A 65654-nucleotide genomic window follows, 5' to 3' on the forward strand; every position below is an offset into this window, starting at 1 on the left:
CAAGTGTGGCTCTGAGTCTTATACAGTTTTAAAACATTTATTTTTATTTTTACCTATGCATATGCATCTGCCTGAGAGTCTGTATGCTACATGTGGGAAGTTGCCAATAGAGAACAGAACAGGATATTAGATTCCCTGGATCTGGAGTTATTCATGGTTGTGATCTGCCAGAAATGAGTGCCAGGATCCAAACTTGGTTCTCTGGAAGGGAAACAAATGGTTTAAACTGCAGAGCCAAATTCCTGCCCAATGTCATTTATTTTTAAATAAATGCCTCCTGTGGGAACATTAAAGGTGCATTTTGACTCCTTGATGTCATGGAGATTTACTTGTGTGAATCCACATTTCTTGACATAAAGATTATCAGAAACCCAGAGCCGGATGTAAACAAGCTTCATACTGAAAAAGTGTCAGACATTAATGAAAGAAAGTGAGGTAAAAACTGATCCTGAGGTAGACATGGCTGTACTTGAGCTGGAAAAGTTCAAACTGTTAAAGTAGCTGCACTCTGAAAACCTGCCTTCAGATTCAGCATAACCCCTATCAAAATACAAATGTTTATCTGCAGAAACAGTGAAAAGAATTCCAAGATTCTTACATAATCAGGAAAGACACCAGGAAGGTGAAAAAATCCTGAGAGACAAAACTGCAGGCCCCATCCTTTCTGGCTTTTGGCCACATGGCTACATGAATGGTGCATGCTCAGATGTCTCAGAGGAGATTTTCAAGTGGTTCTACTGAACAGAAGGGAGGAAAAAGGTCAAAAAACCTTTTTTTAAAAAAGTCAGCCCCACATCTACAAAACTCTAGCATCATTTTTTTCTATACTTAGCAAAATGGGCAATGAGTCCAAGCACCAAGTTCACTCACTGCTATTCCAGCGTTCTATCTTAAGCCTCTGCTTAAATTTGATCCAAAGGTTATTTTTATTGAAAAGTAGTATCATCCCAATTACTCAAAATAATCAGATACATTGTATTTTCAGTGTTAAATATATTTTTGTTGTCTCCTTCACTTTCAGTAAACAAGTACAAAAGAATTGCACTGTGTGCTATGGCATGTGGGTATCACCTGGGGAGGGCAAGCCAGGACTTAATGAATCACCTGGTCCCATAAGCCATTTCAGTACAAGAAACCCATGGACCTTTCTCTTAAGAGGCAAGAAACAGCAATCCCTGAAGGCTTGCCTTGTGTGATTAAGTCCTTCTCCCCCTCTCTTAACATGCACATAAAGACACCCAACCTTCCATTTTTCTGCATGTGTGTGACTGAACTCCTTGACCAATGAGTGCACTAATGATTCACATCGAAGGCTTCCAGACCCCGACTCTATGTATATAAAGTGCATCCATTTCATTAAGTTCCTTTTGGATTTCAGTGCCAGTATTGACTCTAAATGGTACATGAAAGATTTATGGACCTTATTAGGATGGATTTTTAAATAACTCAGGCAGAAACTGGAAACTAGAAAAGTACTCTGAACAGTTTGAGCTTTTGACCTCCATGGAAACCATGCCTTCAGCAAGAAGCACTGTGCAGTGATTTCCAGGGACATGTAGACCAGTATACAGAAGACATATGGGTACTGCGTGGATGGCCCGTGGGTACTGCGTGGATGGCCCGTGGTAACCGGTATTATTGCTTCAGAAGCCAAGACTGGAGGAAAGCACCCTGGTTTCAACTAGGTAAGGTTCACTGTCCCATCTCCTCTATTTCCCACCACAGTCACTGAAAAGAATGTTTGAAAAGGATATTTGAGTGGTCAGCATCTCTTACCTAGGCTGATAAGTATGAAAGCCAGTGCAGACTTCTAGCTATTAAGTGTTCAGTGGAGAATAAAAAAATAAAAAAATAGTCTATATATTCTGCATTTGAAGAAATCAGAAAGGATACAGAGTGTTATGTCAATGAAGTTATAGTTCATCACGAATACATAAACAATAACAAAAAAATTAGATTGTGGAAGCACCTGACTTTTATTAAAAATAAGTCATTATGTGACAGTACTATAAACTATAAGAAGGCACTAGTGTGAGCTAGAAGGTAAATCATCAGACAGAATGTGGAATGAAGATGACCAAGGACTTAAGCCAAGTGGGAACACAGAGAATAGAAAAAAAAGGTGAGAAAAAGAAAAGCTGGAAATAAATTAGACAAAAGCAGCAGCAATTTGTTAGATGGAATACAATGTGAGGAAGATGTCTAGAAAGGCTGCCAAGACAAGTTGCAACGTCTGCCACATGAGATTGTGAACAAATGAGCTGACTGGAGAGGGTGACTTGGAGAGATGGCTCAGTGGTTAGGAACACTGATGGTTCGTAAGTCCACTTCCAGGACATCCAATGCTCTCCTCTGATCCCCATGGCATGCATCTGGTGTGCAGACAGGCATGTAAGGAAAACAACGTTACACATAAAAATACGTAGGACATTTAAAATATTGTTGGAGGGATTCAAGAGCTATGGAATGACAGAGTTTGAGGTATTTATGAGATTTCTAAAGGATCTGAGCATGAGGAAAATCTCAAGAGAGCGTTGAAATTGTGGACCTTGGCCTTGAAGGAGAGATTTTTTAAAATAACTTTTTAAAATTAATTTATTCTTGTTACATCTCAATGGTTATCCCATCCCTTGTATCCTCCCATTCTTCCTTCCCTCCCATTTTCCCCTTATTCCCCTCCCCTATGACTGTTCCTGAGGGGGATTTCCTCCCCCTGTATATGCTCATAGGGTATCAAGTCTCTTCTTGGTAACCTGCTGTCCTTCCTCTGAGTGCCACCAGGTCTCCCCCTCCAGGGGACATGGTCAAGAAGCCAAGGTTTGAGAGTACTTTACATAAGTATCACATAAAGAGAAGATGGCAACAGAAATAGAAGAGTGAGACAATGATTCCAGTTTATTCAAAGAGGAACAAACAAAATCCCCAGATTTTCAAAACACAGGAGTTTATAAATTTAGTCAAAGGAAGGGATTACTATATAATCTGTGGAATAAAAAAAGATAAATGCAGGAGGCATTGAAAAAATTCTAAACAAAATACTTTCTCTTTTCCCTAACAGGGACATTTCACACCTGAAATGGAGGCTGAAAACCATACCACCGTGACAGAGTTCATTCTTTTGGGTTTAACAGAAAGTCCATCGCTGTGTGTCATCTTCTTTATGATATTTCTAGGAATATACATTGTTACGTTAGTGGGAAATATCAGCATCATCACTTTAATAAGAAGCAGCCCCCAGCTCCACACTCCCATGTACCTGTTCCTTAGCCATCTGGCTTTTGTGGACATTGGGTTTTCCACAACTATCACACCTATAATGCTTACTGGATTCATTGGAAACAGAATGGTGCTTTCTGTGGCTGCCTGTGAAGCCCAATTCTGCATCGCAGTGACATTTGGGACAGTTGAGTGCTTCCTGCTGGCTGCCATGGCCTATGACCGCTATGTGGCCATCTGCTCGCCCCTGCTGTACTCCACACAGATGTCCCCCAAGATCTGCTTCCTATTACTTGGAACTTCCTATATGGGTGGCTGTGTGAATTCATGGACATTTACTAGTTGTCTGTTGAGTGTGTCCTTCTGTGGATCAAATCAGATAGATCACTTTTTCTGTGACTTCCCTGCTGTGTTGAAACTTTCCTGCTCAGATACCTCCATTATTGGAATTATTCCTTCTTTCTCTGCAGGATCCATCATTGTGATGACAGTGTTTGTTATAGCTGTGTCCTACATCTACATCCTCATCACTATTCTGAGGATGCGCTCCACTGAGGGCCGCCACAAGGCCTTCTCCACCTGCACCTCCCACCTCACTGCGGTCACTCTCTACTATGGGACCATCACCTTCATTTATGTGATGCCCAAGTCCAACTACTCCACTGAACAGAACAAGGTGGTGTCTGTGTTCTACACAGTGGTGATCCCCATGCTTAACCCACTCATCTATAGTCTGAGGAACAGAGATGTAAAAGAGGCTCTGAGGAAATTCACCATCAGAATATTTCCATAGACTGTGAGGATTTATACATGCATGCTACTATTAATACCTAATGAGTGCTACTCAACTGACTGTGTAAGTTAAGTTCCTATTCCTTTGCACAAACTGTCAACTTTATAGTAAGAATACACTTTGAAATCTGTCAAGTTTAACAACACAGCAATAATTACTAATATTATGGAGCTCCTGTATGTGTCAGGATGTTTTTATTTATTCAGCTTATATAGCAAACAATAATTTACTCTTACCATTTAAAGCATATGTTATAAATCATTTATATATGGAACCCTTTAATCTTACAAAACCAAATGAAGTGGTGTCATTTTTTCCCAAAAGACTGTCTGGATATAAAAATAAATAAATAAATAAATAAATAAACTTTGAACAACCACATAATCATGAAATCATGAAGAAACAGAGGTGTGAGATTAACAGTAAAATTGAGAGACTTTGAAACCAATAGTCTTTGACTTTCCATTTAGTTTGTATAACACATGTATTAGACTGGCATTTTAAGTTGTACTCTATTTGCAGATGAGATCAAACCTTAGAGAAATCAGTTTCTCCAGAGCGGTGTAGAGACACTCCCTCCTACTCTATACTCATCCCACACAGGTGTTGGATCAATTTGGCTGGTCTGTTTTCCACACACTTGACCTACGTTACGCCATGATAAATCTAATGTTGTGATTACTGCTATGAGACACAAGATTTGTGCAAGGTAATCAAGTCTTAGTTAGCACTTCACATCAGTCTTTGGGGACAATTGGTTTTGTAAAGAATGTCTAGTTTGTGCACATCATAACCAGGTTAGACCTGGGGAAACTGGCTTGATATTTACATTGGATGAACAGAGTCTTACTATCACATGTATATAAGTTTGGCTAGCAGTCTAGCTATGTTTAAATTCACACTTCAGACCTCTAACATAATGCTATATGTAAGAATGTAGAAGACCGTTTTACAATCGAAGTATTTTGATTAATGTTTCCAAAACAATCATGGTTTGGGTCTATGAAGAAATTAGGATTTAACCATCCCTAACACCCAGAAAAACCAAAGATGACATTACAGGTTGTACTGCAGAGTTTCCTTGCAGAAAGCACCTATTTTGACTGACACAGTTATCACATCATCGGGAGTCTGGAAAAGGTAAGGTGCTTTCACATGGGAACCCCAGAGCACAGACAGGTTGTGTTTATTACCTTTTAAAGCAATATTTAGAATCTGATTCCTCAGAGCAGTAGGACTAGAGACATCAGGGCTTGGAGACACTATTTTGAAAACTAACAGAAAGGAAAACATGTGATTTACTAAGTAAAACTGTAGAGTACAGTATTTGTCAGAAGAGAATACAGAACAAATGAAAACTAACATATAAATACAAAAATATGCTAATGTTATTTCAGCACCATATCTTAATATTTTTTGAATTTAAGTGGATAGTAGAACTTAAGACAGTTAAATGATTTATGGAAAGGACTTGTCCCACAGTGAACCTGAAAATGTAGCTATTCTCTGAGTATCAAGAGGGCATTCTTTCTCGAATTTATGGAGAGCAAAGCTCCAGTCATTATGAAAATCTCTGTGAGCAAGCCACGTGTTGAAGCTAATCTTGCACAGAAGAGGGATGTAGACCCACAACTGATCATCACAGTCTCCACATTTATTAAATGCCAGGGATCATGGTGAGACAATTAACCCTTTGTCTCACCTACAATAATTAGTATACTATGTAGAAGTCATGTTATTATTTTTCCAGATTTGCTTAGTCGTTTACACATACAATACAAATAAGAACAGATCAGAATAGAGGACACTTTCCTTCCTTCCTTCCTTCCTTCCTCTCATCTTTCTTTCTTCAGCTTTTCAATACAGGGTCCATGTAATCCTTGATGTCCTGGAACTTGGTCTGTAGCCCAGGATAGCTTCAAACTCATAAAGATCCACCTGCTTCTGCCTCCTGAGTTGGGGTTTAAAGGTGTGAGCTACCACGGCCTGGCTGGGACACTTTTCTTAATAAGAATGTAGAAATAAGACTCAAAATATTGAAGAAATAATGCCAAGGCCTCTAGGGTCAAAATATGTGTATCCCTAAATATTGTTTTTAATATTTAGGTGGGCATTATCTGATTTAAAGAACCACATCAAGATCCGCAGCAAAGCCTAATTCAGTGCGCCAGCCTATAAGTGAAGAAAAATATCCTGATGGAATTATATTAAAGAATATAATCAATTGTGTGGCCAGAAAATTATTGTGTACAACAAAATAAAGCATCTTCAGATGATTGGCCCTTTGGAACTATTCCAAAATCAGTAGAAATGATGATTGACAATGTGAACCCTCAAGGCATTTCAGGCAGGTGGCATCTAGAGCAAATGATTCAAGTACCTCATGTACTTGGTTCCCACTTACTGTCTCAATGGAATGCTGGGGCTTAGATGCCTCAGCATAGATTCTTTCTTTTTAAAATTTAAATTACATCTCAATTGTTATCCCCTCACTTGTATCCTCATGTTCCTCCCTCCCTCCCTCCCTCTTTCACTCTATTCCCCTCCCCTAGGTCTGTGACAGGAAGGGATCTCCTCTTCCATGATATGGTCACAGCCTATCAGGTCTCATCCTGGTAGCCTGCTTATCCTTTCACTGAGTGCCACCAGGCCTCCCCACCAAGGGGAAGTGATCCAATATGGGGCACCAGAGTTCATGTCAGAGTCAGTCCACACTCTCCACTCAAATTTGGAAATGTCCTGTTCATTGGCTAGGTTGAATAGGGGTTCAATATTTACTGCATGTATTGTCCTTGGTTGGTGCAGTAGGTTGAGCAGATCCTCCTGGGTCTAGATCCACCTGTCATGATGTTCTTCTTGTAGGTTTCTAGGACCCTCTGGATCCTTCTATTTCTCCATTCTCAGATCCACCCATCATGATGTTCTTCTTGTAGGTTTCTAGGACCCTCTAGATCCTTCTATTTCCCCATTCTCCATATTTCCCTTACCTAAACTCACAATAGGAAGTCCCCACATCTATCCTGATCTGGTAAGTGAAGACTTTTAGCAGGCATCCCTTTTGGGCTAGTGTCCAATTATAAGTGAATATATATCATTTGATTCTTTCTGGGTCTGGGTTAACTCACTCAAAAAGATCATTTCTAGTTCCATCCATTTGCCCATAAATTTTAGGATTTACTTGTTTTTAATAGCTGAGTAATATTTCATAGTGTAGATGTACCACAGTTTCTTTATCCATTGTTCAGCTGAGGGACAGTTAGGTTGTTTCCCAGTTCTGGCTATTATGAATAAGGCTGCTATGAACATGGTTGAGCATATGTCCTTGTGTGTGGTGGAGCATCTAGGTATACCCCAAGGAGTGGAATAGCTGGGTCTTGAGATAGCCCTATTCCAAGTTTTCTGCAAAAGTGCCAGATTGATTTCCAAAGTGGTTGTACAAGTTTGCATTCCCACCTGCAATGAAGCGGTATTCCTCTTTCTCTATATCCTTGCCAACATTGCTGTCATTTGAGTTTTTTTATCTTAGCAATTCTTACGGGTGTAGATGGACTCTCAGAGTCATTTTGATTTGCATTTCTCTGATGACTAAGCATATTGAACACTTCTTTAAGTGTTTCTCCACCATCTGATATTCCTCTGTTGAGAATTCTCTATTTAATTTTGCCTTTCCATGTGTGTAGGCTTGTTGTTATTTCTGTTGTTGCCGAAGTACAGCTTTAGTCCATGGTGATCTGATAGGATGCAAGGTATTATTTCAATTTTCTTGTATCTCTTGAGGCTTGTTTTGTGACCTGTTATGTGATCAGTTTTGGAGAAGGTTCCATGGGGTGCTGAGAAGAAGGTATAATCCTTTGTGTTTGGGTGAAAAGTTCTGTAGATATCTGTTAGATCCATTTGATTCATGATGTTGGTTAATGTCATTGTTTCCCAATTATCACTGGTGGGATCTGGTCCAGACACTAGTAAGTGTGCATCCTTCCTCCATGTTCTTAGATCAGTCAACTCAAGTGTGCAGCTTTAGTGCTGTGGCTGAAGGGTGTGCCCATAGCTGCCTGGGCCCCTGTGTGAGCCCCTGATCTCTCCTTGGACTGGCAGGCCATGACCCATGCTCTCTATCACCCCTGGGTCATTGGGCCCACAGATATGTCAGAGTAGGAGACAGAGGGCACAGGGTAGGCAAGCAAGCATGCTTGGTGCTGGGCTTTGGTTTTGTGCCTGTGTGGTCACATACCACTGGGGTTTTTTCAGGACTTGCGGGTTGGTCTCTAGTCAGAACCACCAATTTTCCTGTATTTTTTCCAGGCCAGTAGCTCCAGACTGGAATTACACTGCCCATAGTTCAGTCTCAGAGGCCAAGCTCCTGACTATTACTGGCAGGAACTGGTTCAGACACTCTGAAGGGTGCACCCTTCCGCCTTGTTCTTAGGTCAGTCAACCAGAGTGCGCAGCTTTAGAGCTGTGACTGTCGGCATAGATTCTTAAGTTGCTCTACTATGATGTGGGGAGAAAGAGGTCTAAGATACTTATTTTTTTCTCAATTCCTCTTGTATATATATTGAATTCCAGAATTATTTTATTCCTCTTCAGTAAAATGAAGAACAAATGAAACTAATCATTTCATTACTTTCTATTCTGTCCATCAAATCCGGTGTTCCTTTTCAACTTGATTGAAAGTTTATCAGGAAGTACTATGCTAGTATCCTAACTCTACTACCTGTGACAGAAACTCTGGTGCCTGCGATTTGATCACTTCCTCTTGGCGGAGAAGCCCTGTGGGAACACAGAGGAAGGGGATGCAAGCTATCCAGATGAGACCTGATAGGCTGTGGTGAGAAGGTGGGGAGGAGGACCCCACCTGTCAGAGGTCTAGGAAAGGGGAATAGGGTGGAAGAGGGAATAGGAAGATAAGAGCCAGGGGATTATGCTCAGGATGTATTGTTAATAAAGTATAATAAAAAATTTAAATGTCCTTGTGAAGGAGAGATAAACCTGTTTTTTAGGATCCCAAGTGCAGGATTGGAATGGCCTCATGAGAGAACAAGTGAGGTTAATCCACTAGAAGAGCAACTACCTCATGCAGGAGCTTGATTGTTGCCAGCTGAAAAGATCCTGTGAACAGACTCTGGGAGGAGATATGTAAATGAGCCCAGAAATGGAGGTGGGGCTTTTTGGACTTGTGATAGTTTTGGCTGTTCATTGCTGCACTTCGAGACGCTTCTAGAGAGAACCGCTTGGGGGAAGGCATCGGGGCTCCAGCTCCTGCTGAGGTTCTGGGTTCTGGTTACTCTAGGTTTCAGCAGAAGAAATCTTGTAGATTGTGCCAGGAGAATCGTTCCTCAGAACTGATATCCTTACGGTTTTGTTATGATGTCCATTAGTCCTCATTTCCTATTGTTTTGGTTAGTTGGGTTATAAGTGACAAATGCTTGGTCACTAAGTTGTTAATAAAATATATTGGTTAAGAAAATGAGCCTATATCCCTGTTTCTGCCACAGACAGAAATAGGCAAGTTTGGATGCAGGCAGAGTCAACGGCCAAACTCTGCCAAGACAGAGTAAGCAAGTCTTCAACAGTTCCTGCCTCGTAAATATGGCAGATATATTGGGCCAGAAGGGGAAGATGATGCTCCAACATTATAGAGAATGTTGGGTAATGGTTCAGGCAGTAAACTTTCTCAGTCATTTTTTTTTATTTTGAAAGCTGCTAACCTACACTCCAAGTTCACTCAGGTATTTAAGTTTTATCCCTTCTCAAGTCTAATGGGTTTGAAGACCAGATAGTTTAGTCTTTCAATTAAGTTTAGTAGGTTAGGAGTTAGGATGTTTTTAGATCAAGATAGTATACATATATAAAGTAGAGCAAGAAGAGCCATGAGAATCTGGAATTATATTAATGTTACATTCATAGTGTTTTGGTATTTGTATTTGGCAACCTTAATTCTTCTATCTATAACTGTAGAGAAGAAAATCCTGTGGTGGAGATTGGAATTAAGGCCAATGGGCAGCATTTCAGCACCTCAAACAGGTGACCATGGACTATGTTTTTTTTTTTTTTTTGTTACCCTTCTCTCAGTTTCTGAGATACCTTTATAGTAGAATGTGTGAGATTTAGTTACTGACTGAAAACAGACAAGGTGAAAAAAGAAGATATCCATCATCTTAGATGTGAGATTGGTAAAAGGGATATATATATATATATATCCTTAAAAGTCATAAAATTAAGCTGGGCATGGTGGTGCATGCCTTTAGTTCCAGCACTCAGGAAGCAGAGGCAGGTGGATCGCTGTGAGTTCAAGGCCAGCCTGGTCTACAAAGCGAGTCCAGGGCAGCCAAGGCTACACAGAGAAACCTTGTCTCGAAAAACAAAAACAAACAAACAAAAGAAAGAAATAAAGATTTGACTCGCTACCTCAGCATGCATGTCTGCCACATTCTTAAGTAGCAAAAAAGGAAAAGTGTTTTCCTCTTCTGTGGGATGTAAGGTTTATCAGCCACTAAAACTCAGACTCCTCTAGCTTTTCCTTGCTGTGAACCAACCTTCCTGTCCTAGGACATGAGAGTGCAAAGTAGTGAGGCTGCGCACACTGACGTTCACAAAGCCGGAAGAGCCTTCATCAAACAGGGTTTAAGGGAAATTAAAACAGAATTATGAGAAGTGCAATTTGTAATAGTATAATATCAGACTTCTATATAGATTTTATACCTCAGTGGGGAAAACTTGATTCCAGTGACATTGGTTTTATTTTCATCTGTGATAGTCATGGATGCTTCTATTTTCCTTGGGGTGCTGAAAACGAGATGGAAGGTGGGGTGGAGCTCTCTGGACATAGTTCGAATTCCTTTTAAAAATATTTTTATTTGGTTAATGGGCTGTTGGAATTGTAAGTTTTAATGGCCTTCTTTTTTAAAAACATGGAGGTTTAGTATGCCTGGTCTCAATTGAAAAGTTATCTTAGTTCTCCTTGGGTCAGCTGGCTTACAGACTGTCTCACCGGGCCCTCCCACGTCCACACAGTTTCTTACCATGTTTTCAACTTAACTCAGTTGAACTGATTATGCTTAATACCAAGACTCATGCTACTGTGCTACAGATTTGTTCTCACAGCAATAGCTTCTCAGATCCCTGTGAGTCACTTAACAAAAGACTTATGAGAGAAGCGTGGTTGTTTATTTGGATATCTCCAGATACATGTGACAGGCTGGGTGTTTTGTTTTTATCCTTCCCACTCCACACACAGGTGTACTTCACTGTCAGGCGCACATTTAGGTTAGTCTTGGGTTGTGATGTTGATTAGTTGCTATTTTAGAAAAATAAAAATTGACCAAAAGTGAAAAAAATGCTTGATTTTACATGGGAGTGATCAATGGTGGTATATTGTGGTTTCACAAGTCCCTTGTGGAATAAAATGCTTCATTCTGGCATCAAAATGTTGCACTGTGCTATTGTAATTCTTCATGAAGCATCACAATTCTTTACTCTGCTATGATAATGTTGTTTTCATACCAAAGTCCTCTCTTATACCATTGTAAAAATACACTATGTATTTACTTCCCCACTGTGTCATTGTAACATTATGTCGTGTCACCATAAGGCTGCATGAGACATCCCAATTATCAATGTGATATTAAAATACTCTATTATTATATGATAAATCTCAATTATGATATCACAGTAATGCACTATGACTTTCTCAGATACACAGTGACATCCCCTAGCTCTATAAATGGTTAATAAACATTTAAAAACAATTCAACAACATTAGCCGGGAGAAAGCAGATTACACCTACTTTGAAAGTTCATCTAACCCCAGTACACTGGGATGCTATCTAGAAGACAAATGAAAACACATATTAGTTCAAGTATGAAGAAAGGTGAACTTTTATTTACCATTGATGGGAGTGTAACTGGTTTAGCCATACAGAAATCAGCACAAAAATTTCTCAAAAATCTAAAACTAGAGTCACCAAACTGTACCAACTCCTGGAATATACTTCAAAAACTCTGTAATCTCTGACAGAAATACATATACATCTATGTTCATTCCTGTTTTATTCACTACACATAGGAAATAGAATAGGCTTAAATATCCATCAATAGATAAATGGATAATGAAAATTATATATGGGAAAATATGATCAAAGTACATTGCATTAAGCATAATTTAGGTTAAAAATTAAAAAGTAAACATTTGCAGGAAAATAAGTGAATTTGGAAAAAAATGAGTTAGTTAAAACAGAATAAAACCTATGGAATATATCTTTGACATTGTCTATGGAAATAATATTGCTTTTCCATTTGATGCCAAAAACTCAAATAACAAAATCAAATACAAAAGATTGATACTTTATTCAATAAAAATCTTTTATATATCAAAGAGAACAACACAGAAAAAGGAAAGGCAGTGAACAGATTTGGAGAAAACATTTTGTAACACAATAAATGATTAAACTTAACATCTGACTAGATAAGGAAATAACACAATTAAATAAATAACAGGAAAAAAGTGCTTTTACAGTGGGAAGAGAGCTGGATAGACATTTCTCTACAGCAAACATACAAATGGCAACAAGAATTAACTGTTAATTAATGTCCATAGTCCTCAGAAACAGTGTGGCCAACCAAGAGCTCTTATCAAAGCCTGCCATGATAGTCCTGAGGGCAAGGGGAACATATGAGGCTCTCTGGGACTCATTAACACCAGCCTACAGTGCTCCCCTGCCTGAGAATTTCCTCACTCCCAGGAGCTGCCCCAGACTGCAGCAGTCGGCAAGATCATTCTCTTGTTATTCACTTTCTCATACTTTCTTCTCCTGTTCAAACATCCTTTGCAAATGGGAGTTGGATTTAGGTCAATGGTGCTATTGTGTAGCTCTTTATATGTGTAAAAGTAGAAATTGTTCTCTGACACACCACCACCACCACCAACAATAAAAGGACAAATGACAAGTGTTGATGAGAGTAGGTAGGGAAAACGAAGTCCTTGTACAGTGTTGCTATGGACATAGTTGGCATGACCATTATGTGAAATGTATAGGAGTTTTGAAGAAGCAAAAAGTAGAGCTTTCATGTGACCTAACAATGTTACATAGCAATTCCTCTTATGGGTACACACCTAAATGAAACTAAGTCAGTAATTCATGAGGATCTCTCATTCATAAAATCAGTTTAGTTTAGGATATTCAAGATCTAGAAGCAACTTAAGTGTTAGTCAGTAATGAATGTGCAAAGATTTTAGAACACACACACACACACACACACACACACACACACACACACACACACACACGCTTATTCAGCCTCAATAGAGTTTCTTTCTCCTGTAGAAATATGGATGGAATTTGAGTTCATTGTACTATTGAGAATAATCCAAGTGCAGAAAGATAAACATTTCAGAATCACAGTTAAATGTGGATTTTTTTTAAAGTTTAAACTCACAGAGAGGGCACACTGTTATCAGACAGGAGGTGCAGACAATGGATACACAAATCAAAGAGGACAAAACTATAACTATATAGAGCGAATGTCTCATGAATGTCTACTGAACAGCAAGAGATAGTTAACCATATTTTATTATATGCTACAAATTTGCTTGAGGAGAATATTGTGAATATTTCTAACACAAAAGATGTCATTTAATAGATGTGTTAATTTCTATGAACTGATATTTCTCAAGTGCAGAGAAAAGCACATGCAGCAGAGCTACCTCATGAAAGCAGTCTTGAGGCAATGAAGAATGTTAGTGTATTAAAGGCTTCAAAGGAAAAAAACATTTAATCTTGGAGTTTAGTGTATTATAACAATAACACATCCAACAGAATGACTGACAGATATCTCTAAGAAAATATTTTCCTGCCTATCTGTCTCTTCAGAGCACCCTTAATCTCCTTACTCCTGAGGCTGTAGATGAGGGGGTTCAACATGGGGATCACCACCATGTAGAACACAGACACCACCTTGTTCTGGTCAGTGGAGTAGGTGGACTTGGGCATCACATAGATGAATGTGATGGTTCCATAGAACAGAGTGACCGCAGTGAGGTGGGAGGTGCAGGTGGAGAAGGCTTTGCGGCGTCCCTCGGTGGAGCGCATCTTTAGGATGGTGATGAGGATGTAGATGTAGGAAACAGCTATGACAAACACTGTCACCATAATAATGGACCCAGCTGTGAATGAGGGAACAATTGCAGAGACACTGACATCAGAACAGGACAGCTCTATTAATGGAGCAAAATCACAGAAAAAGTGGTTGACTTCATTGGGTCCACAGAAGACTAATGAATAGAAACACACAGTAAAAGACCATGTGTTAAGAAAACCACCTATGTAAGCAATTAGGAGCAATTGAACACAAACTTGTGTGGACATTTTGGTGGAATAAAGCAATGGGTTGCAGATTGCCACGAAGCGATCATAAGCCATGGCCGCCAGAATAAAGCATTCAGTTGATCCAAAGAAGACAACTGAACCAAGCTGGATGGCACAACCAATGTAGGAGATTGTGTTTCTCTCTACCAGGAAGTTGACAAGCATATTGGGTGTGACAGAAGATGAGTAGCCTATGTCTGCAAAAGCCAAGTGGCTGAGAAAAAAATACATGGGATGATGGAGCTGGGCAGAGACTCTGATGAGAAGGATGGTGCTGAGGTTCCCAGACACAGTCACCAGGTAGATGCACAGGATGATGGTGAAGAGGACAACTCTAAGGGCGGGGTCATCTGTTAAGCCCAGTAAAATGAACTCTGTCACTGCAGTGTGGTTCCCATCCTCCAGGAAAGCCATGGGATAGTGTGGTTGCTGCCAGATCAAGGCTATGATGGAGACATTATAAATATACCATTCTCACTAGTTTGTAGATGGAGGTTAATGTAAGCAAATACGTTGTTAAAATTAGAATTTGTAAATAACTCAATTAATATTAAGGTACAGATCTAAACAGAGAATTCTTGACAGAGAAATCTCTAATGACTGAGAAGCACTTAAAGAAATGTTCAACATCCTTAGTGATGAGGGAAATGCAAATTAAAATGACTAGGAGATTTTATATTATTTCCATCAGAATGAATAAAATAAAAAAACTTGAGGGATAGCTCATACTGGCTAGGATGTATTGCATGGAGATCATCCCTCCATTTTTGGAGGGAGTTCAAATTTGTACAATCACTTTGTCAATCAATTTAGTGGTTTCTCAGAAAATTAGGAATAGTTCTACCTTAAGAACCAGTGCTACCACTTCTGGCCATATACTCCAAAGAAACCCCATGATACAACAACTATGTTTATAGCAGCTTTGTTCATAATAGTCAGAAACTGGAAAAAAACGCTAAGTGTCCCTCAATGAAGAATGGATAAAGAAAACATGGTATAGTTACACAATGGAGTATTACTCAGCCGTTAAAAACAATGAAATCATGAAAATTTCAGGCAAGTGGATGAAACTAGAAAATATTATCCTGAGTGAGGTAACCCAGACACAGAAAGACAAACAAGGTATGTATTCACTTACCAGTGGATATTAGTCAGAGAGTACAGGATATCCATGCTACAATCCACAGACCCAAAGAAGGTAAATAACAAGGAGGGCTCAAGGGGAGATGCTGGAATTTCACGGAGAAGAGAAAATGGATTCAGATCTGGGGGTGGATGGGAGGAAGGGACTGGGCAGGCGAGAGGGTAGAAATTACAACACGAAGGATGAAGTTGGGGAGGAAAGACGGAGAAAGTACTGGGAAAAACAACTGGGTTTCTGGGGATTGAGGAGGCATCTCTGGGATGAGCTAGAAACCTCGAACAACGGAATCTCCAAGGAATCTACGAGTGGAGTCTTAGCTAAGATTCCTAGCCATGGGGGATCTGGAGCCTGATCTGGCTATCTTGTGTAACTGGGCAAGATGGAGGGACTGGGACATCAACCCAGCCACAAAACCTTTGCCCCACAACTTTCCCTGCCTGCTGGATGTGCAGGGGTAAAAGGCTGAGTGTAATTAAGGGAATGGCCAGTAAATGAGTGGCCTAGCTTGAGATCCATGCCATGATAGGGAGCCTACCCCTGACACTATCAATGATGCTCTACTCTACTTACAGACAGGCATAGAGAGGCTTCACCAGCAATGGTTGGAAACTGGTGCAGCGACCTACAGCCACAGGCTAAGTGGAGTTTGGGGAATCCTGTGGAAGAGGAGGAGAGAGGATTGAAGGAGCCAGAGGGGTCAGGGACTCCACAAGAAAACCTGTGATATCAACTGACCTGGGCCCATAGAGACTGACAGATACTGAACTGCCACCCAGACAGCATGCATGGGACAGACCTAGGCACTCTGTACATACGTAACATCTGTGCTGCTGGGTCTTCATGTTGGGCTCCTAAAGCAGGTGCAAGGACTGCCTCTGGCTACACTGCCCTTAGATCCCCTTTCTCTTAACTGGGTTGCCTTGTCTAGCCTCAATAGAAGAAAATATTGCCAGTCTCATGGCAACTTTATGCCAGGGTTCTTTGGTATCCTTGGAGTCCTCTCCTTTCTGAGGAGAAGGAGAGGAGAGGTATGTGAGGGGAGAGGGGACAGGAGAGGGAGGTACTGGGAGGAGAGGGGATGGGAAGCTATGATCTAGATGTAAGGCAAGTAAACAATTTAATCAATATAAAATGGGCAAGTGGAAAAATTGAACTTAGATTTGTTTTATTTTATACTATGAGTTGTTTTCCAGTGTTTATAGGTTTATGTACAATGGATATAATTTATTTTTTTAGGCAGAACTACAGGAAACATGTTTCAAACAATATGTGTTTTCACAATACTCTTTAAATGCAAGAATTAAAAAGGAAAACTTTTGAGGATATTTAAAATTGTACACACACACACACACACACACACACACACACACACACACGGGCTGGAGAGATGGGTCAGTGGTTAAGAGCGCCACCTGCTCTTCCAGAGGTCCTGAGTTCAATACCCAGCAACCACATGGTGGCTCACAACCATCTATAATGTAATCTGATACCCTCTTCTGCAGATAAAGCATTCATATGCAATAAAAAATAAATAAATCGTTAAAAACAAACAAACAAACAAACAAACAAACAAACCCAGAAAACCCAAACTATGTTTGTCTAGAATGGGACACTGGAGCCCGAGTAGAAGCTAGCATTGATATCATGCTTACTAAATGATGGACACAGAATTACCATTTTACATCTAATTCTATACAAACATCCATGAAATTATTAAGTATTTTTATTATTCCCAACTTATTGTTGAGGATACTAAGTTGAAAAATGTCCAGTAATTTACCTAAGATTGTCTATACTTATAAAATCAGAATGTGAACCTCCAGGTTGGATTTAGTTTATCCTTCTTGTAGCTATTCCTCAAGTGAAATTAGTTAGTAGTTACATAGGAGTTGAATGTCTTGTAAATGGAAAGAAAATAGCTTAGAAATTCAGTTTTGATGGACAATGTATAAAAGGATCTCTAGTTATTTACATAGTTTACAGTGTCTTTTCATTAAAAAAGATATTTTAAAAAATCAACAGTGTTATACAATGTTATTATTGAAGGGACAAGGAAGAAATAAAAAGAAAATGGAAACTAAATCTTTGCATAAAGCTACCAATCTAAATAATACCAATGAAATCATTACTTTGTTCATCCACTTGAAATATCAATCTTATCATTATGCAAAATATTACATGAGCATTCAAAAAGTATTGTAATACTGTTTATCTGCAGAAAAAATTTTGTTAGCATAGTAATAGTATCTAACTGCTGCATAGTATAATAAAATAATGTGACTTTCAGCACAGTGTACTAGTGAACATACTTGGATACTAGACAGTTAAAACAGTCAACTTAGGTTCACAGAGCTAGGGGCCAGGTTGACTCACCTCCCGAGATTCTGGCCTTTATATCCTGGTCATTATCCAAAATGTCTAGTGTCTGCAATGCTGGTGGGGTTCAATAATACACAAAGTAGGTTTTCCAAAACATATTTGATATAAAATTGTCAAATAATTTCAAAGGCAGTATTTTTAAACATTATATTTGAGTGATAAGTTTATATGCTGTTAAACCTGTGTAGAATTCTGGTATTTTAGTTGTATAAATGAAGACTATTGACAAGCTGAATATGCCTATCTCGCCACAATAATTTAATTTAATTCCATTTAATTTAAATAAAAATTTAATTTAATTGAGTCAAAGATGCTAAGTGAATACTTGATTGTATCCACTCTATTTCTAAGTGAGAGCTTGTGGTCACATTTTTGAAGAGTACATATATATATATGTTTACAAACAGTAAAGAGAAATCAATAAACTAGATTAATTCTCAAAAGATTAAATCTTACCTCATAAAATCAGAATCAGTCCAGACTGCAGACAGAAACCCAGGTTATTGAGATTATACAGGTCCCAGCTCTCTTTTATTATTGTTTTTGTTAGAAGACGCTGAGGAGTCTAGAGAGTCAAACGTGACTTGGACCACACCAGGGATCATTATCACGTTCTCTAGTGACCACTGAACAGTTTGTTCCACACAAATAAAGTAATCTTCAGGGATCACATCAATTCTCATTCTTATTTTTGTATAAATACAAGTGCAGTTTAATTTGTTAATTAAAAGAAATATAACAAATTATCTGACAGACTAACAATTCTGTGTTTAGATCAATATTTCAGATTAATAGGCACTCAGCTTTATATATAAAAGTGTATCATTCACTTTCTTTTATTTGGTATCTTTAATTTTCTCATTAGTGTATTTGTTTACTTTACATCCAGATTGCAACCCCCTCCCTCATCTCTTCCTGGTCCCACCCTCCTACCCGCCTCCCCTCTCTCCCTCGGTTTCTTTTCTGAGAAGGGAGCCTGTCCCCTCCCACCCCCACAATGTGCCTTTCTGCCATTTCTTGTTGCATCTGTACTAAGCATGTCCTCTTCCACTGAGGCCAGACAAGTTGCCCAGCCTAGGGGAAAGTGATGTAGTTAGAAATACAAATACTATATTGAGTAGATATGGAGAGAATGCATAGTCTTGTCTTGTCCCCAATTTTAGTGGAATTGCTTTAAGCTCTCTCCATTTAATTTGATGTTGGCTGTTGGCATGCTGCATATTGCCTTTACTGTGTTGAGGTATGTGCCTTGTATCCCCAATCTCTCCAAGACTTTTAACATGAAAGGGTGTTGGATTTTGTCAAAGGCTTTTTCAGCATCTAATGAGATGCTGGCTTATTTTTCTTTCAGGTTGTTTATATGGTGGATTATGTTGATGGATTTTCATATTTTGAACTGTCCCTGCATCCTTGGGGTTAATCAAGATCATGATGGATGATGTTTTGATGTGTTCTTGGATTCACTTTGCAAGTATTTTATTGAGTATTTTTGCATCAATGTTCATAAGTGATAATGGTCTCAAATTCTCTTTCTTTGTTGAGTCTTTGCGTAGTTTAGGTAACATGGTGACAGTGGCTTCATAGAATGAGTTTGGCAATGTCCCTTCTGTTTCTATTTTGTGGAATAGTTTGAGGAGTATTGATATTAGCTCTTCTTTAAAATATTGGTAGAATTCTGTGCTAAAGCCATCTGGCCCAGGACTTTTTTGGTTGGGAGACTTTAATGACTTCTTTTATTTCCATAGTGGTTCTAGGACTATTTTAGTTGATTTCCTCATCTATTTTTTATTTATTATAATTTATTCACATTACATCCTGATTGTTATCCCTTCCCTTCCAGTTCTTACCCTCCCTCCCTCTTCTGCCCTATCCCCTCTGCTAGTCCTCTGACAGGGGGGCCTTCTCCCCAACTCTCTGACCTCAGCCTATCAGGCTCATCAAGATAGCCTGGATCCCCATCTTCTGTGTGCCCTCAAGGCTGCCCCGCCAAGGGGCAGTATTCAAAAATCGGGCACCAGAGTTCATGTCAGAGTAAATGCCCACTCTTCTCATCTCCCTCGTGATGGAGAATGATCTATCCATCTGCTACATTATTTCTCTGTTTAGTTTTTGTTTTGACGACCTGTACATTGGTGAGAAAGAGGTGTTGAAGTCTCCTACTATTAAGGTGTGGGGTTTGATATATGTTTTAAGTTTTAGTAATGTTACTTTTTAAAAAATTAATTTATTTCTTGACTTTACACCCCAATTGTAGCTGCCTCCCTCCTCTTCTCTCTGTCCCACCCTCCCTCCCTCTTCCCCCTACCCACTGTTCCCTAGATCTTATCCCTACTAACTCAGCCTAGCACATCAAGTGTCGTACATCCCCTTCCTCAGTGGCCTGGCAAGGCAGACTCACCAGGGTGAAGTATTCAGAAAGCATGCAACATAGCCCTTGTCAGAGACATCCCCTACTTCATTTACTAGGGGACCTACACAAAGACCAAGCTGCCAGTTCTTTAGTTGAGGGACATCTTGGTTGTTTCCAATTTCTGGCTATTATGAAGAAAGAATCTATGAACGTAGTTGAGCAAATGTCCTTGTTGTAAGGTGGAGCATATCTTGGGTATATTCCCAGGAGTGGTACAGCTTGGTCTTAAGGTAGAGAGGTATTTCCAATTTTCTGAGAAAGTGGCAGATTTCTTTCTTTTACGAACCTGGGTGCCTTTGCATTTGGGACACATATGTTCAGAATTGAGGCATCATCTCAGTAGATTTTTTTTTCTTTGATAAGTGTGAGAAGTCCTTAGCCATCTCTTTTGATTAATTTTGGTTGAAAGTCTATTTTATTAGTATTATAATGGCTACTCAAGCTTGCTTCTTTGGTCTGTTTGTTTAGGAACCCTTTTCTCTCCCTTTACTATGACAGAATGCCTATCTTTGGAGCTGACATGTATTTTGTGTTTGCAGCTGAATGAGGAATCCTGTTTTCACATCCATTCTGATAGCTTGAGTCTTTTTATTGGGGAAATGAGTCCATTGATGTTGAGACATTTAATGATCAGTGATTGACGATTCCTATTATTTTGATGTTGGTGGTGTTAGTGTATGTGTGTGTGTGTGTGTGTGTGTGTGTGTGTGTGTGTATGTGTGTGGTTGTGTGCTCTCTCTTTCTTTTGTTTTTATTTGGAAATATTTATTTTCTGTGTTTTCTTGGATGTAGTTAACCTCCTCTGTTTGGTGTTTCTCCCTTTAGTATTTTCTATAAGGTTGGATTTGTGGACAAATATTGTTTAAATTTATTTTTTCTTGAAATATTGTGTTTTCTCTATCTATGGTGAGCTAGAGCTAGGTTGGCTTCTGTGATTTCTAAGAGGCGGTAAGCATCTATTCAGGCTTTCCTAGCTTTTAAAGTCTCTGTTGAGAACTCTAGTATAATTATGTGTGGCTTCTGCACCACCTGGTACTGAGTCAAGGGCGAGGGACTGTAGATTTAACACACAATAAACCAGAGGGTCCTTTGTGCTAAGAGAGCAGTAGCGGCCTTTATTCCACATCCAACGAGCCTTTTTATAGGCAGCAAAGCAGGAACGCCACTCGCAGGTGAAATCCCTCAAGAGGTGATTGCGCACATGAGGGAAAGTCCCAAGGAAGGGTGGGGTGCGTTCTCAGAGTGGTAACCATGACTAGCTAACCAACATAAGCACAGACACAGAAGCTGCTAAAAACAGGACATGCAACAGCAAGACAGGCAGGCAGCCCAGTCGGGCCTGGTTCCCACAATTATGCCTTTGTAGGTTACTTGTCCCTTTTCCCTTGCAGCTTTTAATATTTTGTTGTCATTGTTCTGTAGATTTAGTATTTTGATTATTATGTAGAAGGAGGATTTTCTTTTCTGGCTCAGTCTAATTAGTGTTCTGTATGCTTCTCCTATGTTTATAGGCATCTCTTTCTTTAGGTTGGGGAAATTTCTACTATAATTTTGTTAAAAAATATTTTCTTTTCCTTGGATGTGGGACTATTTACCTTCGTCTATTCCTATTATTCTTAGCTTAAGTCTTTTGATACTATCCCAGATTTCCTAGATGTTTTGTGTCTGGAATTTTTTAGACCTAACATTTTCTTTGACTGATGTATCAGTTTCTTAAATTGTATCTTCTATGCCTGAGAGTCTCTCTTTCATGTTTTGAATTCTGTTGGTTTGCTTGCATCTGTTCCTGTTCTCTTATGTAAGTTTTCCATCTCCAGGATTTCCTCAGTTTATGTTTTCTTTATGGCTTCTACTTCCGTTGTCAGGTCTCGAACACTTTTATTAATTTCGTTCATCCATTTAATTGTGTTTTCCTGTATTTCTTTAAGGGACTTTTTTTTCCTGTTTCCTCTTTAAAGGTCCTTATTTTTGACTCTATTTTCCTGTATTTCTTTAAGGAGTTTATTCATTTATTCTTTAAACGCCTCTATAATTTTCATAATGTTGGGTTTAAGGTCATTTGCTTGTGATTCAGCTGTGTTAAGATATCTTGGGCTTATCGTAGTATGGTAGCCAGGTTCTGGTGGTACCATATTTCCCTGCCTCTTGTTGTTTGTGTGCTTATGGTAGCCTTTAGTCATCTGGTTGTCTCTCGTATTGGCAGGCCTCAGGTAATGCAGGTAGAGTTGTGGGCCAGAAAATAGAGCACCAGGGAACAGGTGCGGTTTACCTCTGGTGGTCCCTGATACCCACAGGACTCTGGTGGTCCCTGATGGCTGTCAGCCTCTGGGAAATGCAGGTAGGGCTCTGGTCCTGGAGGTGGAACACTCAGGGGAAAGGATGTAGCTCACTGCTGCTGGGCTTGCTTAGGGCCACCCAACAGGTAGGGGGCTGGGCTGTAGAGGTCTCATTTAACTGTGCTGAGTAGGTGCAGGCCTCTGGGGATGGAGGCTGTGCTGAGGATCGGGAATGGGATGCTCAGGGGACAGGAAAAAAAATTTTTTTTGTGTGTGTGTGTGTGTGAATTATATCTACTCACATCTCCATATCCACCCTCTGCCCTTGCAGCTATGTCCCCACAAACAAACAAAAACAAAACAAAAACAGCAACAAGAAAGGCACTTAGCTATGGAAGCTGTGGTGTTTCATGGTGTGTCACACAGTATATGCTTTTGTCCAAACAGCTTTACTTTCAAATATTCATTGCAATGAGTCACTGATCTGGTTCAAGGTCTCTGTCTTTGGCTATACTTTCAATGCTCTATGCTCACCAGGGCTCCTTTCAGATACTCTGTTGTTGCCTTGTGGCATGGAGATCCTGAACCTTTGGTTCTGTAGGACGACCCCCTTTATGTACTTTAGCAGCCCGTAAACATGGTGGATGTTGGGGCACGGCAACTCAACGCCCTGGATCTGGTACTGGGTGGTAGCTGAGTTGTTCAGCTTGCCAGTTTTTCTGCACCACCCCTCAGAGTTAGCTTTCCTGCTTTTCCTGGGTGAAGAGCAGGGCCACCGCTCCTGTTTGCTTTAGCTGGCAAGGGGAAGGCCTGGCTCTCTGGTGCTGTGCCCTCAGGCCAGCTATTCTCCACTGTCTAGGCAAGGGGTGTGGCCAGATCTCCTAAATTCTGCAGACAGTGAGGTATGAGGACAGCTCTGTGCAGCCCTCAGACTTTAAGATGGCTCCAGGAGGCAGTCTGGACCAGGGATGTCTTCATGCCATTTGTTGGTAATATGGGCCACAGATATCAACACAGAACCCTGCGGCTTCAGGGCCCTGGACCCAGATATGGCCTTCAGCAGCACAGGCTGGGACCTTACTATGGACTCAGGTGGCTGTGCAGGCAGCTCACATCAGACTATTCCTCATGTTTCCAATTGTTCTCTTTATAGGATGCAAATAATTCTGGTTCTCTTCCTCTCCCAACTCTCTACCACAGATTGTTAATTATAGTGAAGCCCACCAGCCTACCAACCCTCGGTGGCTGGCATGTCTCTGGGTGTCTAGTGTTTCTCTTGGTGCCTTCTGTGCAATCCTCCTTTCTTGATCCTAATTATCTTTTCCCACTTACTGATTTTGGTTTGGCTTGTTCTTGTTTTCTCAAGGTCTTAATATGAAACATCCAGTTATTTAATTGATATATATTTGTTTTTTTAAATTCTGATAAGTAGAAAATAAACATCTCCTAATTCTTTTCATGCAGCCATTATTTACCTATACCCAAATCATATAAATAACCAACAAAAATATAAAAGTATAGGCCAATATCTCCAATGAACACAGACATAAAAATTATGATAAAAAAACCACTTGAAAACCAAATTGTGGAACATATTAAAAAGATTCTCCACCATGATAAAGTCAACATTATCCTTGATGGTTAGGGATATTTCAACATATGTAAATCAATAAATGTAGCCTTTCAATAAAGAGATCAAAGGACACAAACCACATCCCAGTAGATGCAGAATAAGGCTTTGATAAACTCCAACATCCTTTGATGATAAGACTCCCAGGGAGCTCACCTAGGCCTTCTGCACATGTGTAACAGTTGTGCAGCTTGGGGTTCATACCTTCTGTGACTGTTGCCTGCCTTTGTGACTCTTTCTCCATATTGGGCTGCCTCATGTAGCCTCAGTAGGAGAAGATACCTAGTCTTACTACAACGTGATACACCAAGGCTGCTTGATACCTATGGGAGGCCGATGGGAGGCCAGCCTCCCCTTTTCTGAAGAGAAAGGGAGGAGGAGTGGATGGGATAGAGGAGGCTTGACGGAGAGGACTGGAAGGCTAGGAATAAGGGGATGTAAAGTAAATCAATAGTTTAATTTTAAAAGCCCGAGATAATCTAGGATTATAGGAAATACACCTCAACATATTTCAAGCCTACAACCGACATCATGATAAATGGGAAAAAACTCGAATAATTGCCACAAAAATCAGGAACAAGAAAAGTATGTCTATTCTCTCGTGTCCTGCCTAATATAGTGCTTAAAGTCTTAACTAGACTAATAAAATAATTGAAAAGGAAAACAGAAATACGACTCAAAATATTCTGTTTTGATGTCATGTCTAAAAGACCCCAATGACTCCACCAAAAATGATGATAACGAACTAAGCCTCTGAAACTGTAAGCTAGCTCCGATTAAATGTTTTCCTTGATAAGATCTGCCTCGGTCATGGTGTCTCTTCACAGCAATGAAAACCCAAACTTGGACACACACACAGAGGAGAAGAGTGAGAAAGGGAAGGAGGGAGAATGGGAGGGAGGGAAGAAAATTTAAATGTAGGTCTTGTACATGAGAGAAAATATGGAATATTTGTCTGTATGAATATACTTTTGCTATCCTTTATGAATTCCAGTTCCATCTCGTTCCTGTGGATGCCAAGATTTCTTAATGGCTCGATGAAGTTCCATTGTTTATATATATATATTTTTGTTGTGTTCAACTGCTGATGGACATCTAGGCTAGCTCTGTTTTCTCATTATTGAGATTAGTTTAGCATTAACACGGATATTCAAGTGTCTTTCCAGTATATTGACATAAAGGCTTTTACGGTATATCCAAGGGTGGTATGGGTAGGCCATATGATAGTGGTAGTTGTTAGTAAAGTCTTTATTTATTTACATGGTGATAGCACAAAGTAAAATCCCCACCAGCAGGTCGAGTTCATCTTTTTTCACATCCTAACCAGCATTTGCTATCTTTGCTTTCTTTTGTTCCTTTCTTTCTCTTTTTATTAACAGTTTTTATTTTTACATATATGTTTATATTATTACACATATATACAATAAACTACCTACAGAAAGAAGAACCATGACACAATCAGGAATTATATAAATGTTACATTTTTAGTGTTTTGACTATTTGTATTTGACATCCTTGAAGAAAACACCTTTCCTATCTTGGTGTATCTAAAATTCTGAATGTAAATCAATCTCCATCACGTCTTCTTATTATCAGCCTAAAACATCTATCTAGACTTAAAAACATCTTAACTCCTAAACAATTAAGCTTCATTGTAAAAGTAAGCTACCTGGTCTTCAACCCTCTCAGAGACTTGAGAAAGAATAAACTTCATTACCTGAGTATGTGGGAGTGGAAGTTAGTAGCTTTCCAAATGAGATGACAGAGACAGTTTGCTACCTGAATAGTCACCCCAAACTCTCTCTTACATTGGAGCACCTTCTTCAGCCTCCTGGCTCAATATATCTGACAAACATATTTGTGAAGCAGGAACTATTGAGGAATTCTTTACCCTGTCTTGGCAGAGTTTGGCTATCAACTCTGCCTGCATCCAAGCTTCTCCTTTTTTAGACAGAATTCTGTCTGTGGTAGAAATGAAGACATTTTCACTGTGGCTTCTTTGTTACATTTGAAGCCATCTCCATAAGAAGGTTCTTTGATGCTCATCATCCTCTTTGAGGTAGGCTGTGTTTTGCCCAGAGTTAACCGGTCTGATTGTCAGTGAATCTTTAAATTAATAAAAACATTTTAAAATGCCATATTCTATACGTCTTTGAGGTTTTTGAAGACCTTATCTATTTTTCCTTACCTTTCTAGTCAATCATATCTATCTGTTGCGCCTAAGATGTATATTCTTGTGATAAAAATAGGCCAGTAATTGATATGACTATGATTTGATCAACTAACAATTAACTTTAGTAATGGCTATCTGACTTGGGTAAGATTGATTCTGAAAGCAGTTTTGATTTATGTTTCCTTAATGGCTAAGGATGTTAAAAAAATTCATCCGTTTATTTGAAATTCTTTTGATATCAGTTTATTTATCTCAGTAGTTCCTTTGTTGACTTAATAATAATTATTTTTAGTATTTAAAATTTACAGTTCTTTATATATTCTGGGTAGTAATCCACTTTCTATTGCAGTACAGTTGGGTACACTATTGAATTTTTTGCATTACGTGTGTTATCTTTTTGCTCTGATATCAACCCTTCCACTATGCATCTGTTTTAGATTTCATATAATCCTACTGGTTAATGATTGAGATTCTTATGACTTTATCTTGAGGACTTGCTTTTGAAGGCTCTATCAGGGGAGTGTAGCCCCACATGTGTCCTTGACTGAAGGGATGGTCTTCCTCTTTGAATGAATGCACAGCTTTGGGCAAATGAACATGCGTCAGTTATGGAGAAAGGCAGCACCTGCTAGCCAGACAGATCAGTGGAATCATCCTTGGTGACAGATGCTACAGACCAAATTGTCCTTGCAGCTACTACTATATCTTGAAATATTTTCTTTATTTTGGTCTCTCCCATTCAAAGTTTCAGTTGTTATATTAAGTTTTGATCTATTTTGAATAGATTTCTGTGGGAGTGAAAGATATGGATCTGGTTTCACTCCTCAGTATGTGGAAGTCCAATTAAGCCAGCACCACTTGTTAAAGAGCCTATCTTTTCTCTAATGTATGAATTTGATATCTTTATCAAAAGACTGTGGTACATCTACACTATGGAATACTACTCAGCTATTAAAAACAAGGAATTTCCAAAATTTGTGGACAAATGAATTGAACTAGAAATTGTCATAATGAGTGAGTTCACACAGAAGCAAAAAGAGCTAAATGGTATATACTCACTTATATCGAGACACTAGTCCAAAGTGTACGTCCCCATGAAAAATTGTACCTACCAGGAAAGTGGGTAAGAGGGGAGGACATCCTATTGAGACTTTAGGTGTGAGAAGCCTGGGAGAATGAGGAAATAGAAGGATCCAGCGGGTCCTGGAAAACTACAGGTGAGTCTGGGCCCTGGGGTCCTCCGCAAACTATGGCAACAGCCAAGGAAAAAATAGGCAGTAAACCTCGAACCCCTACCCAGACTAGCCGATGGTCAGGACATTCTCCACTGGTGAGTGGAGAAGGAGATCTAACTTTCACACAAACTCTGGTGCCCCATATTTGAACATGTCCCTTGGATGGAGATGCCTGGTGGCACTCAGAGGAAAGATAATAGGTCACCAAGGAGAGACTTGATACCCTATGAGCATATACAGGGGGAGGAGGTCCCCCTCAGTCACAGACATAGGGGAGGGGAGTAGGGGGGAAGTGGGAGGAAGGGAGGAATGGGAGGATACAAGGGATGGGCTAACAACTGAGATGTAATATGAATAAATTAATAAAAAAAGTTAGGCTGTAGCTGTATAGACTATTCCTATAAATAACCCCTCTCCTCTATTCCATGGCGTTACATGTCTGGTTTTGTACCTCTTTCACTCTGGTTTTTTATTTATTTAGTAATCGTGTGTGTGTGTGTGTGTGTGTGTGTGTGTGTGTGTGTGTGTGTGTGTGCGTGTGTGTGTGTGTGAGTGTGCAGGCACACACATGTATGGGTGCACATGCGCACCTCTGAATGCTCATGTATCCTGGTAGTTTGTATTGTGTGTGTATCTGAATGTATTGCATACACATGGATATATGGGTGCCTATGCTTTTACATGTATATGTAGGTGCCAGATCAGGATGTTGGGCGTCTGTTGTAAAGGTTATTAATATTTAATATTGAGTTACAGTTTTAATAAATCAGCATTACTCCTTAACCAGCTTGATACCCAAATAATCACACAGAGAGACTAGGATTCATTTAATTAGCTTTGAGCACAATACTGTGCAATACTGGTATAGTTTCTTCTCATTCAGATTTCCCCCATTATGCTTGCATTTTACTCATATCCTAGGTCTAGTTCATAATAGCCATGATGATAGAACAATTTAAGTGTTCACCAGTGAAACAACAGAGGATAATGTGGCAGGTGAATGCAATGGATTACTTTTCATGCTTCAAGAGAAGAAAATGGTATAATTTGCAAGAATATGAATGGGACTAGAGCAAGTCTTCTATATGAAATAAGCTATATACCACATGATCTCACTTGTATGTGAAATCTTAAAGAGTCAATCTACTAAAAGCAGAGTAGAAAAGTATGTGAGAGATGCTGAGGGGACCCAGAGGGGCAAAAAGAGATGCTGAACAGGAAACAAAGTTGTAGTTAAGCTGAAGAGGTGAGCTCTAATGGCCGATTGCACTGTTTAAATATCACAGCTAAGGTATAGCACATATCACAATTGCAAAAAAATGGGATTTTTAAGTTTTCACCATGAAAAGTAAACTGATAAACTGTTATATCATAGTTTAACCACCATATAATGAATAATAGATTAAAATACCACATTGCAACCATGTGGTATATATGTATATATAAAATGTGAATTAAAATAAGTTAACAAATCAATTAAATATTGATGATATTTTTTAAATGGTTAGGTTTGATTCTATACTAGAGACCCAATGCTAAAATTTACCCCTCCTACAGAACCCCCTTTTAAAAAAACTGTAAGAACTGGTAAACATCTGAAAAACAGCAGGGTACAAAATTAACACACCAAATTTATTACCTTTTATTTGTTCAGATAGCAAATTTCCTGGGAAAGAAGCCAGAGAAACAATTCTATTCACAATAGCAACTATAATTCTTCGGAATAAACCTGACAAAGGAAAAGAGAGACTTCAAAAATGAAAAAGTTAACATACTGAACAAAGAATTCAAAGAAAATTATCCAAGGTCAGAAATATCCCCCATGTTCATGCCTTACACAAATCTTGTGAAAAGCCCATTTACACTCAAAGCAAAGCCAGATAAAATTCCCATGACATTCTTTACAGAAATAGAAGAAATATTAATTATAATTCACATGGAAACAAGAATACCATAATAGCCAAGGCAATCCTGAACAAAGTAAATTATGTTGGAGGCATTTTTTTTGCAGTATCTGATTTTAAGCTGTAGCATTAAGAGGCATTTCAATAAAACAACATAACACTGGCACAAAAACAGATATGTAGAACAATGGAATAGATTGGAAGATGTAAATGTAAGTACATACATCTATAGCTACTTGGTTTTTTTTTTGACAGATTACAAGAATAAACAGTAGAGAAAAATTGTGTCAACAAATTGTGCGGGGGAACTTATTTCTCTATGTGCAGAAAAAGAAATTGCATCTTTATTCTTCATCCAGTACAGGAATCAACTCCAAGATCACGTGGAAATAGCACACTTACCACCCAGCTTAATAACATGAATTAAATTCCTGGAAGACACCCTGTTGAAGGAGAGAACAGTGTTTTTTAAGTTGTTCTCTGAGATCTACAAGTTTGACTGTATGTGTGTATGTGTGTTTGCATTCAATAAAGAAAGGTTAAAAAATAAACTCTCTATGAGTCATGTATCACAATGCTGAGTGTAACCTCACAATGCTCCATGGTACCAACACAATGTCACCTTGTATGTGATATCACACCAGCAGCGCTGTCACAATTTGACTGGGTCATCAAAAAATTCTTCTATGACATCTTAGTGCTCTACTGTGACACCACAATAGCACATTGAAACTTCATAGTTCTTTTTTTTTGTCAGCAAAATCAATTTCATTGTTATTTAAATCTATGTTTATGTGCCCATGTACATGTCTTCTGTTGCACACAAAGGCTAAAAGACAGAATCAGATGCCTTGTTTCTGGAGGCGCAGGTAGTTGTGAGCTGCTCATTATGGGTGCTGAGAACAGAGCTACAGTCCTAATAGTTTTTATTCTTTCTTATTTTTTTAAATTAAAAAATTAAAAATTTATTTATTTTGTAAATAAAAATTAAATATTAAAAATGGTAGGCATGCTCAGCTGCAGAAACATTTCTCTAACCACATCTTTACAACTCTGCATGTGATATCATGACTCTATAACGCCAGTGGAATCTTGCTTTATGATATCACAGCTCCACTGTTACAACACTATGCCCCACTGTGACATTAAAATGCTCAATTTTACACAACAGTGATCAATAGTGGTACATTGTGGTCTTACAAGTCCGTTGTGGAATAAAATGCTCCACTCTGGCAACACAATGTTGCACTGTGGTATTGTAATCCTTCACAAAGCATTACAATCCTTTACTGTGCTATGATAATGCTATTTTCACACCAAAACCCTCTCTTGCACTATCGTGAAGATACACTATGTATTTACTTCCCCACTGTGTCATTGTAACATTATGCCATGCCATCCCAATGCTACATAAGCTATCACAGTTATTAATGTGCTATGAAAATACACTATTATATGATAAATATCAATTATGATATCACAATATTGCACTATGGCTTTCTCAGGTACATGGTGACATCTCCTAGCTCGATAAATGGCTAATAAACATTTAAAAACAATTCAACATCATTAGCCAGGAGAATGCAGATTAAATATATTTTGAGAGTTCATCTAAACCCAGTACATTTGGGTGCTATCTAGAAGACAAATGAAAACCGATATTAGCTCAATTGTGAAGTAAGGGGAACTTTTGTTTACTGTTGGGAGGAGTGTAGTGGGTGCAGCCACTACAGAAATCAGCATGGAGGTTTTTCAAAAACCTAAAACTAGAACCCCCTAATTGTACCAACGCCTGGCATATACCTAAGGACTCTGTGACCTATGACAGAAATACTTACACATCTATGTTCATTCCTGTTTTAATCAGTATACCTAGGAAATGGAATAGGCCTAAATATTCATAAACAGATAAATGAATAATGAAAATTATATGTGTACACATATCTATGGGAGAATATGATCAAATACATTTCATTTAGAATAATTTGAGTTAAAAATTAAAAGTAAAGCATGTGCAGGAAATAAAAGAATTTGGGAAAAAAACACCGGGTTAGTTAAAACAGAATAAAACCTATGAAATATGTCTTTGATATTGGCTATGGTAATAATATTGCTTTTCTGTTTGACACCAAAAGCTCAAATAACAAAATCAGACACAAACAAATGCTACTTCATTCAACTAATAAATACTTTACATATCAAAGAGGACAACACAGAGAAAGGAAAGGCAGTGAACAGATTTGGAGAAAACATTTGGTAACTGATATATGATTAAACTTAACATCTGAACAGATAAGGAAATATCAGAATTCAATAAATAGCAAGAAAAAATAATTTAATTTTAAAGTTGGCCGAGAACTAGATGACATTTCTCTACAGAAGATATACAAATGGCAATGAGAATTTAAAAATTGTTAATGTCCACAGTCATCAGAAACAGTATAGCCAATCAAAAGCTCTTGTCAAAGCCTGTAGTGAAATTCCTGAGGGCAAGGTGAACATCTGAGGCTCTCTGGGACTTATTATCACCAGTCTACAGTGCTCCCCTCACTCCCAGGAGTTGATCCAGATTGCAGCAGTCAGCAAGAACATGCTCTTGTTATTCACTTTCTCATATTTCCTTCTCTTGTTTAAGCATCCTTTGCAAATGAGAGCTGGATTTGGATCAATGATGCTAATGTGTAGCTCTCTCTCTATGTAAACGTAGAAATTGATTTTGACACACACGCACGCACACACACACACACACACACACACACACACAAAGACAAGTGACAAGTGTTGATGAGAGTAGGGAAAACAAAATCCTAATACAGTGCTGCTATGGACATAATTGACATGGGCATTATGTAAAATATATAGAAGTTTTGAAAAAGCAAAAAGTAGAGCTTTCATGTGACCTAACAATGTCACATAGCAATTCCTCTTACGGGTACACACCTAAATGAAAGTAAGTCAGCAACGCATGAGGATCTCTCATTCAGAAAATCAGTTTCAGTTAGGATACTCAAGATACAGAAGCAACTTAAGTGTCTGTCAGCAATGAATGTACAAAGAAATTAAAGCATACATACACATGCACATGTGCGTGTGCGCGCGCGCGCGCGCGCACACACACACACACACACACACACACACACACAAGATTATTCATCCTCAACAGAGTTTCTTTCTCCTGTAGAAATATGGATGGAATTTGAATTCATTGTGCTATTGAGATTAATTCAGGTGCAGAAAGAGCAACATTTCAGAATCACAGTTAGACACGAAATTCTTTAAAGTTCAGACTCACAGAGAGGGCACACTGTTATCAGCCAGGAGGCATGGACAGTAATTATATAAACTTCAATGATATAAAATGAATGTCTGGTGAATATCTACTGAACTGCGAGAGATAGTTACTAATTATTTTGTTTTTTATTTTTAAAGGTAGTCTTAGAAAGTAACCTGCTAACTCTTTTTTAAAATGATTTATTTATTTATTATGCATACAGTGCTCTGTCTGCATGTACACCTGCACACTGGAAGAGGATATCAGATCACATTACAGAAGGTGGTGACCCACCATGTACTTGCCGGGAATTGAACACAGGACCTCTGGAAGGGCAGCCAGTGCTCTTAACCGCTGAGCTGTCTCTCCAGCCCCTAACATTTTATTAATGCTATAAATTTGCTTGAAGACAAGATTGCAAATATTTCTAACACAAAAGATGTGATATTATACATGTGCTAATTTCTATGACTTGATATTTCTCAAGTGCAGAGGAAAGCACACTGCAGCAGAGCTACTTCATGCGAAGCGGTCTTGAGGTAGTGAAGAATGCTGGTGTATTAAAAGTTTCAAAGGAAAAAATATTTAGTAGAGTTTAGTGTATTATTATAATAACACAACCAACAGAATGACAGATATCTCTAAGAAAATATTTTCCTGCCTATCTGTCTCTTCAGAGCACCCTTAATCTCATTACTTCTGAGGCTGTAGATGAGGGGGTTCAACATGGGGATCACCACCATGTAGAACACAGACACCACCTTGTTCTGGTCAGTGGAGTAGGTGGACTTGGGCATCACATAGATGAATGTGATGGTTCCATAGAACAGAGTGACTGCAGTGAGGTGGGAGGTGCAGGTGGAGAAGGCCTTGTGACGGCCCTCAGTGGAGCGCATCTTTAGGATGGTGATGAGGATGTAGATGTAGGAGACGGCTATGACAAACACTGTCACCATAATGATGGATCCAGCTGTGAATGAGGGAACAACTGCAGGGACACTGACATCAGAACAGGACAGCTCTATTAATGGAGCAAAATCACAGAAAAAGTGATTGACTTCATTGGGTCCACAGAAGACTCATGAATAGAAACATATGGTAAAAGAAAAACTGTCAAGAAAACCACTTATGTAAGCAATTAGGAGCAATTGGACACAGACTTGTGTGGACATTTTGGTGGAATAAAGCAATGGGTTGCAGATTGCCACGAAGCGATCATAAGCCATGGCCGCCAGAAGGAAGCACTCAGTTGATCCAAAGAAAACAGCTGAGCCAAGCTGTATGCCACACCCTAGGTATGTAATCATATTTTTCTTCATCAGGAAGTTGACAAGCATATTGGGTGTGACAGAAGATGAGTAGCCTACGTCAACAGTAGCCAAGTGGCTGAGAAAAAAGTACATGGGGTGATGGAGCTGGGAAGAAGCTCTGATGAGAAGGATGGTGCTGAGATTCCCAGACACAGTCACCAGGTAGATGCACAGGATGATGGTGAAGAGGATGACTCTAAGGACGGGGTCATCTGTTAAGCCCAATAAAATGAACTCTGTCACTGCAGTGTGGTTACCATCCTCCAGGAAAGCCATGGGACAGTGTAGCTGCTGCCAGGTCAAGCCTGTGGTGAAGAAATTACAGAAAGGTATTTATAAATATATCATTTCCTTTAGTTCATAGATGGATGTTATTATAAATGAATTCATTATTAAAAACTGCATTTCCAATTAATTAAAAAATGTCATAAAGGTCTAAACAGAAATCTTGACAGAAGACTCTCTAATGCAGAGAAACACTTAAAGAAATGTTTGCTATGCTTAGTCATCAGATAAATGCAAATCAGAATGACTCTGAGATTCCATCTTACACTTGTCAGAATGGCTAAAATAGAAAACTCATACCATAGTTCATGCTGATGAGGATGTGGAGCAAGGGGAACACTCCTCCAGTTCTGGTGGGAGTGTAAACTTGTTTAGAATCCGAACCACTGTGGAAATCAATTAAAGGTTTCTCAGAGAATTGAGACACAGCCTTATCACTCCTGGGCATATACCCAAAAGGAGCTCCACCATACCGCAAGGCCATTTGCTCAGCTATGCTCATAGCAGCTGTATTCATAATAACCAGGAACTGGAAACAACCTAGATGTCCCTCAGCTGAAGAATGGCTAAAGAAAATGTTGTATATTTACACAATGAAGTATTACTCAGGCATAAAAACAATGATATCTTGGTCTTCATGTGGGTCCCTTAGCAACTGGAGTGGGGCCTGCCACTGGCATGGACTTAGTTGCCTGCTATTAGATCACTTTCCCCAGCTGGGAAGCCTTTTCTGGCCTCAGTGGAAGAGAAAACACTTAATCTTGATGCAACACAAAGTGGGGAAGTAGGATGGCAGAAGGTGGTGGGGGGAAGAGGAGGGCCTCCCTTCTCTGAAAAGAAGGGGAGGAGGAATGTGGGAAGAGTGTGGCAGGGTGGAATTAGGAGGAGAGAAGGGAGGGCCTTGTGATCCCTATGTAAAGCGAGTAAATAAATACATTAAAAAGAAAACAAATGAACAAAATGACACAATTAAATTTTTTAGGCAAATAGACAGAACTAGAATATAACAGCCAGAATGGAGTAACCCAGACCCAGAAAGACACATACATATGGCATGTATTGGCTCATACATGGACAGTAGGCATAAAGTACAGGATAACCATGCTACAAACTACAGACCTGATAACAAGGAGGGCAAAAGGGAAGATTCTGGAATCTCATTGAAAAGGAGAAGTAGATTAGATATTGAGGGAGGATGGAAGGAGGGGACTGGGTCGGGAAGGAGTGGGGATAAGAAGAGTGTGGATGAGGTGAGGGAGGACATAGGAGAGAGTACTGGAAGAGACAACTGGATTGGGTTAGAGAGGCATCTCTGGAAAGATCTAGAAACCTCAAACAATAGAAACTCCCAGGAATCTATGAGGGTGATCCCAGTTAAGATTCGTAGCATTATGCTTGTCATTTTGCCAGTGTTGAGTATGTTGCACACTTTGCGAGTATGATGGGCAAGGAACAACTACCATTGTTTCCATGTAAGTTTTTATTCTAAACATATTAATATTAGGTTTTACTACATTATTGCAATATGACCCCTAGTTCGTCATTTGCCTTTCAGTCTGATACTAGTTTGTGTGTGTGTGTTTGTGTGTGTGTGTGTGTGTGTGTGTGTGTGTAGGGACGGGTTCCCAGAGCCTAAGAAGCTCTGTAACCTCTGGTCTATGGATTTGATTTCTGGAATAGATTATAAGGAAGTGATATTAAGTGAGCTCAAGGATTTAAATACACAGTTGTTTGCTAAGACACCACTTATGAGAGCAAGCCAAGTGTCTACCATGTGGAGAACGATTAGAGAAATTAGAGTAAGCCCATGCAGCAGAATACAATGTCGCTATTAAAATGACAGACACTAGAAAAAAAGAAAAGACTCATAGCAATGGGGAATTTGGAGCTTCAACTGACCATCTTCTGTAACCAGGCAAGTCTTCCAATGGAATGATTGAGACTCCAACCCAGTCACAAAACCTTAGACCAAAAATTTTCCTGTTTACAAGATGTACAGGGGTAAAAGATGAAGCGTAATTTGAGAGAAAGGCCAATCGGTGACTGGCCAGCTTGAGACTCATGCCATGAAAGGGAGCCCGCCTCTGATATTATTAATGATATTCTGCTATACTGGCAGACAGGAGCCTAGCATAAATGTCATCAGAGAAGTTTCACCAGCAACTGATGGAAACTGATGCAGGGACCCACAGACAAACATGAAGTGCAGCTTGGGGAATCCTGTGGAAGAGGGTGAGGGAGGATTGATGGAGCCAGAGGGGCCAAGGACACCACAAGACATCCTACCAAATCAACTAACCTGGACCCAAACATACTCATAGATTTGAACTGCCAACCAGAGAGCATGAATGGGATGAACCTAAGCCCTCTGCACACATGCAACGGATGTGCAGCTTAGTCCTCATGTGGGACTCCTAACAGCAAAAGCCAGGGCTGTCTCTGATTCTGTTGCCTCCCTTTGGATCCCTTTGCTCTTACTGGGCTTGCAAGTCTAGACACAATAAAAGATGCGTTTAGTCTTGCGGCAACTTGATATGCCAAGGTTAGTTGATATCCATGGGAGGTTTCTCCTTTTCTGAGGAGAAGAGAAGGCATCGATGATGGGAGGTGAGGTGAGAGGAAGGGACTGGGAGGAGAGGAGAGATGGGAAACTGTGATATGGATATAAATTAAATAAATAACTCAATAAAAAATAGCAAGTGGCACCAAACACAATTATCCAAAACGCTAAGAATGTAACATTTATATAACTCCTAATTGTGTCATGGTTCTTCTTGCTATAGGTAGTTTGTTGTATACACATGTAATAATATAAATGTATATGTAAAAATAAAAATGTTTAATTAATAAAGAAATAAAAATAAAAATGAAAAATGAAAAAATTGAACTTGAATTTTATTTATTTATATTAAGAATTCTATGTTTATAGATTTATGTGCAATGAATCTCTACAGTTTAATTTTTTTAGGTGGGACAGCAGGAAACATGATTCAAGAAATGTGTGTTTTCATAAATAAGCTTTGAATGCAAAGATTAAAAAATGAAACTTTAGAGATTATTTAAAATTGTCTTTATATATTAAAAACAAACAGATAAACAAACAAGAACAAAAATCCAAAACTGTGTGTGTCTGGGACAGGACACTGGAGCCTGAGTAGCAGCTAACCTCGATGCCATGCTTACTAGATGAAGGGCACAGAATAACTATTTTATATCTAATTCTATTCCGATATCCATGAACTTATTATGTATTTTTATTATTTCCATCTTTTGTGGAGGACACTAAGTTGTAAAACACCCAGTAATTTAGTTAAGGACATCTACGTATTAATGAAATATGAATATGAATCTCCAGGTTGGATTCAGTTTATTCCTTTTGTATGTAGTCCTCAAGTGAAATCACTTAGTAGTTAGAATGGAGTTGGATATCCTGCAAATGTAAAGAAAGTAGGTTAGACTTTCAGATCTGATGGCCAGTGTATAATGAGGCTCCTATTTATTTACATAGTTTACAATCTTTGTGTATTGAACAAGACATTTAAAAATCAACAATGTTATATACATCTTATTGAAAGGACAAGGAAGAAATAGCATGAAATTTGAGTATAAATCTTTCCAAAAAGGTATCATTCTAAATAATACCAATTACAGAATTACTTTATTCATCTACTTGAAATGTCAATATAATCATTATACAAATATTATATAAATATTTAAAACGGTATTGTGATGTTGATTATTTCTCTACATAAAATATTTTCTTAGCATAACAGTATTATCTAATGGTAGCATATTGGAATAAAATAATGTGACTTTCAGCATAGTGTAGTAGTGAATATACTTGGATACTAGACAGTTAAACATAAGCAGTGAACTTAGATTCACAGAGCTAGAGGTAAGGTTGATTCACCATCCAAGGTTCTGGCCTTTATATCCTGGTAATTATCTTAAGTGTCTACTGTCTGCAGTGCTGGAGGAATTCAATAATACATAATGTAGGTTTTCCAAAAGATATTTGATATAAAATTGTCAAATAATTTCAAAGACATTATGTTTTTTGACATTATGCTTGAGCGATAAGTTTATATGCTGTTAAACCTGTGTAGAATTCTAGAATTATACTTGTATAGAATGAAGACTATTGATAAACAGAATTATGCCTATCTAGCCACAATAATTCAGTTAATTTCCATTTAATTTAATTCAGTCAAAGATGCTAAGTGAATACTTCATTACATTGACTCTATTTCTAAGTGAGAGCTTGTGGGCACATTTTTGAAGAGTACATATATATGTTTACAAACAGTAAAGAGAAATCAATATACTAGATTAATTCACAAAAGCCTAAATCTAACCTCATAAAATCAGAATCAGTCCAGACTGCAGACAGAAACCCAGGTTATTGAGATTATACAGCTCCAAGCTCTCCTTTATTACTGTTTTTGTTAGAAGACGCTGAGGAGTCTAGAGAGTCGACGTGACTTGGACCACACCAGGGATCATTATCACGTTCTCTAGTGACCACTGAACAGTTTGTTCCACACAAAAAAAGCAATCTTCAAGGATCACATCAATTCTCATTCTTACTTTTGTGTATACAAGTGCAATTTCATTTCATTAGTTAACTATAAGCAATATAACAGATTATTTTACAGACTAACAATCCTATGCTTATACCAATATTTCAGATTAATAGGCACTCAGCTGCATATATAAAAGTGTAACATTAACTTACTTTCTTTTGGTATCTATAATTTTTTCTCATTAGTGTATTTACTTATTGACTTTACATCTCGATTGCAGCCCCCTCGCCTCATGTCTTCCTGGTCCCACCCTCCCACACACGTCTCCCATTTCACCCTCTGTTTCTTTTCAGAGAAGGGAGCCTGTCCTAGCAACTTTTAAGATTTCCTTGTTTTTTTTTTATAGCTGAATAGTATTCCATAGTGTAAATATACCACAGTTTCTTTATCCATTCTTTGGTTGAGGGACATCTAGGTTGTTTTCAGATTCTGGCTATTACAAATAAAGCTGCTATGAACATAGTTGAGCAAACATCCTTGTTGTATGGTGGAACATCTTTTGGGTATATACCAAGGAGTGGTATAGTTTGGTCTTGAGTTAGCACTATCCCCAATTTTCTGAGAGATGCCACATTGACTTCCATTTTTACTACCCCATTTTCATTTCTGATTTTGTTAATTTGGAGACTGTCTCTCTGTCTTTTAGTTTGACTAAGGGTTTGTCTATTTTACTGATTTTCTCAAAGAACCAGCTCTTCGATACATTGATTCTTTATATTTTTCTCTTTATTTCTAACTTATTGATTTCCCCTGAGTTTGATTATTTTTTTTTGCCACCTATTCCTCTTGAGTGTGTTTTCTTCTTTTTGTTCTACAGCTTTCAGGAGTGCTTTTAAGTTGCTAGTATGAGATCTCTCCAATGTTTTTATGAAAGTGCATAGTGCTATGAACATTCCTCTTAGCACTTCTTTCATTGTGACTCATAAGTCCGGGTATGTTGTGCCTTCATTTTCATTGAATTCTAGAAGGCCTCTAATTTGTTTCTTTACCTTTTTCCTGACTGAGTAGTCATCCAGTAGAGAGTTGTTCAGTTTCTATGAATTTGCAGGCCTTCTGTTGCTTCTGTTGTTGTTGAAGCTCAGCTTTAGTCCATGGTTGTCTGATAAAATACAAAGTGTTATTTTAATATTCTTGTATCTGTTGAGACTTGCTTTGTGACTGACTATGTGGTCAATTTTGAAGAAGGTTCTGAGGGATGCCAAAAAGAAGGTATATTCATTTATGGTTGGATGGAATGTTCTGTAGATATCTATTAGTTCCCTTTGATTTACAACTTCTGTTAGTTTTATTATCTCTCTATTTAGTTTTTGTTTTGATGACCTGTCCATTGGCGAGAGAGAGAGAGGTGTTGAAGTCTCCTACTATTAATGTGTGAGGTTTGATGTATGATTTAATTTTTAGTAAAGTTTCATTCTTTTTGTGTGTGTGTTTCTGATTCAGGTTTATGTAATGTTTCTTTTTAAAAATTAATGAATTAATTTCTTGACTTTACACTCCAATTGTCGCTGCCTCTCTACTTTCCTCCTTGGACCATCCTCCATCCCTCTTCCCCCTACCTCCCATCCCCTAGATTTTATGCCTACCCTAGTACATCAAGTCACATCAGGACTGAGTGCATCCTCTTTCTCCATGGTCTGGCAAGGCAGACCTACCAGGAGGAAGTGATGAAAAAGCATCCAACATAGTCCTTGTCAGAGATAGACCCTACTCCCCTTACAATGGGACCTATATAAAAATCAAGCTCCCTATCGGGTACATGTGTAGGGGGCCTAGGTCTAGTCCATTCATAGTCCTTTGTTAGTGCTTCATTCTCCATAAGACCTCTGGGCCCAGATTAGTTGGCTCTATCGGTGTTCTTGTGAAATTCCTGTGGCCAACAGGACCTTCTTTCCTCCCCCTCCACTCAATGTTTGGTTGTGGATCTCAGCATCTGTTTTGACCCATTGCTGGGTGGAGCTTCTCAGAGGACAGCTATGCTATGCTAGCACAGTAGAGTGTCAATAGTAATGTCAGGGGTTAGCTCTTTATATCTTGGTGAGGGTCTCAGTTTGGGCCAGGCATTGGTTGGATATTCCCTCTATCTCTGCTCTATCTTTATTCCTGCATATCTTGTAGTCAGGGTAAAATTTGGGTCAAAGGTTTTGTGTGTGAGTTGGAGTCCTTCTCCCTCCACTAGGAGTTCTGTCTTGTTAGAAGGTAGTCTCCTCAGTCTCCATGACCCCTGCAACCAAAAATCTCAGCTAGAGTCACCCCCATATCTTCCCTACTCTGTTGTAGGTCTCCAGTTTGTCTCAGAGATGCCCTCAGTTTCTCTTCCCTCTACAAGCCCTCTGTCCTCCTTCCCTCTCCATCTCACCACATCCGATCCACACCCTCATTTCTTTCAGCACTCCCTCTCCTATCCTGTACCCTCTCTTCCACCACTTCCACTGTCTGTTCTATTTCTCCTTCTGAGTGAGATTACAAGTCCTTCCTTAATCCCTCCTTGTAACTTAACTTCTTTGGGCCTGTTAATTATAGTATGGTTATTCTGTACTTCATGGATAATATCTGCTTATAAGAGGGTACATACCATGTGTGTCTAGGTTACTTCTCTCAGGATGCTCGTTTCTAGTTCCATCCATTTGCCTGCAGATTTCATTGTTTTTGTTTTTTGTTTTTTATATCTGAGTAGTATTCCATTGAGTAAATGTACCACAGTTTCTTTATCCATTCTTCAGTTGAGGGACATCTTGATTGTTTCCAGTTTCTGGCTACTGTGAATAAAGCAGCTATGAACATAGTTGAGCAAATGTTTTTGTTGTATGATGGAGCATCTGTTGAGTATATTCCCAGGAGTAATATAGCTGGGTATTGAGGTAGTGGTATTCTCAAATTTTTGAGAAAGTGACAGATTGATTTCTTTGACGAATGTGGGTACCTTTGTGTTTGGGGAACATTTGTTCAGCATTGAGGTATCATCTTGGCAGCTTTTTCTTTGGTAAGTATGAAGAGTCCTTACCCATTTCTTTTGATTATGACTGGAAGTCTATTTTATTAGCTATTAGAATGGCTGCTCCAGTAGATTTAATTTTATAAATGTATTATTAATTTTTAAATATTATCTTGGCTTTCATAATTTCTTATAGAAACATGAAACATATGGATGCAGGGAGAGACAAAAGGAAGGCAAAAGAATAGGAGAAGGGAGAAAAAGGTGAGTTCCGATGTTAGTTTTTAAACTCTATTTTACTTGTTATATTGAAGCCTCTACCTCCCTTCCACCAAACCATTAACCCTGGGTATGAAAAAGAAGGCTCAAGGGGAGAGAAGGCACAGACCCTTTTACTTTTCCAGGCTGCTTAGGGTCAACAGGTTCTTTTGGGCAATGCCAGTTTCTGCCAATAACAAAAGCAACAAGCAGTCTCCTTAAAGCCATTGCATTCCTCTGCAAAGCCATATTTCTCTCCTTCTGCCACACCATCCCTCTCTAGTCTCTCCAAACCACCGCATGCCACACACACACACTTTCTCTCTACTGGCTCTCATGTTTATCCTCCTCAGAGTCCTAGACAATGTTCCTCTCCCTGCCGCATGCCATTACCAGCTGGTGAACACCATGCGCTGCATGAGACAATTATCAGCTAAAACCCAAACTAAAATCCCACACTGGGGATTAAAACAAAAATATATTTACATAACACAATGGACTTTACAAGGAAACCAAAATTTCCATTAGATGCAAGAAATGAGCAGAAAGGAGAAAGGAGGAAGGGTAGAAGGAGAAAGAATGGTACTACATGAATATGTTCAACATGTATGACTAGCATGAAAGAATGTACCTTTATGAAACACATTGCTACAAATAATGAACATACACCAATGGAAAAAATCTCTTGCAAGAGTCCTAAATCATTATTGTATATACCTGTGTATTAGCTACTGTGTGTCTGATAGTAGTGAGGTATTGAAATCCAGGGGAGGCCATTTCAAGTGCCCCTTCCTAATAGATTTCTTAATAGATTGCCTTTTTTGGTTATGGACTTCTTCTTGAAGAACTATCCTTCCTGTCTCTGTCATTATGCAAAATGGGAAATTATTGGATAAAATATGATTTGTTCTGAAACAAACAAGCAAACACAATGATCAAACATTTGTGAAGGTTTATAGCTTCTTAGGAAGTATCAAAGAAATTGTATAGATAGGAAACAGTATCTTCCAATGGAAGAAATATGGAGAAGGGCAAATGAAATAGAAAATTTAAGGCAGAGCACCAGTTGGCTCATCTATTGTATTAATATAACAGCAGATATTAGGGGTAAAACTGGAAAAATAGTGTAGGTCAAATGCAAGAACAGTGAAGATGCTGAGGGCAAAGTAGATGAGACAGATAAGAGGGGCTATTCTGGGCCCTAATGACAGAGTGCCATCACTGGGGACTGGGGTGAAAGTGGGCTTCCTCTTTAGCAAGGTCACTCCTAGGAGTAACAAGCACAGTATATACACTGTACAATATTTCTTTATCCATGCTACCTTTGCTTCCCCAGACAAATGCTTCTTATGGTGCCATAGTCTCATGTCCTGTAAATAAAGTGTAGGTGACCTGAGAGACTTGGGACATTCTTGGACTTTTAAAATGAAAACAAATGGCATTGTGTAAGAAGCAAACTGTGCCCGTGGAAATCATGTACATTTCAAGACACATTTTCACTAAGTTGAATTTAAGTTATATCTATTGTTATTTAGAAGAGTCATGAAAAATATAAGTGAAAATTTCCCTAGGGTGCTGAAGATGGCAGAACAGTTTTTCTGCATATCACAACATATGATGCTGAATACAATGTTCCTTGCATCTAGAAGCAAGAGTCTCAAGATGATGGTCCCCGAGGCATCAGGATTCTCATTAAAAATCCGTTGTACTCAGCTCTATCGACAATAAATGAACACAGAACTGCCCTTTATGGAGTCTAAATTTATAAGGGGCTTATCACAGACAACTAAAGGGGTAAGTACTTAAAACTTACCCCTGAATTAAGATATATAAACCACGAAGACCTGCTAAAAGTAGCACCCACACTGTGAAACTAAATTGTTCAGAAGGTGACAATTTCAGAGCAGTTTTGCCCTTAATGAATACTATTCTAATGATCAAGTGCTTGTGGGGATTACAGTCTGTTAGGAAGTAGCAAAGAAATTAAATGCACCGACAAGCTGGAAGTTAGCAATGCTACCAGTTGTTTGTGCTTGGCAGAGCAAAGAACCACGAGAGGCTGGATGATGTGAAACAGAGATGGAAGTACGAGAGTCAAGGCAAGGGGGTGGGGTATCTATAAAGAAGCTAAGTTATTGGTAAAAACAAAGATGAGATTATATCTAAGTTACAGGTGTCTTGTTCCTCAGTGACTGCCATGGCATTGGGAAGGCCGGAAATAATGTCATATAGAAGTATCTCCCATCACAGCCGCACCTGGATACTATGAGGACATCAGAATACAAGAACCATCATAACCAGATCAATTAAAACCGTCATCTAAAACGACTGAGAAACACTGTCAAGCAACACATAACCTGGTATGGATTAGAAGTTTGGCTAAAATGTGTGGTGTGGAGGGCATCTGTGGGGGTGTGGGGGTGGGGGCTGGAGAGTATAGCACTTTGATAATCTCTTTTAATGATTCTAAAACTTCTGTAGGAAGATCATTTGGAGCTTTGTGGGAATTGCCACTATAGCAATATAAAAATCTTTCAAGTATAAAATGATGATAGCATATTTCTCCTGGATGCTCTTGCATAATAGGGATGTTAAGAGGCACCCAAATGCTTTTATCGCTGCCATAACTCATTACTTCAGTTAAGCACACATTTGTAAAGCACCTGTTCTTACCACTTCATCTTAAAGACGAGTTTTAAAATCTGTTTGGATGGCAGCCAGCTCTTTCAGTGCATGTTTAAATACAGGCAAATGTATCAAATAATGTATTGCGGGGCAATCAGTAGGCAAACTGAAAAAGCAGAGGTGGAAGGCTTTCTTCAGACTATGGGGCTTCTATTTTTTCCCCCTATGGTAATTGAAAAAGCAGTACTCACAAAGTACATTCACTGAGCTTAGGCTGAAAGTTGGGGCATACGAAAGTTGACATATGCCTCTCCTTTGTTTCATACCAGAATCAATCTTAGGGAAAATTTCTCACCACCATAAAATTTATATTAATCCCCTCTGCAAATAAAAAGATTAGCAGCCAGGATAACTTAGTAAGGATTCTAAGAGTAAGTGGTATTCAAATTGTCCTTTCAAGAAAGCTGTGGGTTGTTTTTAGTTTAGTTTTGTTTTGGCAAAAAGGAAAACAGACATTCATTTTAGTTCAGAAAAATATGTAAAGTGGAAGAGTCAAGAAATAATGTATTGTATTTTAAAAATAGTGCATGTTGCTCATATGCGTTTGACAAGAAATGAAGATGGAAGGGCGAGAAAACTCATACTAGAGCATATGAGTTTGGGGAAGAGGCTTTGTTGGCAGTGAGGAAAGTAAATTGTTTTCCATCCTCTCAACATCTTGCTATAATGTACCGTCCAGGTAGACTACCACCTGTATCACCTCTGAAGTCACACAGCTCTCTGCACTATAGCTTCCTCCTCATAAACAAGGTCCTTTTAGTAGCTGGTCTTAAAACATGAGGACATAAGAAGTGTTAACCGAAACTTTAGTGGTTTTACACAGATCAAGATGTCAGCAACCACAGCTCTGTAATCATAAAAGAAGCTTACTAGTATGAAAGATGGGAAAGGAAAAAAATCTTTAATTCAATACTGAGAAGAATTATGACACTAAAGATGTACCAGGAAAAAGTTACAGTGTGTTTGTTTCTTTCTGAGACAGAGTCTTGTGTCGTCAAGCCTGGCATTGACTTACTATGTAGCCAAGGCTGCCATTGAACTTCTGATCTGCTTGTCTCCTTCCAAGTGCTACCAAACCCGTCTGAAAGCATTTTTATAAGGTCTAGAACAGGGGCGTCATATAGAGTAAACTGTATCTTAATCAATAAGAATAGAAAAAAAAAGATTTTCCTTTAGAGGTAAATTGACCAGGAAACCTTCAGGGAAATAGATTGTGTGGGTAAACGTAAAGGCAAGCCTTAAGAGTCTGAATGAGAACTGCTTGAGTGGATCTATTGCTCTGGGTCGTGGCTGTTTCCGATGCCACTGATGTTTTCCTCACCAAGCCTCACATGTTGAACGCAGTTTCTCATTCCACTCTATAACTTAGAGTGTCACCTCCTCAGATAGGGAGTCTCTGATTGAATAACCAGTCATGCACTCCCACATTACGGGGCTAACATTGTGTTTCTCACACAAGTTTAAGTATCTGAAACATCATGGTCATTTAGTTAACATATATTGAATACATTAATGACCTCTAATAGGCACCTAAACATTCTGCACCTGAATCCCCTCTTTGTAAATCTAAATGCTGACCCTATCACATGTTTTGTGAGTGTTCTATGAGATAGTACTATTTGTGACATATATGTATGAAATATGCACCCATTTTCTGGTTTGGATATTATGTTCTGTACCTAAACTCACAATGCAAATAGAAAACAGTAACTCTTCAAATAATAATATATTTTTGTCATTCGTCATTTTAATTTATCTTCGTGACTCGTACTAGATAATTTCTAGCTAACATCTCTTTCTCTATTTCTCTTCCATGCCTTCTTTTTCTACCCAATTCTTAGTATGTTTTTTCCTACACCTTTAACAGTAGCTGAGATTAAAAAATAAAATTGTATAGAAAGTCTTTCTGGCAATTTCCTCTCCCCAGCCTTCTTCATAGACTGCATGCCAAAGGAACCAACAAGATAGAAATATGACTGTGTGATATTGGTCTGAGGAACTTCCATTGTTTGTTTCATGCCTGCATTGCAAAGAGAAATGTTCAACTTCACCAGCTAGAAAAGACACTGAGCGTTCTGCTAAAAATATAAAAGTTCACCAGACCACAGTGACAATAACTTTCAGTTCTGGAATGAGAGAGACTGTCTTTGAGATCATGTTGATTCCAACTGAGTTTGTTATATCATTTCTGCCTTGAACAAGAATTTTGATGAGACCTTAACTTCTCTACTTTCAATTACTATTACTAAGGTAGCAACTCAGAAGTCGCACATGCTGACTTCATTTATTTATCTGACCTGGTTATTGGTGCAAAAATCATTCCTGGAGTCACTAGGTAGTGAAGAATACAAACAGAATTAGACTGAAAAAGGGAAAGCTCCTTTAGAATTTCCTGCTTTATCTCTGCAGAATTAAAAAAATCATGTCTATTTGAATGGAAATTACATTAACAAGTTAGTAAACAATACTGAAGGGCCTGGGCATCATCTGATGAGAAATGTCATTTGAAAACTCCAGCACATTAAAATCAAGTGACTAAGACATTTATACTCTCTGTTTTCCTCCCTGAAGATCCGGAATAGGAAAAAGAGTGTTAAGGAATGCGTTGTGAAGAGTATCCAAGAAGATATTTTGGGGCCACTCTGTGACTTTCATGCAGATTCTCATATTCAAATCATTTCCCTCAACTGTTAGGCTCCTAACATAGTTAGGTTCACGTTTATGCATACACACATACATTCATTTACTTATTTATTTGTGCATGTGTGTGTGTGTGTGTGTGTGTGTGTGTGTGTGCGTATGTGTGTGTGTGTATGACAAATGCCATGCTACATGTGTGGGAGTCAGTTTTTCCTTCCAACATGTGCATGCTTGAGATTGAACTTTCATCATAAGATGTAGCTGAAGCACCTTTGTCTGCTGAGCTATTTTACTGTTCTTATCTCCCCCTTTACAGGTTCTGTTATTCAGTGCTTTGTACTAACTTGGACAGACTTAATTAAGCAATTGATGGCATTAGCGCAGAAGTTCCTCACAAACATCTTAGAGTCTTGACCTCAAACACATATTCACTTCTGAGGCAAAATTGTTTCCAACAGGAGGATGGGCAATCACACCACAGTGACCACATTCATTCTATGGGGATTTTCCAGTTTCCCAAAACTTCAGAATCTACTCTTTGCTGTTATTCTCCTCTCCCATGTGACCATCCTCATAGCAAATGCATCCATCATGGTGGCCATCAAGCTCAATCACAGCCTTCACACCCCTATGTACTTTCTTCTCTTTTCCTTGTCCTTTTCAGAAACCTGCACCACTATGGTGATCCTGCCCCGCATGTTAGTAGACTTACTGTCAGAGAGCAAGGCCATCTCTCTCCCCGAGTGTGCCACACAGATGTTTTTCTTCTTTGGACTGGCAGCCAACAACTGTTTTATCATGGCTGCCATGTCCTATGACCGTTACACTGCCATCCATAGCCCACTGCATTATCATATCTTTATGACCCAAAAGGTCTGCTTTCAGCTCATGATGGCTTCCTGTGTGGTTGGCTTCCTCTGTTCTCTTGGCATCACCTTCACCATATTCAACTTGTCTTTCTGTGACTCCAACAATATTCAACACTTTTTCTGTGATATTTCACCAGTGGTTCACCTTGCCTGTGATTACACTGCTCATCACGCAATGATTATTTTTATCCTCTCTGCATTTGTGCTCGTGGGCAGCTTTGTTTTGATCATGATTTCCTATGTCTTCATAGTACTCCTAGTTGTAAAAATGCCTTCTGTACAGGGGAGGTATAAGGCCTTCTCAACATGCTCCTCCCATCTCACAGTTGTGTCTCTGCACTATGGATTTGCCTGCTTTGTCTACTTAATACCCAAGAACAATGAATCCTTCAGTGAAGACATGCTGATGGCTGTCACATATACAGTACTGACACCTCTGCTCAACCCCATTGTTTATAGCCTAAGAAACAAAGAAATGCAGACAGCCCTGAGGAAGGTATTAGAGAGTATTAATAAAATTTTGCCTTGCCTGGCAATTAAAAAAAAACCCTGAACATTTAAGAACAACTATTGAGCACTTAGAACAATAGTGGGAAATTGGGTATTTCTGTCAAAAAGCCATTATTTAATGAACAAAGAATTAAAATATTACCTAACTGTCTGAATAGTCATGGTCTCACCACTGTCCTATGGTGAATAGATCATGGATTTAAAGCATTTACGGATACGTACTTGCATTTAGCAGACATATCAGAATGCTTTGAACACGATTTTTAAGATCACAGTTGCTTTGGTGGAAAAGACAATTATTATATTAGTGAACAAATATAAAAGAAAAAATTAAGGAAGAAAAAGGAGGGCTATGAATACAGATAGCGAAACAGAAGAAGGAGAGGAGGGCAGGGAGCAGTACAGTGAGTGGAACTTAGCAGTGTGATTGGATGACAAAGGAGGAAGTACAAACCCCTCAAGACAGAACAGAGAATGAGGCATGATCGCGATTCAGAAAAATTAAAGTCAACTTGAGAGAATTATTTATTTCTATTAAAGATCAGCTTAAAATATAATACATGTGTTCATGTGAAAACAAACTGATAAATAAAATCCCCAGATCAACAGACACTATTTTACATTTTAAAAGTTTTTCTATTGATTCTTTGTGAATTACACGACATGTACCCAATACCACTCATCTCCCCATCCCTTTGTATCTATCCTCCCCTGTGCAGTCCCCCCAATAAAATAAAATAAGATAGCTTAAAAAAATCTTGTTGTAGAAGCTGTAGAGTGTCACTCAGGATAACCCTTTGTCCTTACATCTTTATTTGCAAATGTTTATTGCAATGAGCCATTGGGTACTTTCAAAGCCACTGGCTTCTGGTACACTATACTGAATCCTCACTGCAACTCCTTTCGGATATCCCAGTGTTGCTCTGTGTCATGTAGATTCTGCTGCTTTGGATCTTCAGGACTGGCCCTTTCATGTGCTCCAGCATAGATAGGGTAAATGTTGGAGTGAGCCAACTCAAAGCTCTGTATCTGGCCTTGGGAGGTAACTGAATTGATAGGTCTGCCAGTCCACCGGCACCCACACCACCAGAATGACCTCTCTGGCACTGGCCAGGCTAGATCATTCAGTGCCACAGCCAGCAAGGGGCAGGGTTAGCTCTCACATTTTTGGGACTGGATCACCCACAGCCCAGCCACGAGGGTCAGCTCTACTGTGCTTCCCAGGCAAAGTGCAAGGTCAGTTCTCTCAAGTACTGCAGCTGCTGAGGAGCAGGGCCAGTGCCAGTTCTCCCATTCTCATGACCTCAGGGCCACCTCTCCCACCTGCCATGGGCTGTGAAGAAGTTTAAGTGGAGAGGGCATCTCTTCATCGCAAGCCAACCCATGCCAGACCAGAGAGGCAGGACAGCTTTCGTGCTCTCATGTCCTCGGAGGGGCAGGCTTACCTCAAACCCCAGCCACTAGGGTCGGCTCAATTGTGTTGCCCAGGCTAGGGGTGGAGCCAGAGCTCCCAAGTATGGTGAGTGGTTTGAGGGTAGGGCCAGCTCAGCACAGTGCCTCAGGTGGCAGTCCAGACCAGGGACATATACATAGACTTTGGTGGTAACATGGACCGAGGATATTAGACTCCGGCTGGTATTGGAACACAGACCCTCTAGCATACATGGCCGCCAGCAGCATCACTGGCCCAGATGCTCTCATGGCCTAAGAAGGCAATGCAGGCTACTCAGATAAGCATGTACCACCTTGGCAGCATGTCCACATGGTCTCTGCTGGCAGCCCAGACCCATGGACATTTGCTTGGCTTTTGGTGGTAACTCAGGCCATAGGCATCAACAAAGACCCTAGCTGCAGCAGATTCAGAGACTCAAAAATGGCCCTTGGTGGGAGCCTGAGCCAGGACCTCACCATGGCCTCCATATCTCTCTCTCTCTCTCTCTCTCTCTCTCTCTCTCTCTCTCTCTCTCTCTCTCTCTCTCTCTCTCTCTCTCTCTATCTATCTCTATCATCTCTATCTCTATCATCTCTATCTATATCTAATCTATATCATCTATATCTATATCTAATCTGCTTATCACTGACTTCAAGTCTGGTGTTCCATTTTCCCACAGTGTAGGAACTCCTCAGCTTCACTTTCACTCCTGTCTCTCCACTATGTACTCAATCTTTCCCATTCCTCCACCACTCATTCCAGACCCCCTCCCTCCCCTCCCCCACCCCTCCGCCCAAGCCAGAGATGCTGGGACAGGCACTTGAGTGTTTTTTCTTTATTCTGGCTTCCTCTGGGCCACCATGGCTGGGGTGGGTACTAGGATGTCTTTCTTCCAGCCACCAGTCTGGCCTGGGGCAAGCACTTGGGCATCTTTCTTCTGGCCTCCTGGGCTGATGTGGCTAGAACTATCGACAGACATTCTTAATATGCTAATTATCATGGATGCTTGGATCAAATTTGGTTTTCCTATTTTCCCTGCCCCAGAATATTAGGTTTGATGGCTTCATAGTTACCCTTGATTTTAGCCAAAAGGCTGAGAGGGGATTGTGGCTAAATAACTAATCAGATTACGTATGCAGGGAACAAATCATTTCAATGGTAGTAGATTGGTTTGAACTTCGAAACTAAAATAACTGTCTACTTATGGGCTTCATAGTAGTGAGGATTCCTGTGTAAATGCTGTCTGGTGGGTCACGTAGTGAGGTTCTGCATAAGGCAATCAGACTACACAACATGGGTAAGAGATGGTGCTGCTGTACTGTCCACACCTCATAATGAGTCCGCTGGATACCCACTCATCAGCTAATCTCAGGTTCCCTGAACACTAGTGATGTCAAACACTCTTTTATTACTTACATACATCTGATTTACAGCAAAGTGTTTGCAAGCCTTTCTGTATTTTTAATCAAGGTGTTTTTGAACTATAAGTATTTTTATAAACATGAATACACATCTGTAGTCAGATATATACAGTATGCAAAATTTTTCCTGCCACTGTTCAGATTTTTTTGCTTTATTTATAGTTTCTATTACAATATAGCTTTGAATAGAATGAGGTACCTCTATTTTTTTATGATTAGTTTTAGTCTGAAGCACATTTTGTTAGATATTATGATAACCTAATAGTTTCTTGGTTCCATTTACTAAGAGTGCTTTTTCATCCCTTGACTCTGTTATTGATAACAGAAAGATTTTGTTTCATGATCCATTAAGTCAGCCTGCATTTTTTGATTGGAGAGTTGAGCCCATTAATATTTAAAGTTATTGTTGAAAAAAGTGTGTTTTGATTGAAACATTTTTGCTTTTGTTGTTTGTTTTTAACTGTATTGTGTTTCAGTAATGATGGATTTTTTTTTGTTTTATTTCTATAGTCTCTTGGCTTTCTCTCTTCAGTCAAAAGTAATGCTTCCAGTACTCTCTGTGTCTTGAATTGGTGACAAGAACACTTTTAGTCTAGTTCTATCATGGAACTTTTTAAAAATTTCTCTTTCAACTATGATAGATAATTTTTCTGTGTACAGCAGTCTGGTTGGCAACTGCAGTTTTTTTAGAACTGAACACAGGTTATTCTGGTTTTAAAGTTTCCATCAAAAATCAGCTGTTACTCAACAGATTTTCCCTTATAATTAATTGTGATTTTTCTTCTGAAGGTGTCAGTAGTCTCTCTTTCTTTTATTTAGTATTTTAACTATTATATGCTGTGGGAGGTTATCTTTCTGGTCTTATCTATTTGGTCTTCGGTGTGATTCTTATATCTGTATGGGCATGCCATTCCTTACTTTGGGGAAGTTTCCCTATGCAATCATGCTGAAGATCTATATCACCGTATTGGGATTATTCTCCTACATCTACACCTATAATTTGAAGATTATTTTCCTGTGGTGTCCTGAATTTCCTGCACATTCAGTGTATCTGAGTCTTTAATTTTTTTCTCATATCCTTTGCTTGAGTGGTCTGATATTTCTAGTTCATCTTCAAGTCCTGATATTCTTTTACTTGATCCATTTTATCATTAGGCTTTTCTAGAAATTCTCTAATTCTGCAGTGAGGCTCTTTTGTTTTGTTTTGTTTTTTGAGATAGGGTTTCTCTGGGTAGCCTTGGGTGTCCTGGACTCGCTTTGTAGACCAGGCTGGCCTCGAACTCACAGAGATCCACCTGCCTCTGCCTCCCAAGTGCTGGAATTAAAGGAATGCACCACCACTGCCCGGCTCCATTTAATTCTAAGATTTCTTCCTCATTTCTATCTCCTTACTCAATTCAGTTTTCAAATCCTAGGTTGTTTTAGTCACTCATTTTTCTTTTCTTTCTTTTTGGTTTTTCAAGACAGTTTCTCTGTAGCTTGGCTGTCCTGGAACTCACTTTGTAAATCAAGGTGGCCTAAAACTCAGTGATTCACTTGTCTCTGCCTCACAAGTTCTGCCATTAAAAAATATTTTCCAGCAACCTGGCTAGAGAAAATTTTTCTGTGCACTTAAGTTTTACTTATTTTGTATAAATTTTCCATAAGACATTAAGAATATTGAATCTTAGTTATTAGGTAACTGCAGAAGTAATTGGAGAAAAGGTTTCTGATAGCCTCAATTTCTTTTTTATTTTTTAAAATATATTTTATTAATTTATTCATATTACATCTCAATTCTTATTCCATCCCTTGTATCCTCCCATTCCTCCCTCCCTCCCATTTTCCCCTTATGCTCCTCCCCTATGACTGTGCATGAGGGGGACCTATTCCCCCTGAATATACTCGTAGGGTATCAAGTCTGTTCTTGGTAGCCTGCTATCCTTCCTCTGAGTGCCACCAGGCCTCCCCATCCAGGGGACGTGGTCAAATATGGGGCACCAGAGTTCGTGTGAAAGTCAGACCCCACTTTCCACTCAACTGTGGAGAACGTCCTGTCCATTGGCTAGATCTGGGTAGGGGTTCGAAGTTTACTGCATGTATTGTCCTTGGCTGGTGCCGTAGTTTGAGCAGGACCCTTTTGCCCAGATCTGCCCATCATAATGTTCTTCTTGTAGGTTTCTAGGACCCTCTGGATCCTTCTATTTCCCCATTCTCCCATGCTTCTCTCACCTAGAGTCTCAATAGGATGTCCTCCCCTCTGTCCTACTCTCCTGGTAAGTGAAGACTTTCATGGGACATGCCCCTTGGGCTAGTGTCCAGATATAAGTGAGTATATACCATTTCAGTCTTTCTGCTTCTGGGTTAACTCACTCATTATGATCATTTCTAGTTCAATCCATTTGTCCACAAATTTCGGGAATTCCTTGTTTTTAATAGCTGAATAGTATTCCATAGTGTAAGCGTACCAGAGTTTCTTTATCCATTCTTCTACTGAGGGGCACTTAGTAGGCTGTTTCATTGTTCTGGCTATTATGAATAAGGCTGCCATGAACATGGTTGAGCAAATGTTCTTGTTGTGTGCTGGAGCATCTTCTGGGTATATTCCAAGGAGTGGAATACAAAATGCCTTTTACTATTCAATGTTGTAGGCATAATAGCAGCTTTCCATAGATCCCCAGAAACAAATCCCCTCAACTAGCAATATACTAAATTACTCATATAAATTAAATTTACTAGTTGAAAAATAAGTTGTCTTATCAAAGGGGTCTTGTTACAATGACAAAAGTTCTTAAAAATAGCCTAGCTGAAAAAAAATGTTCTTTAAAGCTGTGACTTAAAATGAAATCTACACAAAAGCTTGTTGGTGTGGAATACATAGAAAGAAAGGTAGAAACCAAGAAGAGAGAGCAGTTCTGATTGTCTCTTAAGCCTCCAAAGCATCTTTTTAAGTATTGCCTTCTTGGCTGCATCTCAACAAGAATCACACTGGACTTTAGATATTTGGAACTATAAGATAATGCCTTAAGGCACTAACCTGAAGTAACTTCTTATGGCACCAGCAGAAAGCTAACAGAGTTTGTTATTTAGTGTAGCAGTCCACTACCTCCTTCAGTGCTGGGAAACTGAAACTATGCATATGTCTAACACTTTTCCTTAGGGTGTTTTTATAATTCTGCAAGATAAAAATACAAACTTGCAGGTGTTATCTTTAATCTGGCACCGTGACCAAGTCTTCCTCATGGTGGCTCAACCTGCCACCAGGTGACCAAGTAAACCTGTGCAGAGAGGAGCTGGGCTAGGAGCAGACTGAAATACTCTGTTGGCAGTAGAGGTATCCAGACTGATTCTGGTAGTGGAAGCCCAGAAAACACTTTATCTGAAAAGGGAGGTATTCTATTTAAGATCTTATTGAGTCCATCAACATGCTGCACTTTGAGTATGTAGGCTTGGCCACTCGCTTATTTAACTTCTGCTCCTTCATACGATTTTAAGCTTAATCATGCACATTAGGTAGGTGGGTGGGTATTTGCATAGATCTTAAACATGGACTTCCGAGAACAGAATTCTAAGACACTGTTAATCTACATTTTTCAAGACCAAAGAGAATAGAAACAGTCAGAGTACAGAGATTATGTAAGATGCATATTTCATGACACACTAAATTTGAGAAACCCCAAGAAACTTGAATTCATAATTCTAGTGACCCTATGACAAAATTCTTTAGTCACAATGGGAACTTAGATCTCCTCATTTCACAGTGAATCCATCATTCCTCTCATATTCCCTATGGCTTCATATTAGATTAGATTCTATATTTTCCCATTACCATCAATCACTTAGCCCTGAACTCCTGATCTTTTATTTTATCATATTCCACTGGCTGAATCTTAATAATCTCTAAGTAAACAAGCAGCTATTTGTGTACAGAAGAAGAAACAATCATACTAAATGGACTTACCCAATTCCAAGTGAAAAACAGGTAGAGTTAGGGATGATGGGGAACACAATACAAGCATGTGCTGGGAGATGAAGGAAAAACAAACTCCAACTCATTCCTCGACACTTTGAAATATACAAACTCTAGCTGCATTTGAAAGCACCTTGGGCCATTGTGTTTTGGGTCATAGCTGGTTTCAAGATGCATTCTAAAGACAATGAAGTGAATACTTGAAAGGCTACATATTCAAAGAATCCTCCTTTGCATACTTTTATATTATTTCAAAGAAAATAAACATTTAATGATTCTGTCATTTGCTTCTTTACACCTAGACCCTAATGGAAATAATTTTTTATCATGTACATTCACATAACACAGTAACTAAATGCCTGTGGCCACAGAAACATCCTCCTAGGACCAATGCAACCTTCTCCTTCTCTATTGTGCTACACAAGAAGTATTTGTGGACCACATTGTATTATCTAATATCAATTTTGTATATAGTCCTTGGTCCTAAATAAACCTCTAGGGTAAATGTTAGTCAGAGAGTTAGCATAGTAGAGACCAACAACTCCTCATTATTTAGTTCAGAGAATAATTTAACTTGTATAATTTGATATTAAAACATTACTGGAAAAGTCTAAAGAAGTGAATTTACGAAGTATCCATCAAACTTTCAATTTCAAAGTCTTACTGACACTGGTTCTTGTTCTTCCAGCACTCAGGAAAATTGGACTTAATATTGAAAACTGTGAAAACACTGCACATTGTGTAACATAGAACCTTCTCTCTTTCTCACAGTAAATTTTTTTATACCAGAAAAAGATGCATTAAGATTAATAAAAAAACTTACATTTTCATTAAAAAACCCAGCTTCTTCAAATGTTATGTTTTCTGTTTAAATGTATTTACAAAAAAATTGATATGAAAGTACCAAAGGGGTCATATATAACACAAATAATTTTAAATTATTAATATGAAACAGTCTGGTTCAGAGAAAGGATCCCAAAGACTGCTGTTTTTCCAATGAAGTACATATGAAAAAATTGAGAACACAGGGCTGGAGATAGATACAGCTCACAGGGATGGAGATACAGCTCACAGGGATGGAGATACGGCTCACAGGGATGGAGATACGGCTCACAAGGCTGGAGATACAGCTCACAGGGATGGAGATACGGCTCACAGGGATGGAGATACGGCTCACAGGGATGGAGATACGGCTCACAGGGATGGAGATACGGCTCACAGGGATGGAGATACGGCTCACAGGGATGGAGATACGGCTCACAGGGATGGAGAAACGGCTCACAGGGATGGAGAAACGGCTCACAGGGCTGGAGATACGGCTCACAGGGCTGGAGATACAGCTCACAGGGATGGAGATACGGCTCACAGGGCTGGAGATACGGCTCACAGTGCTGGAGATACGGCTCACAGGGATGGAGATACGGCTCACAGGGATGGAGATACGGCTCACAGGGATGGAGATACGGCTCACAGGGATGGAGAAACGGCTCACAGGGATGGAGAAACGGCTCACAGGGATGGAGATATGGCTCACAGGGATGGAGATACGGCTCACAGGGATGGAGATACGGCTCACAGGGATGGAGATACGGCTCACAGGGATGGAGATACGGCTCACAGGGATGGAGATACGGCTCACAGGGATGGAGATACGGCTCACAGGGATGGAGATACGGCTCACAGGGATGGAGATACGGCTCACAGGGATGGAGATACGGCTCACAGGGATGGAGATACGGCTCACAGGGATGGAGATACGGCTCACAGGGATAGAGATACGGCTCACAGGGCTGGAGAAACGGCTCACAGGGATGGAGATACGGCTCACAGGGATGGAGATACGGCTCACAGGGATGGAGATACGGCTCACAGGGATGGAGATATGGCTCACAGGGATGGAGATACGGCTCACAGGGATAGAGATACGGCTCACAGGGATGGAGATACGGCTCACAGGGATGGAGATACGGCTCACAGGGATGGAGATACGGCTCACAGGGATGGAGAAACGGCTCACAGGGATGGAGAAACGGCTCACAGGGATGGAGAAACGGCTCACAGGGATGGAGATATGGCTCACAGGGATGGAGATACAGCTCACAGGGCTGGAGATACGGCTCACAGGGCTGGAGATACGGCTCACAGGGATGGAGATACGGCTCACAGGGATGGAGATACGGCTCACAGGGATGGAGATACGGCTCACAGGGATGGAGATACGGCTCACAGGGATGGAGATACGGCTCACAGGGATAGAGATACGGCTCACAGGGATGGAGATACGGCTCCCAGGGATGGAGATACGGCTCACAGGGATGGAGATACGGCTCACAGGGATGGAGATACGGCTCACAGGGATGGAGATACGGCTCACAGGGATGGAGATACGGCTCACAGGGATGGAGATACGGCTCACAGGGATGGAGATACGGCTCACAGGGATAGAGATACGGCTCACAGGGATGGAGAAACGGCTCACAGGGATGGAGATACGGCTCACAGGGATGGAGATACGGCTCACAGGGATGGAGATACGGCTTACAGGGATGGAGATACGGCTCACAGGGATAGAGATACAGCTCACAGGGATAGAGATACGGCTCACAGGGATGGAGAAACGGCTCACAGGGATGGAGATACGGCTCACAGGGATGGAGAAACGGCTCACAGGGATGGAGATACGGCTCACAGGGATGGAGAAACGGCTCACAGGGATGGAGATACGGCTCACAGGGATGGAGATACGGCTCACAGGGATGGAGATACGGCTCACAGGGATGGAGAAACGGCTCACAGGGATGGAGAAACGGCTCACAGGGTTGGAGAAACAGCTCACAGGGATGGAGAAACGGCTCACAGGGATGGAGATACGGCTCACAGGGATGGAGATACGGCTCACAAAGCTGGAGATACAGCTCACAGGGATGGAGATACGGCTCACAGGGCTGGAGATACGGCTCACAGGGATGGAGATACGGCTCACAGGGATGGAGAAACGGCTCACAGGGATGGAGATACGGCTCACAGGGATGGAGAAACGGCTCACAGGGATGGAGATACGGCTCACAGGGATGGAGATACGGCTCACAGGGATGGAGATACGGCTCACAGGGATGGAGAAACGGCTCACAGGGATGGAGATATGGCTCATAGGTTACGAGCACTTGTTGCTTTTGCAGATAACCAAGGTTTGATTTCTGGCACATAGATAGTGCTTTTCAGCCAATTGTTTCCCCAGTTTTATGGGATCTGACATACTATTCTGACTTTCCTGGGCACCAGGCAAATACATGGTGTATAGGCATACATGTAGACAAGACACTGGTGCACGCAAAGTAGATACATCTTTTAAAACAAAACTTTTCAGCCCCAGAGTAACTAAAGAAATAAATTGTTCAAAAACACTAGAATTATGACACACTATTGTCTATAGTGAAACAGCCCGAGAGTACTCTGAGTGCTTCATCTCCACAGGGTTAAGGCAGCTGCGATTATCCTCAGTAGAGTTCCCTTGTCAACAGATTCCTAAAGGATAACAGCCATTGGCTAAGAGAGAATCTGGGCTATCTTTCAAGTTGGCTAGATTACAGTTCGCCAGCAGAACCACAAGAGGAATCCTGTTGGGAAAAACATCCTTGCAACACCAGCTCTACTACCTCCATTCCTTAGATTTCTGTGGAGCTGGAGGCCATCTTTCAGACTAACGTGATGGATTACAATGTTATACTTATTCAAGGGATTCTAGAAGCTTCTACCATTTTTATTCTAAAGGCTGTATTCAAAGAAAAGAGGACTTAGGTGAAAATATTTGTGCTTACAGATGCAAAAAAATGGTAGCCAATAAAAGGATAAAGGAAAAAATAGTGTTGCTATCTTAGTGAATCTGTTATTTTTATACTGTAAAGACTTCGTAATGGAATGATAAAATTAATAAGTCTAGAATATTTTAAACATAGTCTTAAATTTACTTAGTACATTGCCATTCACCTGTAAGAGAAGAACTTCATTATTGCTGTCTTTAAATGAAAATATTTCAGGACCACCAATGTGCTTTAGCCATCAGTTTTCTCATGGCCTCTTTAACTTCCTTGTTTCTGAGACTGTAAATGAGGGGATTCAACATGGGGATCACCACTGTGTAGAACACAGACACCACCTTGTTCTGGTCTGTGGAGTAGCTGGACTGGGGCATCACATAGATGAATGTGATGGTCCCAAAGAACAGAGTGACTGCAGTAAGGTGGGAGGTGCAGGTGGAGAAGGCCTTCTGGCGGCCCTCAGTGGAGCGCATCCTCAGGATTGACACAAGGATGTAGACATAAGACAGAGAAATGATAAATACGGTGACCACAATAATGGAGCCTGAAGAGATGGCTGGAATGACCTCAAAAGAAAAGTCATGAGAACAAGAAAGCTTCAAAAGTGGCGAGTAGTCACAGAAGAAGTGATTAACTTTATTTGGTCCGCAAAAGGACAGATTTAAGGAACAACCAGTAAATATCCAAGCATTCACACATCCGCCTAGGTAGGAAGCTCCCACTAAGAGGATGCAGACTGTGGAGGACATCTTTGTGGAGTAGAGCAGAGGTGAGCAGATGGCCACATAGCGGTCATAGGCCATGGAAGCCAGCAAGAAAGATTCAGATGTCCCGAAAGTCACTACAGAACAGAGTTGAGCCACACAGCCAGCCACAGGGATGAGTGTTCCCTTCCTGAGAAAACCCCTCAGCATGACTGGTGTGACTGAGCTGGAGTACCCAATGTCTAGAAAGGCCAAATGGCTAAGGAAGAGGTACATGGGGGTGTGAAGTTGAGGGCTGCTTCTGATTAGGACAATTATGTTCAAATTACCCATTAAGGTGACAGAATAAACTATTAGAAACATAACAAATAAAATGGCGCTGACTGTAGCATCCTCTGTTAACCCCAAAAGAATGAATTCTGTTACCACTGTGTAGTTTCTGGGATCCATCTATGTCAGGAAGCTGCCACAGAAAGAAAAACAAGAAGCCATTAGAATGGAATCCAATAGGACCACTTGTATATTGCTTTTTTTAAATTAATTTATTCTTGTTACAACTCAATGGTTATCCCACCCCTTGTATCCTCCCATTCTTCCCTCCCTCCCATTTTCCCCTTGTTCCCCTCCCCTATGACTGTTCCTGAAGGGGATTACCTCTCCCTGTATATGCTCATAGGGTATCAAGTCTCTTCTTGGTAACCTGCTGTCCTTCCTCTGAGTGCCACCAGGTCTCCCCCTCCAGGGGACATAGTCAAATATGAGGCACCAGAGTATGTGAGAAAGTCATACCCCACTCTCCACTCAACTGTGGAGAATATTCTGCCCATTGGCTAGATCTGGGTAGGAGTTTAATGTTTACCGCCTGTATTGTCCTTGGCTGGTGCCTTAGTTTGAGCGGGACCCCTGGGCCCAAATATGTCTATCATAATGTTCTACTTATAAATGACAAAAAATAGTGACACATGTGCAGGAACATGTTGTCATTTGAGAGCTTATGGAAGAATTTCAACTTATAAAATTCAATGAAATATGGTCATTTATGATTAGAAAAATTTATTACTTTTTATAATTAAATCATATGTAGCTATGTTGGTAGTTATGTTTCCCCACTGAAATGGGGAACACATGTTTTCTTTCTAGAGTTCAGTTTCAAGAGGGATGAACTAAGAACTTGGTTTTATTGCTGACAACCTGAGGAGCTTTAGACAATTGGCATACAAACACAAAATCCGCCACTACTTCATCATAAGGTACATCAGCATGTACCTCATAGAATTCTTATCTTGAGTAAGATGAATATGTATAAGAATACTCTGGTGCCTCACCTTTGACCATGTCCCCTGGAGGGGGAGACCTGGTGGCACTCAGAGGAAGGACAGCAGGTTACCAAGAAGAGACTTGATACCCTATGAACATATACAGGAGGAGGTAATCCCCCTCAGGAACAGTCATAGGGGAGGGGAATAAGGGGAAAATGGGAGGGAGGGAAGAATGGGAGGATACAAGAGATGGGATAACCATTGAGATGTAACAAGAATAAATTAATAAAGGAGAAAAAAAACCCAAATAGAAAAAAAAGAAAATACATAACAATTAAAAACAGTTGTATAAGAGGCACACCATAAATAAAATAAAACACAACTAAAAAAAAAAGAATATGTATTGAGCATATGAACAGGTGGCTGTTGGACAAATTATCAATGCCTCAATATAACCCACCCTTAAATTGTAATGAAAATGAGACATAATCATCATTGCGTCAATAGAAAAGGAAAACTATTACCTGTTAGTGTCTGTGCCTGAACAATAAGGATAAATGGCAAAGAACTGCCAATGCAAAGCAAGGCTAGGTTTATGAGAAACAATGCCTTTTGGGATATAACCTCTCGAGTACTTGACTTGCTCGTTAAAATTCCACTGAAAATCCATCTGGACTGTGGAAATTACAGCTACCTGCATTCATATAAGTATGCATTATCTGCTAGCATCTATTATTTATCTTTCATGCATTAACTTTTTTTGGTGAAAACTTTTCATGGGTTGCTAAAAACTATTCTAACTCTCTTGGAAGTGGCAAGAATGGTCAAGGTAGAGTATGTAGAATCAGTTTCAACTTAAAGTTGAAAACTTTCAGGAAGTAAGTATTTTTAATGCAGCTCTAGATGACACCATCTTTTTTAAAAAATTCAATTTTCAGTTTTAAATAGTTGGAATTGCATCTGGAAAGATGATTCAGCAATTAAGAGCACTTGACGCTCGTGCAAAGGACTCAGGTTTGGTTTCCCATACTCCCACGAGAGCTCATACCTGTATTTATTCCTTTTTCCAAAAGTAAGAAGTGAATTTCTCTTTCTTCTATGTCAAATACGTATTATCATGTGTCATTTAAAAAATCAGTAATTCAAAGAATATACACTTTACATGCAACAGATAAATATGATTCTACAGAAAAATAAGGTAAAATAGTTTGATAAGGTCTTCAAAAACCTCAGAGACATAAAGAGTATGGCATTTTAAAATGCTTTTATTATTTTAAAGATTCACTAACTATGAGACAGGTTAATTCCAGGCAACACCCAGCCTACCTCAAAGAAGATGATGAGCATCAAAGAACCTTCTTATGAAGATGGCTTCAAATGTGGCAAACCAGCCACTGGGCAAAATATCCTTGTTTCTACTACAGACAGAATTATACCTTAAAAAAAGGGCAAGCTTGGATACAGGCAGAGTTGATGGCCAAACTCTGCCAAGACAGGATAAGCAAGTCCTCAATAGTTACTGTCTCACCAATATGTCTGTCAGATATATTGGTCCAGAAGGCTGAGATGATGCTCTAACGTTATAGAGAGTTTTGGGTGACTATTCAGGTAGCAAACTGTCTCTGTCATTTTCTCACTTGGGAAGCTGCTAATCTGCACTCCCTGTATACGCAGGTAATCAATTTTATTCCTTCTCAAGTCTCTGAAAGGGTTGAAGACCAGATAGTTTAGTTTTACAATTAAACTTAGTTGTTTAGGTGTTAAGATACTTTTTAGATCTAGATAGATGTTTTAAGTTGGTAATGATGAGATATGATAGATACTAATTTACATTCAGAGTTTTGGATGAACCAAGATAGGAAAGATGTTCTCTTCAAGGCTGCCAAATACAAACGGCCAAAACACTAAGAATGTAACACTTATATAATTTCTGATTGTGTCATAGTTCTTCTTGCTATAAGTAGTTTATTATATATATGTGTGTGTGTATAATACTTAAGTGTATATGTAAAAAATAAAAAATATTTATTAAGAAACTTAAAAAAAATAAAAAAATAAAGAACACACACACAAAAACCAGTCATTACAGAACTAGAGTAACTGGCACCCTCCTCTGACCTCTGTGGGTATTATATGTTTGTGACACACAAATACTCATGAAGGCCAACTACTTACACACATATAATAAAAATAAATAAATCTTTTAATAATCATAGTTGGAAATTCACATGCAATTTTAGGAACACAGAGAGCATATACTTATTTCTATCTGTTTCCTCAATAATAACATATTGCCAAACATTAGTACAGTTCATAATTAGCATATCAATACAGTATTAGTCTATAGGCAAGATGTAGAACATTTTTATCACCATCAGGATTGGTCAAGCTAGATATATATCCTCAAGAAATTTCCTTTAGGCAAGATTCTTTATTAAATTTCTGATAACATGTAACATGTTCTCCATTTCTTAGCTTGGCCCTTTCAATTATTAAGCACCAAATAACACCTTATAACATCTCCAGTAATCTTTATTGAAGGCTATGTGTTGGATATTAATATACTATACTCAAGCTATTCTGAAGACAGGAAAAAGGAATACTTCTAAACTTGCCATATTAATACTAAACTTGACAGACTAATGAGAAAGTAAAACCACAAGTCATTATCCCTTTTGAATATAAATCCGTATTAGCAAAGTGAATTTAATACAGTTTTTTAAAGACCAGGTACTCTAAGTTTATCTATGGCATGCAAAAATGCTATATTAGACATGGAAATCAATGTGCTACAAAATTAATAATAAAAAGCACTGAATTCTCTCAGTAAATCCAAAGGAAGGCTCTGATACAAGCACTTTTATAATTTAATTTCTCAAACAACAAGCTTTGAAAACAGTAATTTCTCTTGCTATAATAAAAGTTGCATATTATTACCTCATAACAAACATTATACTCAGTGGCGAAAACCTGTTGCCCCCACAAAATCAGGGGAGAATGTGTCCAATTTTGATATTTTAATTCAGAACAGTGCTGAAAGTCCTGGCTTGGGTAATCAGACAAAATAAAATAAAAGACAGCAAACATGTAAGTAGAGGAGGAGGAGTGGGCTTTCTTTGGATACCTTTGGCACATTTTATTCCTTCTCAAGTCTCTGATCAGGTTAAAGACCAGATAGTTTAGTTTTACAATTAAGCTTAGTTATTTTTAGGGTTAAGATGTTTTTAGGTCTAGATAGATGTTTTAAGTTGATAAAAATGAGATATGATAGATACTGATTTACATTCAGAATTTTAGATGTGCCAGGGTAGGAAAGATGTTCTCTTCAAAGTTGCCAAATACAAATAGCCAAAACACTGTGAATGTGACATTTATATAATTCCTGATTGTTTCATGGTTCTTATTGCTGTAGGTAGTTTATTGTACATATGTGTAATAATATAAATGCATATGTAAAAAAAGAAAAAATACAAAAATTTTTCAAAAAAAAAGTAAAATTCATCATCAAAGTTGTATGCCATGTAACCAACCAACAAAGTTAGTTGCTTCTCTGTACAGGGACCATTAATTACTTGAAGAGGAAATTCAGGAAATAAATTCATTTCTAAAAGCATAAACATAGATGAAACAAACAGGAAAAAATTAACACAGGAATGTGTTGTACTGACAACTTCAAGAGGTATGAATAAAACTACCAAAGATGTAAATAAATGGTGTGACGTCTTTGGTCCAAGCATTGAGATGTTTAATATTGTTAAAATGTCCACTGTATCTAATGTGATTATGGAGCCACCCAAATCCTATCGAAACCTTGAGGACTTCTTTATATAAATAGAAATGTCAACTCAAAAATTCTTATCCACTCACAGAACATTCAAAATAATCAAGATTTTCTTGAGAAAGAACATAGCTGAAGTGTCCCAAATTGTTTCCAAAGTTATTTATTTTTGGTTGTTAACCTAGTCTTTAATGCCTGAACCATCTCTTCCAACCTCCAAAATATGAATGAAGTAAAATCTTTGTGAGCTCCAGGAGTCCTGGTTAGTTGAGTCTGTGCGCTCTGTTTGCATGGTGTCCCTAACCCATCTGGTTTCTCTGGTTCTTCCCCCTCCCCTTCCTCTGCAGGACTATACGTTTGGGTGTGGGACTCTGCATCTGCTCCCATCAGTTACTGGATAAAGTCTCTCTGGTCTCTTTGATGACG

General features: G+C 39.3%; 5 protein-coding genes across 5 annotated transcripts; 2 read left to right on the top strand and 3 right to left on the bottom strand.

Moving 5' to 3' along the window:
* Positions 1-3076: 3076 nt before the first annotated feature.
* LOC311592851 (olfactory receptor 5P56) lies at positions 3077-4009 on the top strand (the record flags this gene model as incomplete). The annotated part of the gene is made up of 1 exon (XM_084773699.1): positions 3077-4009. The coding sequence occupies one exon, from the start codon at positions 3077-3079 to the stop codon at positions 4007-4009; it is 933 nt and encodes a 310-aa protein (XP_084629825.1).
* A 9833-nt stretch (positions 4010-13842) lies between these two features.
* Positions 13843-14787, bottom strand: LOC311592841 (olfactory receptor 5P6; the record flags this gene model as incomplete). Its single annotated transcript, XM_084773690.1, has 1 exon — positions 13843-14787. The coding sequence occupies one exon, from the start codon at positions 14785-14787 to the stop codon at positions 13843-13845; it is 945 nt and encodes a 314-aa protein (XP_084629816.1).
* Positions 14788-33436: 18649 nt separating this feature from the next.
* LOC311592837 (olfactory receptor 5P6-like) lies at positions 33437-34381 on the bottom strand (the record flags this gene model as incomplete). The annotated part of the gene is given in 2 exon segments (XM_084773687.1): positions 33437-33874; positions 33878-34381. Coding segments are annotated over 2 exon segments (942 nt in total).
* Positions 34382-47950: 13569 nt separating this feature from the next.
* LOC311592825 (olfactory receptor 10T2-like) lies at positions 47951-48910 on the top strand (the record flags this gene model as incomplete). Its single annotated transcript, XM_084773674.1, has 1 exon — positions 47951-48910. The coding sequence occupies one exon, from the start codon at positions 47951-47953 to the stop codon at positions 48908-48910; it is 960 nt and encodes a 319-aa protein (XP_084629800.1).
* Positions 48911-59702: 10792 nt separating this feature from the next.
* On the bottom strand, positions 59703-60641 carry LOC311592846 (olfactory receptor 5p57; the record flags this gene model as incomplete). The annotated part of the gene is made up of 1 exon (XM_084773694.1): positions 59703-60641. One exon carries the CDS (start codon positions 60639-60641, stop codon positions 59703-59705), a length of 939 nt encoding a protein of 312 aa, XP_084629820.1.
* Positions 60642-65654: the final 5013 nt, after the last annotated feature.

The sequence above is a fragment of the Acomys minous genome (genome assembly GCF_964271855.1).
Source record: "Acomys minous genome assembly, chromosome: 2".
In the NCBI taxonomy this organism is placed as follows: domain Eukaryota; kingdom Metazoa; phylum Chordata; class Mammalia; order Rodentia; family Muridae; genus Acomys; species Acomys minous.